General features: G+C 45.2%; 1 protein-coding gene across 1 annotated transcript; it reads right to left on the bottom strand.

Moving 5' to 3' along the window:
- Positions 1-31,914: 31,914 nt before the first annotated feature.
- Positions 31,915-50,374, bottom strand: LOC121004514 (nicotinamide N-methyltransferase-like). Its single transcript, XM_040436782.1, has 3 exons — positions 50,174-50,374; positions 32,769-32,976; positions 31,915-32,467 (listed from the first exon to the last, which is right to left on the bottom strand). The coding sequence occupies exons 1-3, from the start codon at positions 50,319-50,321 to the stop codon at positions 32,032-32,034; spliced, it is 792 nt and encodes a 263-aa protein (XP_040292716.1). The 5' UTR covers positions 50,322-50,374; the 3' UTR covers positions 31,915-32,031.
- Between the last annotated feature and the right edge of the window lie 21,715 nt (positions 50,375-72,089).

The following is a 72,089-nucleotide window of genomic DNA, read 5'->3' as shown; positions in this document are numbered from 1 at the left end:
AGAGCCCCCATTAAATATAATAACCCCGTGTGCCCCCTCCATACAGTATAACCCCCAGTGTGGGGGCGACTGGGGGTCATTATTCTGAATGGAGGGTCACTGTGGGGTCATTATACTGTGAGGGCCCTTTACATAGTATAATGACCCCCAGTGTCCCCCATTTAGTATAATGATCACCAATGACCCTACATTCAATATAATCACCCCCAGAGCCCCCTCCATACAGTGTTCCCTCAGTGTGGGGGCTACTGGGGGTCATTATTCTAAATGGGGGCGACTGGGGGTTATTATTCTGAATGCAGGGCCACCGGTGGTCATTATACAGTGGGGGGGGGGGATTGGGGGTTCATTATACTGTGTGAAGGGCCACTAGTAGTCATTATACTGTGTGAAGGGCCACTAATAGTCATTATACTGTATAGGGGCCACTGGGGGGTCATTATACCGTGTAGGAGCCACAGGGGGACATGTCAATGAAAAAAAATGCCTCATGGGGGCCCACTGGGATTTATCGCCCAAGGGCCCACATGAACCTGGGGCCGGCCCGCACTGTACATTATACACACACAGCTCTGCACTGTACATTATACACACAGCTCTGCACTGTACATTATACACACAGCTCTGCACTGTACATTATACACACAGCTCTGCACTGTACATTATACACACAGCTCTGCACTGTACATTATACACACACAGCTCTGTACTGTACATTATACACACAGCTCTGCACTGTACATTATACACACAGCTCTGCACTGTACATTATACACACAGCTCTGCACTGTACATTATACACACAGCTCTGCACCGTACATTATACACACAGCTCTGCACTGTACATTATACACACAGCTCTGCACTGTAAATTATACACACAGCTCTGCACTGTACATTATACACACAGCTCTGCACTGTACATTATGCACACAGCTCTGCACTGTACATTATACACACAGCTCTGCACTGTACATTATACACACACAGCTCTGCACTGTACATTATACACATAGCGCTGCACTGTACATTATACACTCACAGCTCTGCACTGTACATTATACACACAGCTCTGCACTGTACATTATACACACACAGCTCTGCACTGTACATTATACACACACAGCTCTGCACTGTACATTATACACACAGCTCTGCACTGTACATTATACACACAGCTCTGCACTGTACATTATACACACACAGCTCTGCACTGTACATTATACACACAGCTCTGCACTGTACATTATACACACAGCTCTGCACTGTACATTATGCACACAGCTCTGCACTGTACATTATACACACACAGCTCTGCACTGTACATTATACACACACAGCTCTGCACTGTACATTATACACACACAGCTCTGCACTGTACATTATACACACACAGCTCTGCACTGTACATTATACACACAGCTCTGCACTGTACGTTATACACACAGCTCTGCACTGTACATTATACACACACAGCTCTGCACTGTACATTATACACACACAGCTCTGCACTGTACATTATATACACAGCTCTGCACTGTACATTATACACACACAGCTCCGCACTGTACATTATACACACAGCTCTGCACTGTACATTATACACACACAGCTCTGCACTGTACATTATACACACACAGCTCTGCACTGTACATTATACACACAGCTCTGTACTGTACATTATACACACACAGCTCTGCACTGTACATTATACACACAGCTCTGCACTGTACATTATACACACAGCTCTGCACTGTACATTATACACACACACAGCTCTGTACTGTACATTATACACACACACATCTCTGCACTGTACATTATACACAAAGCTCTGCACTGTACATTATACACACATCTCTGCACTGTACATTATACACACAGCTCTGCACTGTACATTATACACACAGCTCTGCACTGTACATTATACACACACTGCTCTGCACTGTACATTATACACACAGCTCTGCACTGTACATTATACACACACTGCTCTGCACTGTACATTATACACACAGCTCTACACTGTACATTATACACACACATCTCTGCACTGTACATTATACACACAGCACTGTACATTATACACACACAGCTCTGCACATTATACACACACAGCTCTGCACTGTACATTATACACACACAGCTCTGCACTGTACATTATACACACACAGCTCTGCACTGTACATTATACACACAGCTCTGCACTGTACATTATACACACAGCTCTGCACTGTACGTTATACACACAGCTCTGCACTGTACATTATACGCACACAGCTCTGCACTGTACATTATACACACACAGCTCTGCACTGTACATTATATACACAGCTCTGCACTGTACATTATACACACAGCTCTGCACTGTACATTATACACACAGCTCTGCACTGTACATTATACACACAGCTCTGCACTGTACATTATACACACACAGCTCTGCACTGTACATTATACACACAGCTCTGCACTGTACATTATACACACACAGCTCTGCACTGTACATTATACACACACTGCTCTGCACTGTACATTATACACACACAGCTCCGCACTGTACATTATACACACATAGCTCTGCACTGTACATTATACACACAGCTCTGCACTGTACATTATACACACAGCTCTGCACTGTACATTATACACCTGCACTGCTCTGCACTGTACATTATACACACAGCTCTGCACTGTACATTATACACACAGCTCTGCACTGTACATTACACTGCGTGCAGAATTATTAGGCAAATGAGTATTTTGACCACATCATCCTCTTTATGCATGTTGTCTTACTCCAAGCTGTATAGGCTCGAAAGCCTACTACCAATTAAGCATATTAGGTGATGTGCATCTCTGTAATGAGAAGGGGTGTGGTCTAATGACATCAACACCCTATATTAGGTGTGCATAATTATTAGGCAACTTCCTTTCCTTTGGCAAAATGGGTCAAAAGAAGGACTTGACAGGCTCAGAAAAGTCAAAAATAGTGAGATATCTTGCAGAGGGATGCAGCACTCTTAAAATTGCAAAGCTTCTGAAGCGTGATCATCGAACAATCAAGCGTTTCATTCAAAATAGTCAACAGGGTCGCAAGAAGCGTGTGGAAAAACCAAGGCGCAAAATAACTGCCCATGAACTGAGAAAAGTCAAGCGTGCAGCTGCCAAGATGCCACTTGCCACCAGTTTGGCCATATTTCAGAGCTGCAACATCACTGGAGTGCCCAAAAGCACAAGGTGTGCAATACTCAGAGACATGGCCAAGGTAAGAAAGGCTGAAAGACGACCACCACTGAACAAGACACACAAGCTGAAACGTCAAGACTGGGCCAAGAAATATCTCAAGACTGATTTTTCTAAGGTTTTATGGACTGATGAAATGAGAGTGAGTCTTGATGGGCCAGATGGATGGGCCCGTGGCTGGATTGGTAAAGGGCAGAGAGCTCCAGTCCGACTCAGACGCCAGCAAGGTGGAGGTGGAGTACTGGTTTGGGCTGGTATCATCAAAGATGAGCTTGTGGGGCCTTTTCGGGTTGAGGATGGAGTCAAGCTCAACTCCCAGTCCTACTGCCAGTTTCTGGAAGACACCTTCTTCAAGCAGTGGTACAGGAAGAAGTCTGCATCCTTTAAGAAAAACATGATTTTCATGCAGGACAATGCTCCATCACACGTGTCCAAGTACTCCACAGCGTGGCTGGCAAGAAAGGGTATAAAAGAAGAAAATCTAATGACATGGCCTCCTTGTTCACCTGATCTGAACCCCATTGAGAACCTGTGGTCCATCATCAAATGTGAGATTTACAAGGAGGGAAAACAGTACACCTCTCTGAACAGTGTCTGGGAGGCTGTGGTTGCTGCTGCACGCAATGTTGATGGTGAACAGATCAAAACACTGACAGAATCCATGGATGGCAGGCTTTTGAGTGTCCTTGCAAAGAAAGGTGGCTATATTGGTCACTGATTTGTTTTTGTTTTGTTTTTGAATGTCAGAAATGTATATTTGTGAATGTTGACATGTTATATTGGTTTCACTGGTAAAAATAAATAATTGAAATGGGTATATATTTGTTTTTTGTTAAGTTGCCTAATAATTATGCACAGTAATAGTCACCTGCACACACAGATATCCCCCTAAAATAGCTAAAACTAAAAACAAACTAAAAACTACTTCCAAAAATATTCAGCTTTGATATTAATGAGTTTTTTGGGTTCATTGAGAACATGGTTGTTGTTCAATAATAAAATTAATCCTCAAAAATACAACTTGCCTAATAATTCTGCACTCCCTGTATACACACAGCTCTGCACCGTACATTATACACACACTGCTCTGCACTGTACATTATACACACACAGCTTTGCACTGTACATTATACACACAGCTCTGCACTGTACATTATACACACAGCTCTGCACCGTACATTATACACACAGCTCTGCACTGTACATTATACACACAGCTCTGCACTGTACATTATATACACACAGCTCTGCACTGTACATTATACACACACTGCTCTGCACATTATACACACAGCTCTGCACTGTACATTATACACACAAAGCTCTGCACTGTACATTATACACACACTGCTCTGCACTGTACATTATACACACAGAGCACTGTACTGTACATTATACACACAGCTCTGCACCGTACATTATACACACACAGCTCTGCACTGTACATTATACACACAGCTCTGCATTGTACATTATACACACATCTCTGCACTGTACATTATACACACAGCTCTGCACTGTACATTATACACACACAGCTCTGCACTGTACATTATACACACAGAGCACTGTACTGTACATTATACACACAGCTCTGCACCGTACATTATACACACACAGCGCTGCACTGTACATTATACACACAGCTCTGCACTGTACATTATACACACTGCTCTGCACTGTACATTATGCACACACAGCTCTCAACTGTACATTATACACACACAGCTCTGCACTGTACATTATACACACACAACTCTGCACTGTACATTATACACACATAGCTCTGCACTGTACATTATACACACACTGCTCTGCACTGTACATTATACACACAGCTCTGCACTGTACATTATACGCATAGCTCTGCACTGTACATTATACACACACAGCTCTATACTGTACATTATACACAAAGCTCTGCACTGTACATTATACACACAGCTCTGCACTGTACATTATACACACAGCTCTGCACTGTACATTATACACACAGCCCTGCACCGTACATTATACACACAGCCCTGCACCGTACATTATACACACAGCTCTGAACCGTACATTATACACACAGCTCTACACTGTACATTATACACACAGCTCTGCACTGTACATTATACACACACAGATCTGCACTGTACATTATACACACACATCTCTGCACTGTACATTATACACACAGCTCTGCACTGCACATTATACACACAGCTCTGCACTGTACATTATACACACACAGCTCTGCACTGTACATTATACACACACAGCTCTGCACTGTACATTATACACACACAGCTCTGCACTGTACATTATACACACACAGCTCTGCACTGTACATTATACACACAGCTCTGCACTGTACATTATACACACAGCTCTGCACTGTACATTATACACACAGCTTTGCACTGTACATTATACACACACAGCTCTGCACTGTTCATTATACACACACAGCTCTGCACAGTACATTATACACACAGCTCTGCACTGTACATTATACACACACAGCTCTGCACTGTACATTATACACACACAGCTCTGCACTCTACATTATACACACACACAGCTCTGCACTGTACATTATACACACACACAGCTCTGCACTGTACATTATACACACACACAGCTCTGCACTGTACATTATACACATAGCTCTGCACTGTACATTATACACACAGCTCTGCACCGTACATTATACACACACAGCTCTGCAATGTACAGGACCCAACTAGAGGGACGGCCATACTGGACTTAGTATTAACCAATAGACCTGACAGAACAACAGACGTGCAGGTTGGGGGACACCTGGGAAATAGTAACCATTAAGTAATAACCTTCCAATTATCATTCAAAACAGTGTTTCTACAGGGAGGAACAAAAATACCAAACTTCAAAAAAGCTTAATTTAGCCAACTAAGAGAGGCCATAGGCCTAACTAACTGGGACAAAGTCCTCAAAAAAAAAAATACAGCGACAAAATGGGATATTTTTAAAAGCATCCTAAAATCTCATTGTGAGAGGTACATACCGTATTGGAATAAATGGTTAAGGAACAAAAAGAAGCCAATGTGGATAAATTGAACTGTAAAGAAAGCAATAAATGACAAAAAAGCATTTAAATCTCTAAAACAGGAGGGTAGCACGGAAGCACTGGAAAAAATATAACATGTAAAAAACAAATAAAAGCGGCCAAACTAGAGACCGAGAGATTAATTGCCAAAGAGAGTAAAACTAACCCTAAAATGTTCTTCAATTATATAAATGGTATAAAGTATAAATCTGAAGGTGTCGGCCCTTTAAAAAGAGTAATGAGGGGGGAGTCGCAGAGAGCGAAGAGGAGAAAGCAAAGCTGTTAAATATTTTTTTCTCCAATGTATTCACTGAGGAAAATAAACTGTCAGATGAAATGCTGAATGTTGAAATAAATTCCCCATTAAAAGTGCCCTGTCTGACCCAGGAAGAAGTACAACAGCGACTTTAAAAAGATTAAAATAGACAAATCGCCAGGACCTGATGGCATACACCCCCGTATCCTAGGGGGATTAAGTAATGTCATAGCCAGACCCTTATTTCTGATATTTGCGGACACTATACTGATAGGGAATGTCCCACAGGATTGGCGCATGGCAAATGTGGTGCCAATATTCAAAAAGGGTCCAAAAACAGAGCCTGGAAACTATAGGCCGGTAAGTTTAACATCTGTTGTGGGTAAACTGTTTGAAGGTTTTCTGAGAGATGCTATCTTAGAGCATCTTAACGGAAATAAGCAAATAACGCCATATCAGCATGGCTTTACGAGGGATCGGTCATGCCAAACTAATTTAATCAGTTTCTATGAGGAGGTAAGTTCTAGACTTGACAGCAGCGAATCAATGGATGTCGTATATCTGGACTTCTCCAAAGCATTTGACACTGTACCACATAAAAGGTTAGTATATAAAATGAGAACGCTCGGACTGGGAGAAAACGTCTGTATGTAGGTAAGTAACTGGCTGAGGGATAGAAAACAGAGGGTGGTTATTAACGGTACACACTCAGATTGGGTCACTGTCACTAGTGGGGTACCTCAGGGGTCAGTACTGGGCCCTATTCTCTTCAATATATTTATTAATGATCTTGTAGAAGGCTTGCATAGTAAAGTATCAATTTTTGCATATGACACTAAACTGTGTAAAGTAATTGACACGGAAGAGGACAGTATACTACTACAGAGGGATCTGGATAGATTGGAGGCTTCGGCAGATAAGTGGCAGATGAGGTTTAACACTGACAAATGTAAAGTTATGCACATGGGAAGGAATAATGCAAGTTACCAGTACATACTAAATGGTAAAACACTCGGTAACACTGACATGGAAAAGGACCTAGGAATCTTAGTGAACAGCAAACTAAGCAGCAAAAACCAGTGTCAGGCAGCTGCTGCCAAGCTCAATTAGATAATGGGTTGCATCAAAAGGGGCATAGATGCCCGTAATGAGAACATAGTCCTACTTTACAAATCACTAGTCAGACCACACATGGAGTACTGTGTACAGTTCTGGGCTCCTGTGAACAAGGCAGACATAGCAGAGCTGGCGAGGGTCCAGAAGAGGGCAACTAAAGTAATAACTGGAATGGGGCAACTACAGTACCCTGAAAGATTATCAAAATAAGGGCTATTCACTATAGAAAAAGACAACTGAGGGGAGATCTAATAACTATGTATAAATATATCAGGGGTCAGTAGAGATCTCTCCCATCATCTATTTATCCCCAGGACTGTGACTGTGACCAGGGGACATCCTCTGCGTCTGGAGGAAAGAAGGTTTGTACACAAACATAGAAGAGGAGTCTTTACGGTAAGAGCAGTGAGACTATGGAACTCTCTGCCTGAGGAGGTGGTGATGGTGAGTACAATAAAGGAATTCAAGAGGGGCCTGGATGTATTTCTGTAGTGTAATAATATTACAGGCTATAGCTACTAGAGAGGGGTCGTTGATCCAGGGAGTTATTCTGATTGCCTGATTGGAGTCGAGAAGGAATTTTTTCCCCCTTAAGGGGGGAAAATTGGCTTCTACCTCACAGTTTTTTTTTTGCCTTCCTCTGGATCAACTTGCAGGATAACAAGCCGAACTGGATGGACAAATGTCTTTTTCCGTACGCCTCCCACAACGGCACTTCAGCAGGAGGGTACCCCGCCCCCAGGGACAGGAAACGATGTAGAAAGCAGAAGTTTAAATGCCTCCCCCCCATTACCTTCTCCAGTCGTTTCCTGTCCCTTGGGATGAGTGGAAAGCGGGCAGGCTCCTTCCTGCCAAAGTTCCATGCGCCCAGCCTGCGGTGAGTATTCCCTGCTTTGTCAGGAGGGCTGTGGCAGAGCGGCGGATGCTGGGGGCGAGATACGGCTCCCACCGCATGCTTATGGCGTAAGTCCTGACTTCAGGCAGCCCCCGGACGGTGCAGAAGCCAGTTGCAGGGCCAGAAGGCGCGTGGGATCTCTGGGCCAAGATCTCGCGAGATCCGGTCACGTGACCTCGGCCGGGCCACGTGACGCGCTGGCAGGACATGTGACCAGGAAATTATTCAAATTTGGCGGCGGGAAGCTGAAAACGCTGCAGAGTGTCTCCAGCAGAGTGGATTCCTCATCATGTCTCTGCAGCAGAAGAAGCCTTCTGATGCCCCTAAGGCCCCCAGTCCGGTAAGCCTCCTCCTCTGGAGTAGTTTTATTTATACTATCACCTGTGGGATTTAGTTTTTCTTGTTAATCCTGGTGACGGTTACCCCACTCTTTCCCCTACACTAAAGAAGAGCCCCTGCTCACTTTTTGTACTTACAGAATAGAGAAACCGGAAGGAGTGGGGAATCTGCACAGAAGAAAAAATTTGCTATTTGCAAAAAGCATCTGGCAGCACATAACAAAAAACCTATCTGCCAAAAATGTACGGACAAAATAATGGCTGAAGATTCCACTTCTCTAGTGGAAAATTTATGATCCATTATAAGAGAAGAAGTGAGTTCAGCAGTGGAAGTAAAAATGGCGTCCTTTTTCCAGAAACCTTCCACTTCTAAAATGGTCACGGAGCCCCAGATAGAATGGGATATGGAGGACGACGATTTTAATGATTCGTCTGACTCAGGATCCTCCTCTGAAGAGGAGGTCAGTGGTCCGTTATGCTCAGTAGAAGACACGGACGGTCTCTTGAAAGCGATAAGATTAACTCTGAATATTGAGGAATCTAGACAGTCACAGTCGGTTCAGGATCAGATCTTCAAAGGGCTGGGTGATAGGAAGAGGAGAGTGTTCCCCATCCATGACAGAATCTGAAAGCTTATACGGGACGAGTGGAAGGACCCAGAAAAGAGGTCCGGTACTTTAAAAAACTTTAAAAGGAAATATCCCTTTAGCGAGGAAGATTCGGCTCTTTGGGATAAAACACCCAAGGTTGACGCCCCTGTTGCGCGAATTTCTAAAAAGGCAGCTTTGCCTTTTGAAGATGTCAGCTTATTAAAAGATGCTATGGATAAAAAGTGTGAATCCGTACTTAAAAAAGCTTGGGATTCCAATACCGCTATGTTGAGGCCTAGCATAGCTGCCACCTATACGGCTAGATCTCTGTCTCTCTGGCTCTCTCAGCTGGAGGAGCACCTGGTCTCTGACACCCCCAGAGAGGATATCCTGGCCTCCTTGCCGGTTTTGAAACAGGCCTCTAACTTCCTGGCAGACGCTTCTGCCGATCTTGTAAAGTTATCAGCTAGGTCAGCGTCTCTTTCAAATACGGCAAGAAGGTCAGTCTGGTTACGCTCTTGGTCAGGCGATACTGCTTCAAAAAATAAACTCTGCAGTATCCCTTGCGAAGGAGATCGTCTAGTCGGTTCGGTCTTAGACGACATTCTGGAAAAGGCCTTTGATAGATGAAAGGGGTTTCCGGATAGAGTCCAGGTTCTTCCAACAGCGTCGTTCCTTTCGCCCCCCCCCCCCCCCCCCAAAAAGGGTAGATAGGACCGTAGAAAACTCAAACTCAGACTGGGTCCTAGACGTAATCTGTCAGGGATACCAGCTGGAATTTTGCACTCCCCCTCCAGACAGATTCGTATTAAACAAAAAATTGAAGTCAGATCACAGTCTCCTAGAATCTCAGATTTCCCTTTTGTTAGAAAAAAGAGCGGTGGTTCCAGTTCCAGCAGACCAGGAAGGAAGGGGATTCTACTCCCCAATGGCTCCTTCAGAGCAATAATCAATCTAAGGCTCCTCAACAAGTATATAAAATACAAAAAGTTCAAAATGGAGACGGTAAGATCTACAGTGAACCTTTTAACACAGGACTGCTCCATGGTAACACTCGACCTGGCGGACGCATATTACCATGTTCCGATCCATCAGAAACATCAAAAATATCTACGTTTCACCATTTTCAAGGGAGAGCGTCTTCTCCATCTACAGTTTCAGGTGTTACCTTTTGGCCTGGCCTCAGCACCCAGAGTGTTCACAAAGATTATTGCAGAAATCTCAGCTTTCTTCCACCAGAAGGGGATAAACTTCATACCCTATTTGAACAATTTTCTCATTACAGCAGCCTCCCAAACTTAGTTGCAGTTACAGGTGAAGTTTGTCCTGGAGACCTTCAGATCCCTAGGTTGGAAACTAAATCTAGAAAAATCAAATCTATCACCCAGCCGAAAGATGATCTTTCTAGGTATTCTTCTGGATTCCAGCCAAATGACCTCTTTTCTTGGGCAGAGTCAAACATCCAGTCCATAACCGCGGTTCATATAAAGGGGAATGAGAACACACTGGGGGACTTCCTGAGCAGGAAGAGAATTTGGTCGGGGGAGTGGAGCCTCAAAAAAGCAGTGTTCCAGAACATCTGCAGCAAATGGGGAGTCCCAAGAATAGACCTCTTTGCTTCCCAAAAGAACAAACAGGTGGACCTTTTCTATTCCCTCTCGGCGAAGGACCATCCGGTGAGAGTTGATGCCTTAGCGCAGTGTTTCCCAACCAGTGTGCATCCAGCTGTTGCAAAACTACAACTCCCAGCATTCCCGGACAGCCTTTGGCTGTGCGGGCATGCTGGGAGTTGTAGTTTTGCAACAGCTGGAGGCACACTGGTTGGGAAACACTGCCTTAGCGGGTCCATGGCCATTAGGTCTGCTCTATTGTTTCATCCTTTCCAGCTCATACCAAAGGTTCTGGCAAAGATAATAGAGGAACGAGCCCATGTCATCCTAGTGGCACCATACTGGCCCAAAAGACCTTGGTTCTCCCTCCTTCTGAACCTCTCCAAGGGGGACTTCTGGACCCTTCCTCAGTCTCCGGACCTCCTCCATTAGGGCCCAGCTTGGCATCCGGCAATCTGCCAACTAAAATTGACAGCATGGGGGGCGGAGCTAAGCGAAGCATGTGAGCGGCAGCAAGCCGGCCGAGCTCCTCTGCACCGTGTGTAAAATAATCCTGAAACCCAACAAAAAGCGGCTCCAAGTACTGGGGAAAGGCTCCGGATCGACCCCTTAATACACCGCCGACCTCTGGATCGCATCGGTTGCTCCGTCTGCTTCCAAAATGAAGCTGAAAAAGGACGGGAGAGCTGGGGAGAGAGAGGCCCAAGATGGCGCCGGCGCGGCAACTCCAGGCAGACAGGGTCGGGCAGCAGAGACACAGCGGGACGCTGCAGCCAGGCTTGAAAGATTTGCCAGATCCTCTGCAGGAGCGGTAAGCAAAGGGTCCCAAAAAAGACAAGCGGCTGTGAAGGGGGACATACAAATGGACTCTGACCCTGAAATAGAGGAATCACCTGGGGAGTGCATTGACCAGAACAACAGGTTTTCTCCACTGTGCCCTGATAAAGATGCAAATACTATGGGGGCTGCAGAGTCTGATGCGGATGAACCCACTCTGAAAGACGTAATGGCAGCCATAACTGGTTGCAGCAAGTCACTGGCAACTCTTACTGAAAAGGTGGGAGCCATAAAAGAGGATGTTACCATTGTCCGCCATGATATGAGAAAACTGGCAGAACGTACCACAGCCCTGGAAGACAGAACGGGCGCGGTGGAAGATATTTTGCCCCCCCTGAGAAGGGACATGAGAGAGTACGCCAGGAGGGTGGATGTAATTGCGGCCAAACAAGATGACCTGGAAAACCGGGCCCGCCGGAATAACGTCAGAATAGTTGGCATCCCTGAGAAGGCTGAAGGGAATTGTCCGGCAGAGTTTTTTGAAACCTGGCTCAAAAATCAGTTTGGAGCGGAGGTGCTGACACAGTTTTTTGCAATAGAAAGAGCGCATAGAGTTCCCACCAGACCGTTACCACCGGGGGCGCCTCCGAGACCCATGCTGATAAAATTGCTGCATTACAGAGACCGGGACATTATCCTGAGGAAGGCCAGGGAAATGGAAGATCTTAAGATTGATGGAAATAAAGTGTCACTGTATCCTGATTTCTCTCAAGAGGTGCAAAGGCGGAGAGCGAAATTCCTAGACATAAAGAAGCGACTGAGATCCCTGAAGGTTGCGTACTCCATGATGTACCCTGCCAAACTGCGGATAGTGGCCCTTGGGACTACAACTTTCCATGAAAATCCGGAAGAGGCAAGAAAATGGCTGGATCGACACGAGGGACAGCTGGCGGCAGAGGGGAACTGAAGATCAGAAGAGGCGGTGATAATTGGCAGTCATTGATAAGGATGTGTGATGTGCTGGATGGTATGGGTGGCAGTGTGAATGGCAAAACTGTTATTATTGCTAGGGGTTCAAATGTATAGAATGTAATTACTCCTGTCTAAAAAGCTGGATAGGAATGGGGGAAATATTTTGTATGGGGTTCAATACCTATTGTTCTGAGAGGTGCAGAGAGCGATGGTGTATGTTGTATATTTAAGTTTAACGTACACTTTGGAGGGAGGAGGGAGGGGGGGTTTCTATTGCTGTTACTGCTGTTTTTTCCTATAGAGGTAGGTACTGCAGATCCGCCCTACATCCGGGGTGAATAGGCCTACTACAGGTTCTTGGCCTGGGCGGCGGGTGTTAATTGGATCCCACGGGCCTGATAACACAGGTGTTAGTAGTGGGGCCCCGCTGAGGTGGCTAAAGTGCCCCTTTCCGTTTTTTGAGAGGGGGGTATAGTTTAGTTCTTTGTTCCAATTACTGATAGGGGAAGGGGAAGGGGGGGTTTATACTTCTAATAGTTAGAGTCAGTGAGGTGTGACCATGACTTCTCAAAGTTATACAGACAGAGTCCTAAAGCATGAAAAATTGAATTTATTGTGCCCTGTAATAATAGATTCCAGAGATTACATCCGTCTTATTAACCTGATGACTAAAATATTACTATGGCAGGGATAGTTCAATTCCTTAGCTGGAATACCAGAGGAGTGAAGGAGGGTATTAAACGAAGGGCTATTTTAGATAATATCAAGCAACACTACCCTGTGATATGCTGCATCCAGGAAACGCACTTACTAGAGGACCAAACAAAACTGCTCAGTCCGCATTGGGCTGGACATTGCTACCATGCTACATACTCTACATATGCGAGAGGAGTGAGCATTCTAGTACATAAATCTATAGCATTCAAATGCATCTCAAATAAGATAGACAAGGAGGGTAGATATATATGTTTACATTGCACGCTGTATAATGTCTCATGTGTAATAATAGGGGTTTACATCCCTCCGCCTTACTCTCCACAAGTGCTTAAGGCCATTTTGAGCTACCTAATGGACGTACCGGACGTCCCGGTCATAGTTATGGGAGACTTTAATAATATTGTCAACCCTGCACTAGACAGGATGGGAGGGGGATCACATCCTTCTGGGTGTGGCCTCTCGCCGTTTGGAAAGCTTCTGCAGGAGTCCCTCTTGTTAGATTTTTGGCGATTAAGAAATCCATTAATGAAACAATATTCATGTGTCTCCTCTACCTATGATTCCTTATCAAGGATAGACCTCATATTGGGGAATGCTAGCATGGGACACCTGATCCGTGATGTCAAATACCTACCTCGTAAATTATCGGACCACTCTCCGGTTCTGGCGGTGGCTGATTTTCAGCCCAGCATGATAAGGAGAAATATGGTTTGGAAGTTTAACCCACACTGGCTGTATGTATTACCAGATATGGGAGGAATAGGGGATAAACTGAAGGAATATTTTGACATTAATCTACCATCGGCATCTAAATTAGTGGTATGGGACGCTATGAAGGCTTATCTCAGAGGGCTACTAATAGGGGATATTAATGCTAAGAAGACTGAGACTAAACTAACGGTACAAAAACTGACTACCGCGGTGGAGCTCTTGGAGGCAGCGCATGTCGCCGCTCCAACAGCAGACACTGAGGCGCAGTGGAAAGAGGCGCAAGAAAAGCTGAATGAGAAGTTGCTGCAGAATGCAAAGAATAGGAGATTCTTTCAGAGACAGTCCTATTATGAGGAGGGCGAAAAGGCAGGCAGAATGCTGGCCTTAATCTCTAAAGCCCAGCAACAGACATCATATATAGCGACGCTTAGAGATTCTGAGGGAGTACTAAGGGACGACCCTGACATGATAGCACATATTATGAAGTCCTTCTATTCATCATTGTATGAATCTAAGATAACTGCCTCAGATGAGCAAATTCGTGAGTTTCTACAACAGTTGCCACTGCGTACCCTGTCGGGAGAACACAGGGATAGGTTAGATGCCCCAATAACCGTTAAAGAGTTGGAGGAGGCCCTGAGATCTATGTCCAATAATAAGTCACCAGGGAGGGATGGGCTACCACCTGAACTGTATAAAAGGTTTTCGGCCATACTCTTGCCGCAGTTGCTGGAGGTCTGTAAGGAGGCGAAGAGAACGGGGTGCCTACCTGCCTCGATGAATGAGGCTGTCATTGTGCTTATCCCGAAACCCGGTAAAGATGACAAAGAACCCGATTCCTACAGGCCTATCTCGCTCCTGCAGACTGACGTGAAACTGCTGGCAAAAGTGATGGCGAATAGGTTAAATCAGGTCATTACGATGCTTATTCATACAGACCAAGCGGGATTTATGCCAAATGCATCCACTGCTGTCAATGTCAGAAGACTTTTTATAAATATCCAGGCGAGCCAGGTCCACACCTCGTGTGCGGCGGTCGCATCTCTTGATGCGGCCAAGGCATTCGACAGTGTGGAATGGCGATATCTATGGCTAGTACTGGAGAGGATGGGCTTTGGGAGCCATTACATTGAGTGGATACAACTTTTGTACACATCCCCGAAAGCTGTGCTACGAATTAATGGGGCCTTGTCGGATCCCTTTGAGTTACATAGAGGGACGAGACAAGGGTGTCCCCTGTCCCCGCTATTGTTTGCGGTGGCGGTGGAACCCTTGGCGGAGGCTTTGAGACAGGAGACCCTGGTGAAGGGTTTTCAGTATGGGGAGCTGACTGAAAAAGTCGCTCTCTATGCTGACGATCTGCTACTGTTCATGGAGGATTGGAGAAGTTCCCTTAAAGAAGCCATGCAGGTCATTAATAACTATGGAGAAATGTCTGGTCTCCGTATTAACTGGACAAAGTCTGTAGTAATGCCACTAACTAAAGGAGATATTCCGACCACAGAGGACGCCATGGGCCTAGCGATAGTAACATCCTTTAAGTATTTAGGTGTCCAAATAACCTCTGATACTAGGGATTACGAAAACCTAAACCTAACGCCACTACTAAACAGGTTCAAAAATAAAGTGAATACATAGATTAAGCTACCGCTCTCCATGGTAGGAAGGACCAACCTCATAAAAATGATTTTGATGCCACAGTTACTGTATCTCCTCCATAATGCTCCTTGTTGGGTTCCGATTCGGTTTTTCTACAAAGTAAATGCCCTGTTTAGGGACTTAATATGGAAGAAGGGGGTCCCCCGTATTAAACTTGATACTCTGCGGCGACCTAAAACAAATGGAGGTCTGGCCCTACCGGACCCGTGGCTATACTATTTGTCGAGTCAGTTACAACATATTAGAGGATGGGGAGATATAGAGAAAGTAAATACGGCAGGGAAAATAGTGAGATTTCTTGTAGGACGGACGTGCTTGATGTCTGCATTGGAAGAGGGTGCCTTTCATACTAAAGGGGGTCGCTATGGACTGTTGAACACCATTCACAAGGTGTGGTGGAAGGCCAGAGATGTAACAAAGATCTCCGGATATACGGTGTATACCCCAATTTGGCCTAATTACATGTACAAAGAGTTGGACAAACTTGCGGAATTACGGGTGTGGAACTCTTATAACCTTAACAGAATGACTCAGCTATATTCAAAGGGTGTATTGAAAGAATTCACACAGTTACAACAGGAATTTAGTATCCCGAAGAAGTTCTTTTATTTATACTTGCAGCTCCGACACGCCATAAAAGCACAAGATAGGTCTGAAAAAGTTGCTCCTGCACCAAAGCACAGTATTATAGATCTCACAGCGACAAGTGGTACCACTAATGGTGTCATTTCACTTCATTACAGTGTACTTATTGACATGCAAATCAAAAATACACCTTTGCAATTATTTGCCAAGTGGAAATCGGATATATCGGACCTCACTGAGGAACAGTGGGAAAAGGTGTTAGAGGATTGCCCGCTGCTAGCTGTTAGTGAAGCGCAGAGAGTCTCCCAATTGTACTTATTGCATAGGGTTTACAGAACACCAGTGGTCTTGAAAAAAAAGAGGTATAGGGATAATGACCTCGATGCGACATATCCAATGCGGACCTGATACACCTCATGTGGAACTGTCCAAGACTGAGGCGGTATTGGACAGAGGTCATAGAACTAATAAACACTGTTTTTGAAGTAAACCTTGACGTTGCACCTTTGATATGTGTATTGGGGCATTTTGAGATATTGCCGGGCATGGCAAAAAAGAAACTGGCTATTGGACGAGTATTATATCAAGCTAGGAAAAGTATTGCATTCCACTGGATAGATATATTGCCACCGACGGTGCGGGAACTGGAGGCTAGGGTACATAATTTGGTCCAAATGGAAAAATACGTCTATCAGAAGAGAGGGGCCATTAAAAAATTTGAGATGGTGTGGTTTTCCTGGATGCAGCATTACAGTGGTATATTTAGCCCATAGGACAGTTATGCTGTACAGTGTTATCTTGATACTTCTAAATATTAAGAGCAGGGAAGATATGAGTATGGAGTGTTTGAACAATAAATGCGGATGGGACGAATATGTGTATGAGTCAGTCATGTGATATATGACCGGAAAATGGAAAACGATGTGGGTATGATGTGTGTATGTAGATTTACTGCCAAACTCAATACAAGATCCGAGGACTTTGGACTCAATTGGTCACGAGACTCTGGGATTGGGAGGGAGGTGGGTGGGGATGTAGGGTTACCTTTGTTCTTAAAATGTTTGTAAAAATCAAATAAAAATATCTAATTAAAAAAAAAAAATTGACAGCATGGAATTAGAGATGTCCCGAACTATTCGCCGGCGAAAAGTTCCTGGCAAACATCGCTTGTTCGCATTCGCCGCGGCGGGCGAACATATGCGATGTTTGGACCGCCCCCTATACGTCATCATTGAGCAAACTTTGACCCTGTACCTCACAGTCAGCAGACACATTCCAGCTAATCAGCAGCATACCCTCCCTCCCAGACCCTCCCACCTCCTATCAAAAAGCACGGACAGCATCCATCTTAGATTAATTCTGAAGCTGCAGTGTTAGTGAGAGGAGGGACAGTGCAGCTGTTGCTGATTTAATAGGGAACTCGATAGCTAGGCCAGTGTATTCAGTGTCCACTCCAGTCCTCAAAGACTCATCTGATCTGCTGTAAGGACAGCGTCCTGACAGCACCCCAAAAAGCCCTTTTTAGGGCTAGTACATCAGTCTGCTTTTTTTTTTCTCTGTAATCTAATTGCAGTTGCCTCCCAGCGTGTGTGTCAGGCCCACAGCGTGTACTGTGCCCACTACTGCCAGTGCCCAGTGCCACCACTCATATCTGGTGTCACAGTAGCTTGCATTTAAAAAAAACTAACAATTTTTTCACTGTAATCTAATTGCAGTTGCCTGCAAGCGTGTGTGTCAGGCCTACAGCGTGTACTGTGCCCACCACTCATATCTGGTGTCACAGTAGCTTGCATTTAAAAAAATAAAACACATTTTTTACTGTAATCTAATTGTTGCCTGCAAGCGTGTGTGTCAGGCCAACAGCGTGTACTGTGCCCAGTACTGCCAGTGCCCAGTTGCACCACTCATATCTGGTGTCACTGTAACTTGCATTTAAAAAAAAACAACAATTTTTTCACTGTAATCTAATTGCAGTTGCCTGCAAGCGTGTGTGTCAGGCCTACAGTGTGTACTGTGCCCACTACTGCCAGTGCCCAGTTGCACCACTCATATCTCACGTCCCAGCATTGCTGCACGTTTACAGTTTGCACAAGAGCACTGTAATGACCGACGTCACGCACAGGGAGGAAAACAGGGAAAGCCCTGCCCAAGGGAGAGGGAAAGGTGGTGACCCCTAACTCACCTTGTGGCTGGCACCTGACTGCCCTGACGTCCCTAGACGGTTCCTCACCCTTGCGGCGATCATGTGCCTAAACCCTGGCTTTCCCTAATATGAGCCCTAGATAGTGAACGGGCCGGTGGGATCGCTAGTCCGCACCACTATCACTAAGAGGGAAACACCAGGGAGAGGACAGACAAAACAGACAAACATATACACCCAGGTGGGCGACCACAATAGACCAAAAAGGTCCAACAGGGATCCGGAGGGTAGCGTTCTGGACCAACTACCAGAGAACGCAGCAACACAGCTCCAGAAGCTCAGAATAGATGTCCAGGCAGGAAGCTCTATCTCTGGCAACCAGAGAAGTGTGAGAGAGGAATATAAGGAGGTCTGGGAGTGCTGGACAAGGAACAGCTGAGGAGAAGGAGCTACAGATCCCTGAGTGAGCCAAAAGGGTTTGCAAAGCAAACCCAGAAAGCTACCATAAGGAAAACAGCCCTATCTTAAATAGAGCGTGCAGCCAACCGCTGCGACTTCCTGACCCCGGGTATAACGGAGTCAGGCGTGGTTCTCGATACCCTCGTGACAAGCACCTGGATGTTCCACAGCAGTACTGGCAACATATTCTGTGGACAGATGAAACCAAAGTTGAGTTGTTTGGAAGAAACACACAACACTATGTGTGGAGAAAAAAGAGGCACAGCACACCAACATCAAAACCTCATCCCATCTGTTAAGTATTGAAGTATGGTGGTGGGGTTATCATGGTTTGGGGCTGCTTTGCTGCGTCAGGACCTGGACAGATTGCTATCATCGAAGGAAAAATGAATTCCTAAGTTTATCAAGACATTTTGCAGGAGAACTTAAGGTCATCTGTCCACCAGCTGAAGCTCAACAGAAGATGGGTGTTGCAACAGGACAACGACCCAAAGCATAGAAGTAAATCAACAACAGAATGGCTTAAACAGAAGAAAATACGCCTTCTGGAGTGGTCCAGTCAGAGTCCTGACCTCAACCCGATTGAGATGCTGTGGCATGACCTCAAGAAAGCGATTCACACCAGACATCCCAAGAATATTGCTGAACTAAAACAGTTCTGTAAAGAGGAATGGTCAAGAATTACTCCTGACCGTTGTGCACGTCTGATCTGCAACTACAGGAAACGTTTGATGGAAGTTATTGCTGCCAAAGGAGGTTCAACCAGTTATTAAATCCAAGGGTTCACATACTTTTTCCACCTGCACTGTGAATGTTTACATGGTGTGTTCAATAAAAACATGGTAACATTTAATTCTTTGTGTGTTATTAGTTTAACCAGACAGTGATTATCTATTGTTGTGACTTAGATGAAGATCAAATAACATTTTATGACCAATTTGTGCAGAAATCCATATCATTCCAAAGGGTTCACATACTTTTTCTTGCAACTGGATGTATTTTACCTGTATTTGTACTGGCCTTCAGTAAAATTGATATCCATTGACTGTCTAATAAACCTCCAGCCACATAATCACTTGATCTTTTCTGTACGCTGAATGCATAATTTTTGGGGCCTGTAATACATTGGCCTGCAGAAAAATTGACATCCAATGACCGTGTAATCTACCTCCAGCCACATACTTACTTGTTCTTTTCTGTACACTGAATGCATAATTTTTGGGGCCTGTAGTACACTGCCCTGCTGTAAAATTGATATTCAATGACCGTGTAATCTATCTCGAGCCACATACTTGTTCTTTTCTGTATGCTGAATGCATAATTTTTTGGGGCTTGTAGTACACTGGCCTGCTGTAAAATTGATATTCAATGACCGTGTAATCTACCTCCAGCCACATACTTACTTGTTCTTTTCTGTATGCTGAATGCATAATTTTTGGTGCCTGTAGTGCACTGGCCTGCTGTAAAATTGATATCCAATGGCCATGTAATCTACCTCCAGCCACATACTTACTTGTTCTTTTCTGTACGATGAATGCATAATTTTTGGTGCCTGTAGTCCACTGGCCAGCTGTAAAATTGATATCCAATGACCGTGTAATCTACCTCCAGCCACATACTTACTTGTTCTTTTCTGTACGATGAATGCATAATTTTTGGGGCCTGTTGTCCACTGGCTTGGTGTAAAATTGATATCTAATGACTGTGTGATCTACCTCCAGCCACATACTTACTTGTTCTTTTCTGTACGCTGAATGCATAATTTTTGGGGCCTGTAGTCCAATGGCCTGCTGTAAGATTGATATCCAATGACCGTGTAATCTACCTCCAGCCACATACTTACTTGTTCTTTTCTGTACGCTGAATGAATAATTGTTGGGGCCTCGAAGGAATTCAACACCAGTGATGACCACGTGTTATCGAATTTCAACTATTATCATTAGGTTTTTTTCAAGAGGGGGGATTTTGTTTAATCATTTAATCCAATTGTATATTTTTAGTTCTTTTAAACATATGTTTTTGATCTGTATTTGTACTGGCCTGCAGTAAAATTGATATCCAGTGACTGTGTAATATACCTCCGGCCACATAATCACTTGATCTGTTCTGTCCGGTGAATGCCTAATGTTTGGGGCCTGTAGTTCAGTGGCCTACACTAACATTTTTATCCATTGACCGCATAATGTACCTCGAGCCACATAATCAGAATTTCTTTTATGTCAGGTGAATGACTAATTTTTAAGGCCGTATTCCCGTGGACTAAAATATAATTTTTCCAGGCTCCAACAGGGCAAATTTCAGAGAATTTCCCTTTAAGATGCATAAAAATGTCCCCTGATTAAGATACATATTTTTTGTTGGAATTTTTGTCATTGATCCCCCTCTAGTATCTCACTGTCCATGTTGTGGGACTATTTGTGCACTTCTACTAATTATTTTGTGACTGAAAATATGAGCTGAAGGTTTTTCAGGTTCGCCTGCCATTAAAGTGAATGGGGCCCGCCAAGAAATTGTGGTTTGCGAACATTTGATTGTGTTTGCGAACCGTCCCGGCCGATGTTCGTCCATCACTAAAGATAACCGTTTTTTGCACCAAGGGCTCGCCTGGTATTAATACTCCTTGCATCCTAAGCTTGAATCATACCCCTTGACGAACTAGTGTGTTCTTTAAAAGCAACAACGTTGAGCTTGCTCGGATTCCCACTTCTAAAGGCATCCAAGTTGAATTATGCTGCCCTTAGTAGAATGCTTCCGGAGAAACACCTTTGTCCGTGACATGAAGCACGCTGCTCTGGTAAAGGTCAGGTGCAACGCTCTTGTGCAGATAACGATGGCAAGGGAATTTGAAAGTTCAGCTGTAAGGAATCACGTGGGATTTGAAGACAGAATCTCCCACACCTAAAGAAAGAACCACACCACTACACCAACAAGACTACTCTCGGTTAGCGTCTTGAAGAGGATACAATTTTTATGGCTTTTGTAAAGTAGCAAATGCCACAAGAGGCAGGCTTAAAACTATAAAATGGGTAATAGGTGAGCAAAGGAAGAAAGCTAGGCTTCCGGAACAGAAAAGTTAAGGGCTTGTCCGGGATTTGAACCCGGGACCTCTTGCACCCAAAGCGAGAATCATACCCCTAGACCTACGAGCCAATGACATGGGCTTGTGCTTTCTTTATCGCTCTGAGTTTCGTCACTCGAACTTCACTGAGGTAGAGAGCTTGCCTGGTACATACAACGGCAACTACGTAAGAGAAGCGATACAGGATTAACTCTAAGGGGAGTTTTTAAAAGAGCAGCTTTGTCCAGCACTTCAGGTCCAGACCGCTTGCACCCTAAGCCAGCATCACCCCCCAAGACCAATGAGCTAAACTGTGGAAACCGGAAGAAAACTGCTTTCGTCTTCAGGGCTGGTCGGGGAGTTGAATTAAGATACCCCGCCACAGGGGTATTTCTCGAGAAACACCTCTGTCAGTAATGTGAAGGAAGCTTCTCTGGTAAAGACAATTACCAATGCTTTTCTACAGATAATGATTGCAAGGGAACACAAAATTGCACTTTTTAGTGCTCATGCAGGATATGAATCTGGGACCGCTCACACCGAAAGTAAAAAAATCGCACCTCTAGAGCAACGACCCTACTTTCCCTCACTTTCTCCAGGCGGGTAAGATTTTCTCTCTTTTGTAAACCTCCAAATTCCACAGAGTGTCGGCTTATTATGGAAAAAAGTGGCCTGATAAAACTGTGGTTCTAATGTAGTGGTACAGCCTGAGGCAGCAACCAGTGGCCCGGATCCTCTTTTCTGCAAGTCAAGGCTCCACCACCCCAGCAGAAGGGAGCTGTGTTTCCTTCCCATCCTCTACTGGTCCTAATGCTTCTGCTCCTCCTCCTACTCCCCATCAGTCATTTCATCAGCAATCAATCTCAGAGGCGATTGCAAATAGACAACAGTATGCGTGCACTCATCCAATGGCGCATAAGCTGAATGTGCTCCTCGCCAAGTTGCTGGTACTACAGTCCATCCCTTTCCATGTGGTGCACTCTGCACCTTTCAGAGAACTGATGGCTTGTGCCAAGCCAAGGTGAAGAGTCCCAAGCCATCATTACTTCTCAAAAAAAAGCAGTACCAGCCCTGCACACGCATGTTGAACAGAAGGTGGGCCAGTTCTTGAGCCTGTCGGTGTCTGCTAAAGTTCCTGGCAGTGCCGACGTGTGGAGCTGTAAGTGCAGTCAAGGGCAACTTAAGATCATAACCATGGTCACCGACAACGGGAAGAACATTGTGTCGGCGCTGCGTCAAGGAGGGCTGAGCCATGCGCCCTGCATGGCACACGTGTTTAATATGGTTGTAAAGTGGTTCCTAAAGTCTTCCACCTATCTGAAAAACATCCTGAAAATGGCCAAGAAACTGTGCATGCACTTCAGGCACTCTTACACTGCGAAGCACACCCTTCTTGAGCTACAAAGGCTGATTGGCATTCCCCAACAACGCCTCATATGCAACATTTCCACCCATTGAAACTCCACCCTTCACATGTTGGACTGACTATATGAGCATAGGAAGGCCATAAACTATTTCTTGATGATGCAGGCAGTATCACGGCCGGCGTGGCTATCACATACGTGACACAGAGGGAGGGAACGAGGAAGGCCCTGCCCAAGTGAGAGGGAAGATGGTGACCTCTGACTCACCTGGCGGCTGGCACCTGGCTGCCCTGACGTCCCTAGACGGGTTCCTCACCTGTACGCCGATCACGTGCCTAAAGCCCTGGCTTTCCCTGAGCTGAGCCCTAGGTAGTGAACAGGGCGATGGGAACACTAGTCCGCACCACTAACTCTAAGGGAAAACACCAAGGGGAGGACAGACAACACAGACTCAACATATATTCCCAGGTGGGCGACAACAGGAGACAACAATAAGCCAAACAGGGATCCGGAGGGTAGCACACAGGAACAACAACCAGGATTAACCACTCCAGTGGGTCAGTATAGATGTCCAGGCAGGAAGCTCTATAACTGGCAACTAGAGAAGTGTGAGGGGAGAATATAAGGAGGTAGGGAGTGGCAGACACGAAACAGCTGAGGAGGAGAAGCTACGGATCCCTGAGAGAGACAAAAAGGATAGCAAGGCAAACACAGAAAACAATAACTAAGAAACACCATGATCTTTAGCTATAGAGCGCGCAGCCACCCGCTGCGACTTCCTGACCCCGGGTATAACGGAGTCAGACGTGGCTCTTGATACCCTCGTGACAGTACCCCCCCTTTCACGAGGGGCCTCCGGACACTCAGGACCAGGTCTCTCCGGATGAGAGGCATGGAAAGTCTGAATTAACCTGTTGGCGTTTACCTCTGACGCTGGAACCCACATTCTTTCCTCGGGACCGTAACCCCTCCAATGCACAAGATACTGAAGAGAGCGGCGGACCCGACGAGAATCAACAATTCTGGCTATTTGAAACTCCAGATTACCATCCACAATAACAGGAGGAGGTGGCAGCGGCGATGGAACATACTTCTTGAGTAACGATTTATGGAAGACGTTATGGATCTTAAAAGTCTGAGGTAGCTCCAGGCGAAAAGCCACAGGGTTAATGACGGTTACTATTTTATAGGGACCAATGAACCTAGGACCCAGTTTCCAAGAAGGAACCTTCAACTTAATATTCCTAGTAGACAACCACACATAGTCATTCACTCCTAGGTCCGGACCTGGCGACCGTTTCTTATCGGCCATGCATTTATATTTACCACTCATCTTTTTCAAGTTAACTTGCACCTTCTGCCATACCGATGAAAGAGATGAAGAAAACCTTTCCTCTTCGGGAACCCCAGAAGACCCCCCCTCTTTGAAAGTACAAAATTGGGGATGAAAACCGTATGCACCAAGGAATGGTGACTTGCCGGTGGACTCCCGATAATGATTATTTATGGCAAACTCAGCTAACGGTAAGTATGATGACCACAACTCTTGGTTTTCAGACACAAAACACCTTAAATATGTTTCTAGGTTTTGGTTGGTACGCTCAGTCTGTCCATTCGACTGAGGATGGAAAGCTGAGGAAAAGGACAAGTGAACCCCCAAACGGGAACAAAAAGCTTTCCAAAACTTAGAAATAAACTGGGTTCCCCGATCCGAAACCACATCGGAAGGGACCCCGTGAAGCTTCACGATTTCACTGATAAACACCTGAGCGAGAGTTTTAGCATTAGGAAGTGCGGGTAGCGCAATAAAGTGTACCATTTTGCTAAACCTGTCTACTACTACCAAGATAACTGTTTTACCCGCCGACAACGGTAAGTCAGTGATGAAATCCATAGACAGATGTGTCCATGGCCTATTGGGAATGAAAAGTGGCAATAAAGACCCTGCTGGACGTGTATGAGAGACTTTCGCGCGTGCACAAGTAGAACAAGTAGACACGAAATCCATTACATCCTGACGCAACCTTGGCCACCAAAAACGACGAGATAAAAGCTCCAAGGTTGCTTTACTACCCGGGTGTCCAGCAAGTGCCGAATTATGATGTTCTTTTAATAATTCAAGACGCAGGTTTAACGGTACAAACAATTTCTCTGAGGGGCAAGAGGCCGGGGCGTCCCCCTGAGCCTCTAACACCTTTCCCTCTAGAACAGAGTGTACAGCAGAGACAACCACTCCTCTTTGTAAAATAGGTACCGGATCACAAACATTACCCCCTCCAGGGAAACTACGAGATAATGCGTCTGCCTTGGTATTTTTTGCCCCAGGACGATAGGTGATTACAAAGTTAAATCTGGTAAAGAATAGCGACCACCTAGCTTGTCTAGGGGTGAGACGTTTAGCCGATTCTAGGTACAGAAGGTTCTTGTGATCCGTAATCACCGTGACGGGGTGGACTGCTCCCTCTAAGAAGTGACGCCACTCTTCAAGCGCCAGTTTAATCGCCAACAGTTCCCTATTTCCAATATCATAATTCTGCTCTGCAGAAGATAATTTTTTGGAAAAGAAAGCGCAAGGACGCCATTTGCCAGGAGACGGACCCTGAGACAATACAGCTCCCACTCCCACCTCTGACGCATCTACCTCGACAATAAAAGGCTGGGAGACATCAGGTTGAATTAGAACAGGTGCCGAGGTAAACCTCTCCTTTAGAGAGGAAAATGCATCTTTAGCGGCGTCAGACCATTTGGAAAAATCCGTCCCCTTCCTAGTCATGTCGGTAAGGGGTTTAACGATCACTGAATAATTTTTAATGAACTTTCTATAGAAATTAGCGAAACCCAAAAACCGTTGTAGGGCTTTAAGGTTCTCAGGAAGATCCCAATCTAAAATTGCTTGGACCTTCCCAGGATCCATGCGGAAACCTGAAGCAGATAATAGATATCCCAGGAACTGTAATTCCTGAACAGCGAAGACACATTTTTCAATTTTCGCATATAATTTATTCGTCCGTAGGACCTGCAGTACTTGCCTGACATGCACCTCATGTGTTTTCAGATCAGCCGAATAAATTAAGATATCATCTAGGTATATGACTACAAACCTGCCGATGAGATGACTAAAAATATCATTAACGAAATGTTGGAAGACAGCAGGGGCATTGGTCAGACCGAAAGGCATAACAAGATTTTCATAATGCCCCTCAGGGGTGTTAAAAGCTGTCTTCCACTCATCCCCTTCCCTGATACGAATCAGATTGTAGGCCCCCCTAAGATCAAGTTTGGAGAACCACTTAGCACCCGCAATCTGATTAAAAAGGTCAGGAATGAGAGGAAGAGGGTATGGGTCACGGATGGTTATCTGGTTTAACTCACGGAAATCTAAGCAAGGACTCAGGCCCCCATCTTTCTTTTTAACAAAGAAAAACCCTGCAGCCACGGGTGAAGAAGAGGGTCTGATGTGTCCCTTAGCCAGACTCTCGGAGATATAATCTTTCATGGCTTGTCTCTCGGGACCCGAAAGATTATACAACCTGGACTTGGGTAGTTTTGCCCCGGGAATCAGGTTAACCGGGCAATCATAAGGACGATGAGGTGGTAGTTTCTGACAACCCTTTTCAGAAAAAACGTCCTCAAAGTCCGAAATAAATGTAGGTAGGGAAGCTATGGAGGCGATTAAGCAATTGTTATTTAAGCAATTCTCTCTGCAATGCTCACTCCACTCCAATATCTCCCTGGCCTGCCAATCCACCACTGGATTGTGCGCTACCAACCAGGGAAGACCCAATACCACTGGAGAGGGAAGGCCCTCCAGAACGTAACATGAAAGACACTCATTATGGTGGTCCCCTACCCGAAGGTGTAAATTACGAACAATGTGGGTGAGGTTTCTCTGAGACAGAGGAGCAGAATCTATAGCGAATACGGGAATAGGTCTCTGCAGCGTACAGAGAGACAAACCCATAGTGCGGGCAAAATGGGCATCAATCAAGTTTACCCCTGCTCCACTGTCTAGAAAAACAGAAATAGACTCCGTCTTAACACCAAAAACAATGACCGCTGGTAACACAAATTGAGATGTTCGTATGGAGGAAACGTATACCCCCCGGCTGACATCCTCCGCACAGCCCGGGGTTAGTAGTTTTCCGACGGTCTTTTGTTTTTGAGAAAGGAGGGACAGACATTAATGAAATGACTCCTCCCCCCACAGAAAAAACAAGCCCCCCCCCTACGGCGAATCTCGGGAGGACGGACCTGACGAGAAGTTCCGCCTAGCTGCATAGGCTCATCTAAGTCAGTACAGGCTGACTGTTGCTTGGGAGAGGTAACCAATTGCTCCGGAATTTTCGATCTCTCCCTAAGACGTCTATCTATTCTGATAGAGAGGGACATAACAGCATCAAGGGAAAGGGGGGTCTCATACAGCGCCAGTGCATCCTTAGCCCTTTCAGATAACCCAGAGCAGAACTGACTCCTGAGAGCCGGGTCGTTCCACTGAGTATCCGTAGCCCACCTACGGAACTCTGAGCAATATTCCTCTGCTGACCGATCTCCCTGTAGGAGTCTCCGTAACTTTGCCTCAGCCAGGGCGACTCGGTCAGGGTCATCATATATGAGACCCAAAGCCCCAAAAAATCCCTCCACTGACCGAAGAGCCTGAGAACCAGGGGGTAACGAGAACGCCCAGGATTGCAGATCCCCCTGAAGCAGGGAAATGACAATCCCAACCCGCTGTTCTTCATGACCTGAGGAGTAAGGGCGCAACTTAAAATATAATTTGCAGGCCTCACGGAACGTTGCAAATTTGTCCCTTCCCCCAGAAAATCTGTCGGGAAGAGCAACCTTGGGTTCAGTGACAACCTGGTTACCCATAGCAACCGCTGGCGGTGCGGTCTGCTGCATTTGCTGCTGTTGTTGGAGAACAGACGCCTTCAATCCTGCCACCTCCAAAGACAGGCTTTGAAGCTGTTCTGCCAAGGCATCAATAGGATCCATATTGGATTCTAAGTAGAGAAAAAAAAAACAACAAATAAAAAATTATATAATTTTTTTTTTTTCTCAAAAAGTAATGGCCAGTTATAATATCACGGTCGGCGTGGCTATCACATACGTGACACAGAGGGAGGGAACGAGGAAGGCCCTGCCCAAGTGAGAGGGAAGATGGTGACCCCTGACTCACCTGGCGGCTGGCACCTGGCTGCCCTGACGTCCCTAGACGGGTTCCTCACCCGTACGCCGATCACGTGCCTAAAGCCCTGGCTTTCCCTGAGCTGAGCCCTAGGTAGTGAACAGGGCGATGGGAACACTAGTCCGCACCACTAACTCTAAGGGAAAACACCAAGGGGAGGACAGACAACACAGACTCAACATATATTCCCAGGTGGGCGACAACAGGAGACAACAATAAGCCAAACAGGGATCTGGAGGGTAGCACACAGGAACAACAACCAGGATTAACCACTCCAGTGGGTCAGTATAGATGTCCAGGCAGGAAGCTCTATAACTGGCAACTAGAGAAGTGTGAGGGGAGAATATAAGGAGGTAGGGAGTGGCAGACAAGAAACAGCTGAGGAGGAGAAGCTACGGATCCCTGAGAGAGACAAAAAGGATAGCAAGGCAAACACAGAAAACAATAACTAAGAAACACCATGATCTTTAGCTATAGAGCGCGCAGCCACCCGCTGCGACTTCCTGACCCCGGGTATAACGGAGTCAGAAGTGGCTCTTGATACCCTCGTGACAGGCAGACAGGAGTACTCCCCTGTGTAACTTTGACTCCTTGTGCTGTTGCCACCTCACCACTCTGTCACTGGGCCACTGTGTTGACTCCTCATTCTGTTGCCACCTTACCACTCTGTCACTGGTCTGCTATTGTCCCTGTTTGGCCTTCTTGACATCACCATTTATTTTACCTTTCTTCTGATCTGTCATCTCTGTTTTGGATCCAATCCTGGTTTTTTTGGCCTTAGCAATACTGATGGATTTCTGAGCAAATGCTGACCGTGTGAGGGGGCATGCCCAAAAGGCAGGATTCATTTTTTTGGGGTTGTTCTTATGACAGATGAGAAGAAGGGCAAAATAAACAGTGACGTCAACATAAACTTACTCCTGACACCCTCTCTACTCTGTCAGGGGGACACTACTTGTCTCAGCATGTAACAAAACAGGTTCTGTAGAAATCTATGTAGAATCAGCTGAAGATGGTGTAAAAGGAGTGCACTCTTTCACTCTATAGTAGAATCTTGGGCCACTGCACGGTTCTTTATACCTGATGCTAACATTGACCTGTAAGGCTCAGTTTACACTTCAGTTTAGGCCCTGTAACTGACCAAATAAGTGAAGTGTGCAGTGATTCTAAGAGTGATGTCTGTCATCTGCATGTACTACTGACTCCCAGTACTGTTTCACTAGCACAGCGGACTCCCTAGGCTTGTTTCTGCAATGCACAGTGTTCTACACCACTATACAGGCTCTCAGCAGCTGTTTTTTAACACAATTCATCACAAATAAATTCGGATCGAATCAAATCTTTTTGGGAAATTAGGCGAAAGCTTCGAATCTAATTCTTGAGAAACTTGCTCATCTCTACTGGACACCCATTAATGTCAAATCGAATATCAACATAACCATTTTATAGATACTTTAGCATTTTTACTTTTCTTCTCAGAGAAAATATATTTATACTGTACATTCTGTATATTTCTAGCTAAGTGTTCTCCATCCACTCATACAGCTTTACCCTTCTCATTCTCCATATTGCTTCCATTAATACACTTTTATCATAAGATGCAATATACTTCTGAGCATAAGAGTGCTCTAATTGTCATATCCCAACTTTTATATAAAACCCTGATTCCATCTTATCGTATATGATATACTGATATGATGATGAAAAAACATTGACAACAAACTCCCTTGTCTCATGGTGAAAGTGTTTTGCAAGTTTATTTAGAAGTGAGGTTACAAAAACGAGTTTAAGAAAATATTAGGGAAGAATTAAAAAAGAATTTAAAAGAACATGGCTCCATGAGATCCCTGTAGGATGGAAGTGAGCATATGTCTGATTACAGAAGTACAATCATGATGTATAATAAAAATTTCTGGCCAATTGCTACCAGAATAAATTATAGGCCATTATTTCGCTTGCTGGTCCTAGCTCAACTCCCCGGAAATGCCATGAGATGTGCAATGCAAATGTGCAATGCAGCCAGCATTGGAATTGAAGCAGTATTGGTGGATTGGTCACAGTAAGTATGGCTTCTCTTGTATTTTGAGGGCTTTGCAAGCCATATCTACAGAATTAAGACTACTTGTCATCCCTTTTTACAGTGAACACATCCAAATGATCATCTCTAATGGCTCAAATCAAGTGAAGACCAGATATTTTTGGAACTCTGCTGTCACAGAGCTCATGCCTATGGGAGCGTGTCGATGTTTATGCACATTCACATTTGAAAAAGGTTTAAATAATTTTTTCTATAAGTCCTTGTGTCCTCTTTCCAGCCCTTTAATGATATTTTCCACCCATATTTTAATTAGGTCTTAATATGTTTGAAAGAAATAAAGATAATTGTGGTTTAAATGTTGCTTCATTCTTTGCCTGGAGCTCATTGCCCATTCAGTTTACAGCTGAAAAGCTAAGGAATCAAAAACAAGCGAGATGTACAGTCGCTAGAACTGACTCTGTACTGGAACTGAGCTAACTGTAAAGAGCAAAAAAGCAGCTTAGTAGCAGCTAGGCCATGTCATTTTTCCATCTAAGGGCTGTATTATTAATCAGATTTTTGGCTTTTAGGTGGAAACCTCACTAAATACACGACTTACTAATTTCTTTCTTTAAGAGCAAGAGTAATGTAAAATGATGTTAAATCTACTTTGTACTGTATATGTGCCCTCTAACCAATGCAATCTATTTTTCCCCTGAACTTTTATCATTAGAGGAACACTTGAGTAATTTGAAAGAAGTCAGATACAAGAGATATACTATTGCTATCAATTACTCATGCCATGCATTTTCCCATCTCAATCTGCCATATTAATTAGATTTTTTATACATTTTTTAAAGGAAACCTATCACCATGAAAATGCTATGTAGTCTGCATGAAAAAAAGTCATAGAGCAGAAGGAGCTGAGCAATCTTTTGTGGCAAAAGATTCAGTATATGTCGGATTTCATTAAATTTAATTCCTGCTCATTCTGGGCTTTGAAGTCAAGAAGTCCTATTAGTGATTGAAAGCCTTCCCTCTATGACTGTGTATACACAGATAGCTGTCAATCACTGATAGGACCGTCTCCTTGACATCAAAGCCCAGAATGAGCAGGAATTTAAATGTATATAATTACAAGTTTTGCTGAATCTTTTCCCACAAAACTATACATCAATCTGTTCAGCTCCACCTGCCCTATAACATGCTGCCTGCAGATAATGCACCATGTTAAACAAGACAGGTTCCCTTTAAGCTTAACGGTGCTTACATATTTCTTTCTTTCTGTGCAACAATAACATAATAAGCTGTGAATTCCGCTTTGTCTTCTACAGAATCTTCTGTCTTCTTAGATTGCTTAAAGCTTTTGATGACATATCCAGCTCCAGGTATGACTTCTCTAAGAAAGGTTTCACTAATGTTTAGGCCAGAGAACTTCACATCGCCTACCATGTAGTAATTGTTTCCGAGAACACCCGTGAGCACTAAGTAACCGCCCAGTTTTAATAATGTAGTAATATTCTTTAAAGCAGTGATATACGATTCAAAATCTTTACACGCTCCCTCCAGACACAGGCAACTCAGGAGACAATCAACTTGGGGAATAGTAACCGGATCTATGGGATTTATATTGAAAACGTCACACTTGAGGACTTGTTTTATCGTTTTTCTTAGTCGTTCTTCCTTTTGTTCCCAAGGAATCCTTTAACGAAAGAAGGATCATATGTTATCAATGGGTATTTCTAGAATTTTTAACAGAGTAGGACAATGGTTTGCAGCTGCCCTGGTCGTGGTGTCAGAATTTGGACAAATAACTAAATAAGATGACAACAGTACTATTAATGACATATGATGGTTGATTTTGCATTGTTGGACAAGGAATTTCAAGTTATACATTTTAGAAGCATTCGGGAATTCCTATATTATTGTAATTATTCCTGATAAAGTCTGATCTTCTTTAGCTAATGTCACTTTTAAAAGATACAGTATTTGTTGCACAGTACCTGTCGCCTTCTAGCCGGCACACATGTTTCACCACAGGGCTCCAGTCAAATGCTCCAGGCTGATTTTTAAGCCACACATTAAATTCTTCCCTGTTTTTGTCAGTAAAATCAGAGACAATGATGTTCTTAAAGCCTTCACAAGCTGATAGAATCTGGTATATGGTGGGTCCCGTTCCAATGTCAATCAGTGTATCACCTTTCAATTTACCTTTTAGAAAAACATTACAACATTACAACATTTGCTAAGCTTTAAATAATGTACAATTATGATCGCAGCCATTATTTTATTTTGTCTCATTATATGCTCGAGATTCATATTAGTTAAGTACCAAGAAATTAAATGAAACATTCTTTGTTTCGAGTGGCATACACAGATGGGAACCCATGATGAAGATCAACTTTGTCACCAATAGCAGTTGCATGGGCTTCCTTTATGATATAAAAACACTCTAGTTCCTTGGTTTTTATTTCTGTGGTGCAGCAAAATTCACCTCTTGTAAAAAAAAAACTATCTATGTTGCAGTTGTGTCATAAACAAGCGGGTGTGAACCCACTGTGCCACATGTCCTACCTCCTTTAAGAGCGTTGTCTAAGTGAACCCCTCGTTCTTCACAGTACCCTGATGGTGGGGATAGACTTTCTCGAGGGGAGCACCAGGTTGCTACCTCTTGAGGAGGATAGGCACACAAGGCAGCTGGTCCAGATGGACCAGGAGGTACCAAAGGTACAGACGTATTCAGCAGGCCGAGTCGTAACCAGGAGCAACAGTGCAAGACTGAAAGATGAGGCAGAGGCGAAGTCAAACAAGCAATTGGTCAGGGCAAGCATCACGGTACAGGTCATGCAATCTGGGTCGGCAACAGGAGAGTCAAGGCAAGCAGGCAGGGATCAAGCAGGTAGCGGAGTCCAGGAACACAAGCACGGGTCAGGTACACAGGAACACAAGCAGAGATATCAGCAACCCCTGCAGGACACCAGGACCCCGATGCTTAGGCATCCAGGAAGGGGGCTGAGCCACTCATATATGCGCAGGAGGGCCAGGATTGGTCAGTGAGGTCACATGATCTAACCCATAAAGCATAGGAAGTTATGCCTCCCGGCCCTTAATTAAGTGATGCAGGGAACAAGCAGCAAGCATGCCAGGGCCAGGGCCGAATGGAAACTATGGAGTGGATCCCAGAGCAAACAGTATCTACAAGGACAGAGCCCAGGACTGCAGCAGTAAATGGGGAAGCACTGGTAGCAGATCACCGCTGAAGACAGCGCCCGTGGCCGTGGCGGTAAACAGGGGAACAGCGGCACACAGCAGCCGCTGTTACAAGCTGATTAGGAGAAGCAGCTTTATAAGGAGTAGTGTTGAGCACGAATATTTGAAAAGCAAATTTTTATCTCGAATATCGCCACTTCTAGAATTCGCGATTATTTCGAATATAGTGCTATAAATTCGTTATATCGATGATTCGTAATTTTTTTCTATCTGAACACATGATTCCTCCCTGTTTCTTGCTTGTGGGCCAATGAGTATTTGGCCCACAAGCAACTTAAGCAGGGAGGAATCATGATTTCAGATAGAAAAAAATGATGAATATTCTAAAACAGTGCTCAGTGTTCACTTCAGATGGAAAAAAATTACGAATATTCTAAAATACGAATATATAACACTATATTAAATATAGTGCTATATATTAGTTTTTTTGAATATTCAGCATTTTTTTTCCATCTGAAGTCACGATTCCTCCCCGCTTAAGTTGCTTGTGGGCCAATGACTCATTGGCCCACAAGCAAGAAGCAGGGAGGAATCATGTATTCAGAGGGAAAAAATGACGAGTATTCTAAAAACAAATATATAGCACTATATTCTATAGTGCTATATATTCGTTTTTGACCCATGCCTGTATTGATCGTGTAATATTTGCGATCATTACCTTGCCGATTTTCGAGTAAAAATAAAAGAATGTAGAATATAACGAATATTCGAATGCGCGAATATTCTACAAAATATTTGCGAAATATCACAAGTTCGAATATGACCCCTGCCGCTCATCACTAATATGAGACTTAAAAAACAAGTATGGGAGCTTGCAAGTGTGTTTTCATCTAAATTGCGTTATGTCCTAAATAGGGTTGTTGCGGGTATCGAAATTTCGATACCCAATCGATACTTTTGTCCCGGTATCGATACGATACCGGGATTTCCGTTTTTTCGATACTGGGCTGCGCTTCTGCGCAGTCTAGTATCTCTGAACATGAGCGCGCTGCTATCGGCGCGCTCATGTTCTCTCTCAGCAGCACGGGGAGAAGGAAGCTGTCCTCCCTCCCCCTGTGCTGCTGCCGCTGCCACAATGAGAAGAGAGGGGCGGAGGAGGGGCGGCAATGAGAAGAGAGGGGGTGGAGGAGGGGCGGCAATGAGAAGAGAGGGGCGGAGGAGGGGCGGGCGCACTGCGCCACCAATGATAGGATTACTATCGGAGCGATGGGAGGAGACATCAGCTTCACTAGTGGGCGTTCCTTTTCCCTGCGCTGCGATTGGACAGCGCTACAGCCAGGGAGAAGGAACGCCCACTAGTGAAGCTGATGTCTCCTCCCATCGCTCCGATAGTAATCAGCAGCATGTGGAGCAGGAGAGGAGACAGTAATGGGGCACTGCGGGCGAACGGAGCGGCGCCCAGGACTAATGGTGAGTGCTGGGACATCGCTGGGCGCCGCTCTGTGTGGCCTAATAGTGAAAGTCTGGACTCATATACAGTAGTCAGTCTTTAACACATACAGGAGGCGGGTGCCGGCAGCAGAATCGCATTGCCGGCACCCTGCCCCTGACAGGGAGCTGCGATCAGCGGCAGTTAACTGCCGCTGATCTGCTAGTACCCGCCTCCTGTATAAAGGGGTAAAATCATTGGTGGTGCAGTGTGCCCCCCCCCCTCAATCCCCCCATCCCATTAAAATCATTGGTGGCACAGTGCGCCGGCCCCTCTCAACCCTCCAGTATTAAAATCATTGGTGGCAGTGGCCACAGGGACCTCTCCACTCCCCCTCATTGGTGGTGCAGTGGCAGCTTCTGATCGGAGCCCCAGCTGTGTAAGCCTGGGGCTCCGATCGGTTACCATGGCAGCCAGGACGCTACAGAAGCCCTGGTTGCCATGGTAACATCCCTGATGCTGTGTGCACAAAGCACAGAGCAGCAGGGACAGTGTGGAGTCCTATTCACCCTGATAGAGATCTATCAGGGTGAATAGGAAAAGGGATGAAAGATCCCAGGTTCTAGCCCCTAAGGGGGGAAATAGTTATTAAATAAAAAGTGAAAAAAAAAAAACACTAAAATATGAAGTATAAATCACCCCCCTTTTCCCAATTTCACATATAAAATATATAAATAAACATATTACATCGCCACGTCAGAAAAGTCCAAACTATTAAAATATAAAAAAAAAATCTAGGTGGTGAATGCCGGAACAGAAAAAATAAAATAAAAACTGCGCGATTCGCCATTTTTAAAAATGAGGAATGCACGTGGCTTTTTTTGTTTATTTTTTTCGCGTGGTATCGAATGGTATCGAGTATCGCAATACTTTTTCATAGTATCGAAACCGAATCAAAAATTTGGTATCGCAACAACTCTAGTCCTAAAAGTGTTTTCCTGTTATAATGATTTTTAAACAAGAGCCACAGCCTGCCTGCTGAAATAGAAGATTCATACTTACCTGCTCCATGCCGCTCCCATCCTTCCCACTGCCTCAGTTTTCTCTATCTTCAAGTGCTTGCGTTGCTTCCATCCAATTATGCATGGGCATGGCCACATGCACTATTGCAGTCAATGAATGGCTTCAGCAGTGATTTGGCCACAAGCAGCATGTCAGCACTGAAGCCAGTCATTGGCTGGAGTAGTACCTATAACCATGCCCATGGACCACTGGATGTGAAAAGTGTGGGCACCGGAAGATGGAGACAGTGGAGGCAGTGTGGAGGTTTAGGGCAGAGTGGATCAGGTAAGTATAAATCTTCTGTTTCAGCAGGCATACTACTGATACTTGCTTAAAAATCATCATGGAAAATCTCTTAAAGTGTGTAACTTAAAGCAGCCATTTGAGAGTGCATATTGCTGGAAGCCCATATTCTGGATCTACAGTAGATAAGCAAATTGCAACACTAAGATACCTAAACAATATGGAAAGGAGCAGATACTCGCTGTGGTAGATGTGGGGGAAGATGATAGCATGGAGGTTCAGGAAAATGAAGTAGCTAGCTGGGTACCAGTTAGAAGGAGGGGAAAGGGAAAAGTACCAGGGAGGCTAGCCCTAATCTGCACACCCCAGCAAGTTTTCCAAGTTGGAAGATGAAGGGAGCGTCAGTTCAGGGAGAGCACTACTGCAGCAAAGCACTTCCTCTGACAGTCAGGGGAATGTCAGCTCCAGCAAAGATGGGACAAAGAATGCAGGGAAGGCCAGACAGATGCTGGTAGTGGGAAACATGATCATTAAGGGTAAGGATAGGGCAATCTGTCACAGAAATAGGGGTCGTTGAAAAGTGTGCTGTCTTATTGGTGCTTGAATTCAACATATGGCGGATCGGAAGGCAATGACAAACTTAAAGGTAGGTGGAGGGTCCTTAAAAATGATTTCAAGGACTTACGCTAGGCCATATTTAGAGATGAGTGAATCGAATCTCACGAAGTGGAATTCAATCCGAAATTCAGGATAAATTTAATTCACCTCAAAGCCGAATTTCCTTGTGCTTCGTGTTAGCGAATCGATTTAGCCTAAGTTTGATTTTATAAAAATTTTATGTTAATTTCACATTGTTTGTACTAGGGTTGTCCCGATACCGATACTAGTATCGGGACCGATTCCGAGTTTTCTCGGCGGTACTCAGCCGCCGATACCCCGCCCCGATACATAAATAGAATACTTTTTTTTTTTCCCGCAATGAATATTTTTGCGGCCCGGCAAAGATGCAGCATCGGGAGAGAGGAGGGGCTGGAGTCCGTAACTAGGGGCGGGGCCCGGTGCAGTCACTGTACTCTTACACCGGGCCCCGCCGCTCACCAAAGTATTTATAAACGTGAATCCTTATCCTGTTATTAAGTTGAACTAACGCTGCCCTCTCCCATGTTCCCCTGTATCCCCCTGTATCCCCACAGCACTTACTTAAGCTTCCATAGCAGGCAGAGCAGACGGCAGCAGTAACGTCACTCACTGACGTAGAGCGCCTGCTCCGCCCACTTTATGAATGAAGCAGGCGGAGCAGACGCGCGACGTCAGTGAGTGACGTTACTGGTGCCGTCCGCTCTGCCTGCTATGGAAGCTTAAGTAAGTGCTGTGGGGATACAGGGGGATACAGGGGAACATGGGAGAGGGCAGCGTTAGTTCAACTTAATAACAGGATAAGGATTCACGTTTATAAATACTTCGGTGAGCGGCGGGGCCCGGTGTATTGGGGGACACTGTTATGAGGGGGATCTGTGGATGACATATAGCAGTGTCATCCACAGATCCTCCCCATAACAGTTCCATCCACAGATCCCCTATAACAGCACCATCCACAGATCCCCCACCAAATAACAATGCCATCCTCAGATCCCCCCACCCCATAACAATGCCATCCACAGATATCCCACCCCATAGCAGTACCATCCACAGATCCCCATAACAGTGCCATCCACAAATCCCCATAACAGTGCCATCCACAGATCCCCCATAACAGTGCCATCCACAGATCCCCCATAACAGTGCCATCCACAGATCCCCATAACAATGCCATCCACAGATATCCCACCCCATAGCAGTACCATCCACAGATCCCCATAACAGTGCCATCCACAAATCCCCATAACAGTGCCATCCACAGATCCCCCATAACAGTGCCATCCACAGATCCCCCATAACAGTGCCATCCACAGATCCCCCATAACAGTGCCATCCACAGATCCCCATAACAGTGCCATCCACAGATCCCCCATAACAGTGCCATCCACAGATCCCCCATAACAGTGCCATCCACAGGTCCCCCATAACAGTGCCATCCACAGGTCCCCCATAACAGTGCCATCCACAGATCCCCCACATGACAGTGCGTCATCCACAGATCCCCCAAAACGGTCACATGACATTTAAAAAAAGTATCGGTATTCGGTATCGGTGACTACTTGAAAAAAAGTATCGGTACTTGTACTCGGTCCTAAAAAAGTGGTATCGGGACAACCCTAGTTTGTACACTCAGATGCCACGATCATGTACAGAGTATTAACGCGGCATCTGAGGGGTACAATGACGGGGGGGGGGGCGCTATCGCAGCTCCCTGCTATAGCACCCGCTACGTACAAAAAAAATTGTCACAAAGCAAATCTTTGGGTAATTTGCTCATCTCTAGTCATAATCTCAGAGCAAGGTTCTTAAACGTAGTATTCTCTGAAATACTACCTGTACCATGAGCACAGACTTGTTGTGTGGTGAATGTCAAATATGTGTCACAAGGGTGTCCCAACCTATCGCTGACCCTGTTGTGCCTGGGGTCAGAAGGTCGCAGCGGGTGACTACTCGCTTGGTTTCTCAAGAGATTGCTCCATGACCTAGTGGTGAGAATGGATTCCAGGTTTTCCTGCTTAGGTTTGCGATCCTTATTGTCCCATTTAGGAATCTGTAGCTTTTTCTTTCAGCTGTTCTCTGTCAGCCACTCCCAGCTACTATATATTTTCCCTTTCTGCTTCCCTTGTTGCCAAATATAGACCTTCTTTCCAGATCTTCTATTCTGACTTCTGGTGGAGTTGGAGTTGCTTTTGGAACTGGAGCTGTTGGATCTCCAGTTCACTCCTGTTGTTGTTGTCTCCCCTCGGGGATTGTTTGTGTTGTTTGTCCTTTCCCTGTTGTTACCCAAGGTGTCAGTGGTGAAGACTAGTGGCTCCCACCGCCCTACTCACTACCTAGGGCTTATCTCAGGGTAAGCCAGGGACGAGGCACGAGATCGGCATACAGGTTAGCAGCCCGTCTAGGGACGTCAGGGCAGCCAGGTGCCAGTGCTAGGTGAGTTAGGGGTCACCACTCCTCCCTCTCCCTAGTGGAAGAGTACTCCTCTTCCCTCCCCTCTGCGCCGCACGTCTGTTACCTGCCAAATCAGACATGATAATATGTTTGCGCAGCCCCAGAACTAATGGCATATTTGGATAAATATCAAATTCACCACCACCAAACATACAGGAGACAGCACCACATACCTGTTACATCCTAGTGATATGCCACCAATATGTGAGATGGGCCAACTTATTTTAAGTTCAAATGGTACCAGTACCCAGTAAGTACTAGACTAATTTTAATTTTTGCATTTTTTTTCCTCCCCACATTCCAATAGCCATAACTTTTTTATTTTTCTGTTCACATAACCATATGAGGGCTTATTGTTTGCATTTTATAATGGCACCATTTAATTTACCATGTCTTGTACTGGAAACAGGTGAACAATGGTGAATCGCATGTTTTTATAGTTTTTTCTGTAACGGCCTTCAACACGCAGGAACATTTTTTAAATATTGGGACCCGCTGGTCAAACCAGGGATAGGGTGGATTCTCTGTGCCAACCAAGGGTTGTCAGCTACTAACCCCTAGGGTGTTATTCAGAACTCTCACAGGAGACAGGACAGAATGCAGCAAGCAAGAAACTGAACCACTACCTACAGGATTAGCTAATGTGGTTGACAGCTGGCTAATTGAGTCAGACAACAGATAAAGCTCCAATAGCTCAAGTTGTGGTTAGAACACAGTTAGTGTGAACTAAGTCCAATAGCAGACACGGTAATGAGAAGTGGTATTGCACGGAAGACTGGAGTAAAGTCAGCAGCTGATGATGATGATGATTGTCAGAAGTAGACGCTGAAGCATGGTCAGAGACAAGCCAGAGGTCAGAAGCCGGTATCCGATAGTAGCGTGGTACAGTGGTTCAGACAGTCAATGCAGGCAGCAGGCAAACAGACTGATCAAACAGGATGGGTCAAACACAGGAGATCAGAACAAAACACCTTCGCTATTACTGTTAGTAACTCAACCCTCAGTAGGCGCGCTCCCCTAAGGGATGCTAGCATGGAATGGAGCACGGTGGCAGTGTGGCCAGAGGCATGATACAGTGGGAGGTATGACAGAATGATGTTTATGTGCAGTGAAAGACTCACAAACACTGTAGCTAAGGAGCCCAGATTGCTATTTTTTACTTTCTAGCTGCCCCCCATTCCGGGACTGCTGTGCCCATACACAGGAGTCTCCTCCATTGTGTTAGTGCGGCACAGTAGTTTGGGCTGTGTATTTCATGTCGCATAGCAATGCATAAAAATGTAGGAGATGACGTCAATATTTTATCAGCTGGAGTACAACTCCTATGATCAACACAATGATGGGATCCTGCTCTTTAGTGAGTATTGCACAGAATGCATTGTTTTTATATGCACAGAGGCTGTCCTATTATTTTCACTTTAACCCTTTCAGGACCCTACCATATTTCACCTTAAGGAAAAGGCCATGTCACTTTATGTGGTAATATCTTTGGAATGCTTTTACTTATCCAAGCCATTCTGAGACAGTTTTTTCGTGACACATTGTACTTCATGATAGTGGAAAATTTCAGTCAAAATATTTTATTTTTATTCATTAAAAAATCCCAAATTTACCAAAAAATTGAAAAATCTGCAACTTTCAAAATTTCAATTTCTCTACTTTTAAAACAGATAGTGATACCTCACAAAATAGTTATTACTTTACATTTAATGTAATTTTATTTTTTTGGGGACATTAGAAGGCTTAGAATTTTAGAAGCAAATCTCAAAATTTGTAAGAAAATTTCCAAAACCCACGTTTTTAAGGACCAGTGAAGTCACTTTGTGGGGCTTACATAATAGAAACCACCGATAAATGACCCCATTTTAGAGACTACACCCCTAAACCAAAACCGATTTTACAAACTGTGTTAACACTTTAGATGTTCCACAAGAATTAAAGGAAAATGTAGATGAAATTTCAGAATTTCACTTTTTGAGCAGATTTTCCATTTTAATCCAATTTTTCTAGTAAAAAAGCAAAGGTTAACAGTCAAACAAAACTCCATACTTATTACCCTGATTCTGCAGTTTACAGAAACACACCATATGTGGTGGTATACCGCTGTATGGGTACTCGGAGGGCGCAGAAGTAAAGGAGCAATATATGGTTTATGGAGGGCAGATTTCACTGGGATAATTTTAAGTTGCCATGTCACATTTGAAGACCCCCTGATGCACCCCAGAGTAGAAACTCCAAAAAAGTGACCCCATTTTGGAAACTACGGGATAAGGTGACAGTTTTATTGATACTATTTTGTTGCCCTATATTAGGCTTTTTTTGAGGTAAGGTAACAAACAATTGACTGTTCTGGCATGTTTTTTTTTTTTTTTTTACAATGTTCATCTGACAGTTTTTAGATTGTGTGCTATTTTTATAGAACAGATTGTTACAGACACGATGATATCAAATATGTCTATGTTTTATTGTTTGTTTGTTTCAGTTTTACATAAAGCATTTAAAAAAGTCACAATTTATTTAAATTTTTTGGGCAATTGTCTGAAGTAGGGGCTCATTTTTTGCAGAATGAGATGACGGTTTGATTGGTACTATTTTGGGGTGCATGTGTTTTATAGCTTGATATTACATTTTTTGTTATATAAGGTGACAAAAACACCAGTTGTTTTTTTTTTTTTACGGTGTTCACCTGAGGGGTTAGGTCATGTGATATTTTTATAGAGCAGGTCATTATGGACGTGACAATTACTGTTGATTGAGCAACAAAGTGCTTGGGTGCTCTGGCCGAACACATCGGGATGCTTGGGTGTTCTGCCGAGCACCCGAGTATAATGGAATTCAATTGGAGAACCCGAGCATAAACCAGGCACCCCCTGTTCTGAATAGGGGAGGGTGCCTGGTTCAAAGGAAAAGGTCAGAAATTGATGGAAACACAACGGAAATGGTGCTGGAACAGCATGGGGAGGATGTCTGGATGCATCTTGGACTCCCAGGTCGCTGCTGGAAACGATGTTGTCCAAGTAGTACGCCACTTTTATAGACTGACAATAATATGCACAAAACCAAAGATAAAATTGATTTTAGAGGAAAAATTGTTAGGAAACATTCTTTCAGGTATATTTACTTGTATTTAAAGTGCAAGTGCTGCCAAAAATTACAAGGAAGAGGCACTCCAATACAACCTGTATATCACATAAAGGAGGGCCTAATTCACATTGTGGTACAATTGTTCAGGTAGTGGGACTCCTACACTCATAAAGCCTATGCACTAAGTGAAATGGCTGCCAAAAATTACAATGAATTGGCACTCCAATAGACCGTTTGTTACACATAAAGGAGGGCATCATACACGCTCTTGAAAAATGATGATTGATGGCCCGCTGGTCACAATCTAAAACATTTGGATCAAGGGCCTGCTGATCTGACCATCTAAAACATTAGGGGCGAGGGCCTGCTGCTGAGCTGACCCTCTAAAACATTATGGGTGAGGGTCTGCTGCTGATCTGACCATCGAAAAAATTATGGTTGAGGGCCTGCTGCTGGGCTGACCATTTAAAAAATAATGGGAGAGTGCCTGCTGCTTAGCTGACCATTGAACGAATTTACAGTGTTCATAGCAGGCCGGGTTGCATGAATACTTCAGCTAGGAATAATGGAATAGGACTCCGGTTTTATTTTGTTGGTTTTGGGAACTGGGGCCATGATTAAGAGGGACGGCGGGGGCATCCATATTGTGCCGCTAGAGGTGAAATTCTTGGACAGGCGCAAGACCAACCAAAGCGAAAGCATTTGCCAAGAATGTTTTCATTAATAAAAAACGAAAGTCAGAGGTCCGAAGAAGTTAGACCTTAAACTATGCCGACCGGCGATCCGGTGGCGTTATTCCCATGACCCGCCGAGCAGCTTCCAGGAAACTGGAGTATAGTTGCAAAGCTGAAACTTAAAGGAATTGACGGAAGGGCACCACCAGGAGTGGAGCCTGCGGCTTAATTTGACTCAACACGGGAAACCTCACCCGGCCCGGGCACGGAAAGGATTGACAGATTGATAGCTCTTTCTTAATTCTTTGGTTGGTGGCGCATGGACGTTCTTAGTTGATGAAGCGATTTGTCTGGTTAATTCCATAATGAACAAGACTCCTTCGTGATAACTAGTTACGCGACCCCCAGCAGTGAGGATTGTGTTGACCAGACTCTTGGATAGTGAGACTGCACTTGTAGGTGAGGGCCTGCTGGTAAGCTGACACTTAAAAAAATTGTATGCGAGGGCCTGCAGGTGAGCTGACCCTGTAAAACATTATATGCGTGGGCCTGCAGGTGAGCTGACCCTGTAAAAGATTGTAGGTGAGGGCCTGCAGGTGAGCTGACCCTTTAAAAAATTAAATGTGAGGGCTTGCAGGTGAGCTGACCCTGTAAAAGATTGTAGGTGAGGGCCTGCAGGTGAGCTGACCCTGTAAAAGATTATAGGTGAGGGCCTGCTGGTGAGCTGACCCTCTAAAAGGTTGTAGGTGAGGGCCTGCTGGTGAGCTGACCCTTTAAAAAAATTATATGCGTGGGCCTGCAGGTGAGCTGACCCTGTAAAAGATTATATGAGAGGGCCTGCTGGTGAGCTGACCCTCTAAAAGGTTGTAGGTGAGGGCCTGCAGGTGAGCTGACCCTCTAAAACATTATATGCAAGGGCCTGCTAGTAAGCTGACCCTGTAAAACATTGTAGATGAGGGCCTGCTGGTGAGATGACCCTGTAAAACATTGTAGGTGAGGGCCTGCTGGTGATCTTACCCTCTAAAAAATTATATGCAAGGGCCTGCAGTTGAGCTGACCCTGTAAAACATTGTAGGTGAGGGCCTGCTGGTGAGCTGACCCTCTAAAAAATTCAATGCGAGGGCATGTTGGTGAGCTGACCCTGTAAAACATTGTAGGTGAGGGCCTGCTGGTGATCTTACCCTCTAAAAAATTATATGCGAGGGCCTGCAGCTGAGCCGACCCTGTAAAACATTATATGCGTAGGGCATATATGTGAGGGCATTATATGCGACAAATAAGCATGTTGATATGATGAAAGAGGAGGAGGATGAGAAAACTAGGATCCAACCATATACCCTTGTTTGTGGTGGAAGGGGTGCATGGGAATACAGTGTATTCAGTACATTATAAACAACACATTTAAAGTGCATTTATGTTCATCAGATTTCCTCTGGTGGAGTCGAGAAGTCATGGTCAATCCAGGCCTTGTTCATTTTTATACAAGTCAACCTGTCAGCATTTTCAGTTGACAGGCGGATACGCTTATCTGTTATAATGCCACCAGCAGCACTAAATACCCGCTCAGACAAAAGGCTGGCGGCAGGGCAGGCCAACACCTCCAAGGCGTAGAGCGCCAGTTCGTGCCATGTGTCCAGCTTGGACACCCAGTAGTTGTAAGGCACTAAGGGATCAGGTGCTGACACGGTCTGCTATGTACTCCTTCACCATCTTCCAAAATTTTTCCCTCCTTGTGACACTAGGCCATGCATCAGGGTGAGGGTGCTGGCGGGGTGTCATGAAACTGTCCCAGGACTTGGAAAGTGTTGCCCTGCTTCTGTTGGAACTGCTGTGTGTTCCCCTTGTCTCCCTTCCTTGGTTGGCCAAGGAACTACGGACTCTGCCGCCAGCGTTGTCAGATGGAAATTTTTGGAGCATTTTTTCAACAAGGATCTTCTGGTATTGTACCGTTTTGCTCGTCCTCTCCACCAGAGGAATGAGAGATGAGAGGTTTTCTTTGTAGCGGGGGTCGAGAAGGGTGAACAGACAGTAATCCGTGTTGTCTAAAATGCGTATAACCCAGCCTAACATGAAGTCAGCCATGTGTGCCAGAGTATTAACAGGCAAGACTTCGCTGTCGTCATCAGGAGGATCACTCTCAATCACCTCATCCTCTTCCTCCTCTTCTGCCCACCCACGCTGAACAGATGGAATTAAACTTCCATGGGTACTACCCTCTGTAGCGGAGGCAACCATCTCCTGCTCCACCTCCTCTCCCTCCTCTTCATCGTCCAATTCGCGCTGAGAAGACAAACTGAGGTTGGTCTGGCTATCACCCTGTGTAATGTATTTCCCCATTTCCACCTCTTCCAAATACAAAGCGGCGTACTTAATTGTGAGCAGCGAGCGTTTGAGTAGACACAGAAGTGGGATGGTTACGCAGATAATAGCGTCATCACCCCTCACCATCTGTGTTGATTCCTCAAAGTTTCTTAAAACCTCACAGAGGTCAGACATCCATGCCCACTCCTCGCTTGTGAATAGCGGAAGCTGATTAGAAAGGCGACGACCATGTTGCAGCTGCTATTCCACTACTGCCCTCTGCTGCTCACAAAGCCTGGCCAAATGTGGAACGTCGAGTTCCAGCATGTGCTCACGTCACACAACAGCCGGTGAGCTGGCAATTTCAAGAGCTGCTGCAGCGTTAACAGACCGGCTGAAGCTGTCGATGACTTGCGAAAATGTACACACACGCGGCGCACCTTCACCAGGAGTTTAGGAAAATTGGGGTAGGTTTTGAGAAACCGCTGAACCACTAAGTTTAAGACGTGGGCTAGGCATGTGATGTGTCTGAGCTTGCTGAGCTCCAAAGCCACCAAGTTACGGCCATTATCAGACACAACCATACCTGGTTCTGGGTTGAGTGGCGAGAGCCACAGCTCAGTCTGGTCTCTTATCCCCTGCCACAGCATTGCGGCAGTGTGATGTTTGTCCCCTAAGCATATCAGCTTTAGCAAGGCCTGTTGCCGCTTCCCCACTGCAGTGCTACACTGCTTCAAGCTACCGACTGATGACTGACTGGTGCTGCACGCAAATAATTCGGAGGTGGAAGTGGAGGAGGAGGGAGAAGAGGAGAAGTGGGGGTTGGAGCCACTAACATAGGTGCTGGTAGAAACCCTGATCAACGTAGGGCCCGCAATCCTTGGCGTCGGTAGCACCTGTGCCATCCCAGGGTACGACTTTCTCCCGGCCTCCACAACATTCACCCAGTGTGCCGTCAGGGAAATGTAGCGTCCCTGGCCGAATGCACTTGTGCATGTGTCCGTGGTTAAGTGGACCTTCCAAGGAAGTGTGTTGGTCAGGGCACGTGTGATGTTACGGGACACATGTTGGTGTAAGGCGGGCACGGTACACCTTGAAAAGTAGTGACGTCTGGGGACTGCGTAAGTCGGGAAGGCCACCGACATCAGGCTGTGGAAGGCCACAGTGTCCACAAGCCTAAATGGCAACATTTCCAGGGCCAGTAATTTGGAAAGCTGCGCATTTAGTTCTATGGCCTGTGGGTGGGTGGCTGGGTATTTGCGCTTGCGTTCAAATGCCTGTGGTAAGGACATTTGTACGCTGCGCTGGGACACAGAAGTGGATGTGGTCGCTGATGGTGCTTGCGAAGGTCCAGGTGCAGGGTGGGAGGCATCCAGGCCTGCGCCTTCGACAGGGGATTGGCCAGCACGTAACACAGGGGAAGAGGAGGCAGTGGTGTGACCCGCAGACACAGATTGTGGACCTATTACGGTGCTTTGATGCCATGTGGCGGATCATGCTGGTGGTGGTGAGGTTGCTAGTGTTCACGCCCCTGCTCATTTTTGTATGGCACAGGTTGCAAATCAAAATTCTTTTGTCGTCCACACTTTCCTCAAAAAAGCGTCAGACTGCCCTTGGCAAGGGAGATTTCCGCAAGGGGGTGCTCCGTGGAACAGTTGCGGACCTGTTTGGTTTGGCCGCCTTGTCCCTTTTGCCACCCCACTGCCTCTTTCAGCCTGTTGCGGTGCAGTAGATCTCTCCCCCTCTGTTCTGCTGTCCTCGCTCGGCTTTCTACCTTCCCAGGTTGGGTCAGTGACTTTATCATCCACCACCTCCTTTTCCATTTCCTCACGCTGCTCATCCTCCTGACCTAACCACTACCTCAGTGATTGACAACTGTGTCTCATCTTCTTCATCAACCTCTTGAGACAGTAATTGCCGTTGAGTTATTGGCAACTGTGTCTCATCATCATCCACCTCATTAAACAGTATTTGCCGTTCCCCAACGTCATCTTCTTGTGATTGTGGATGCTCAAGAGTTTGGGAATCAGGGCACAAGATCTGTCCCTCTTCAAGTGTGCTTGGCGAGAGGGCCAAATCAAGGAATGGCGCTGAAAAGAGCTCCTCAGAATATCCGAGTGTAGGATCACTTGTTTGCCCAGACTCTCCATGATGGGAGGAAGAAGGATTAGGGTGAGGATTGGGTTGAGCAGATTCTTGGCTACTGAGACTGGACTTGGTGGAAGACAGGGTGGTTCTTAACCGACTGGAAGCATTATCTGCTGCAATCCAACTGACCACCTGGTCGCACTGGTCTGACTTCAAGAGTGGTGCCCTGCGCTGCCCTGCAAACTGGGACATGAAGCTAGGTATCGTGGATGATTGTTTTTCTTGTGCACTGGCAGCAGGCACAGTTTCACCGCACCCAGGGCCACAGCCTCTGCGTGCACCATCAGCATCACGGCCACTTCCCCGTCCCTTACTGCTTGCCTTCTTCATATTAAATGTTATTATATGATTGAAAGTCTGTCACACGTACAAGTAGCGTAAGGATTTGGAAGTGTATGCACAAACAAATTTAAAAAGGTATTTGGGATGTGGAAACATCACACAGGAAATATCCCGCAGATAATATCAATGTTGTCACTAGCGGCTAATGAAAAATTACAGGGAATGTCACAGGTATTTGGGATGAGGAAACGTTATACAGAAGAGGTACCACCGATAAAGTCACTGTAAGCAGCGTCTACGCAAAAAAGTACACTGTATGTCACAGATACATTTTTTAACCGCACACGTTACACTGCAGATGTACTGGTTATGTCACTGTCAGAAGCGGACACCATCTATTGAAAAAGTACACTATATGTCACAGATATTTTTGGGATGCGCACACTTTACACAGGAGATGTGGCGCAGCTAATATCACTGTCTGCAGCGGCCTAACTATTGTACGCTATTTAGCGCAGGATACGCTAACAAGAGATATTGCTGCCACACACAATAGTCCTTAGAAGAACTTTTCGGTCTGTAAATTTTTTGCTATTTAACGCAGGGTGCGCTAAAAATAAAGATTGCTGCTGCCACACACAATAGTCCTTAAAAGGACTTGGATCTCTGAATAGTTTTGGTGGTAAAAATATTCTTAAATCACTACCTACACTGTCTGTCCCTTCCTTAGCACAGCTCTCCCTGACTAAGAATGAGCCGAACATGCATCATCTGGTGCTATATAGCTATATATATTTTTGGGTGCATACACCTTTTTGATCGCTTAGTATTACATTTTTTGTTATGTAAGGTGACAAAAAATTGATTTTTGGACACTTTTTAATTTTCTTTTTTACGATGTTCGATGTTCATGAGGGGTTACGTCATGTGATATTTTAATAGTGCTGGTTGTTACGGACACAGTGATACCTAATAGGTCTACTTTTTCTATTTTTCTCACATTAATACAATAAAAGCATTTTTTCTGGGGGCCATAGTTTTTATTTTTTAGGCGATTATCTTAGGTAGAGTATCATTTTTTGCATGATGAGATGACGGTTTGATTGGTACTATTTTGGGGTACATATGACTATTTGATCACTTGGTATTACATTTTTTTTTTTTTTTACAGCATTCAGGTGGTGGGGTGGATCATGTGATATTTTTATAGAGCCGGTGGTTACGGACACGGCATTACCCAATATGTCTGTTTTTCATTTTTTACAATTTTATGTGTTTTATTATGGAAAAGGGCCTTTTTTTACTTGAAGCATTAATTTTTTTATTATGAAAAACACTTTTTTTTTCTTCTTTTTTTTACTTTTTTTTTGTCACACTCTGGGGCTTCAACTTCTGGGGGTCTGATCCCCTCTGCAATGTATTACAATACATCCTGTATTGTAATGCATTGCATGTCAGCTTTTACACTGACAGCCTGCCTGTGAGACCCAGCCTAAGGGGCAGGATCTCACAGGCTTCCATAGAAGGCAAGCCCTGATGCCTATGGAAGGCATTGGGCTGCCTTCTCTGCCATCGGGTCCCCATCATTGCAGCGCGGCACAGTCACCCTCCGCAAACCCCCTGCCAAGCTTTGACTGCGGTATACAAAGGGGTTAATACACCGGCATTGGTGTTTTCATTGATGCCGGTGTATGCAGCAGGGTCGGCTGTCAGTGACTCCTGGGTCCGTGCCGTTGATCGGGTGGGCGCAGCTCCTGCACCTGCCCGATCAGCCCGCAGTACATGTACGGCGCTGGTCCTTAAGTCATTAGCGCCGTACACATACCCATAGCCCGTTTCACTCGTATTGGTCAAATAAAATTTTTAAGAAAGAATTCTGACTTACCTGGATGAAATGTCTCCACTAGTTCTTTGAGTACAAATTGTAAATATTCATCTCCCATAGTCCCTGAACCCAGCTGATAATAGGACTCCAGATACGCCTTCGGATTGAATAATGCCTGGTATTCATTATTCCCCGTGAAGTCCGACATAGTTTCTTCTCTGTAGATACTTGCAGAAGTGGCTGTACCGTCTCCGTGCTGGAAACGTCCTCAGTGGACCTCTGGTCTTAATAACTCAAAAACAACTTGTTCTGCCAATTTACTGTTAGTGGTGAGCAAAGTCCATGTTCACATGATCTCGATGGTATGCAGTTATCTTTTCTGACCTCCCTTAGTGCACTGTGAGGACACCAATCATTCTGGGTTGTATACAAAGCATATTACTTACTGGGCAGGACTGGATACTTTATAGATAATGTGGCACTGGTCAAAAAGCAAAATAGGGGCACCCATTATTCCTGCGTACCATACCAAATAATGCCCACCCAATGCAACAAGTCAGTGTCCAGATAATACCACCAAACATAACAGTGCCGTTTAGGGCCATGTCGTATGTACTGTATATAGTCCACATTAAAACACAATACACCAGAAAAATAACATGGAGCATCTCAATATCACAATACTGTCGTATAGTTCTCACATGCTGTAATTCAGTTTGGAAGGAATACCAGCATACACTAATCTATACTACAAAAATGAATGTCCGTTTGTCTGTTCTCTATAGACATCCAAATGTCTGACCCGCTTGACCCCAAATTTTGCACATACAGTGCATTCGGAAAGTCTTCATGCCATTTAACTTTTTTCACTTTTTTGTTAGGTTATTGCCTTGTGCTAAAATGTGATTTAAAAAATCCAGTTTTCCCCCATTATTCTGCACTCAACCACCCTAAATGCAAAAGTGAAAACTAAATTTTAGAAAAGTTTGCATATTAAAAAGCAAAAATGAAAATTTCACCTGGACATAAGTATTCAGACCCTTTGCTATGACACTTGAAATTTAGCTGTGGGGGGCCCCCCATTTCTCTTGATCACCTTTCAGATGTTTCTATACCTTGAACCCTATGGTCACCCTGGCTGGGCTCCAAAGATCATGTGTGAAGATGGGAGAAACGTCCAGAAGATCAACCATCAATGCAGCACTCCTTTAATCCAGGCCAGAAAGAAGCCTCTCTTCAGTAAAAAAATAAAATAAATTAGCAATAAAGCACCTAAATGACTCTCAGTTAGAAACACGATTCTGATGAAACCAAGTTTGAACTTTTTGGCCTCAATTCTAAGTGTCATGCTTGGAGGAAAACAGGAACTGCCCTATACCATCCTTACAGTGAAGCATGGAGGTGGCACCATCATGCTGTGGGGGTGTTTTCAGCTACTAGGACAGGAAAACTAGTCAAGGTTGAGGGAAAAGCTGAATGGAGCTGAAGTACAGAAATAATCTAATTAAAACTTGGTTCAGAGTGCTCTTGACCTCAGACTGGGCTGAAGGTTCACCTTCCAACAAGACAATGACCCTAAGCACACAGCCAAGAGAACACAGGAGTAGCTTAGGGACAACTCTGTGAATGTCCTCGAATGGCCCAGCCAGAGCCCTGACTTGAACCGAATCGAACATCTCTAGAGAAACCTAAAAATGGCTGCCCTTCGATTTTCCCCATCTAACCTAACTTATGTCAATGCAAGATTTTACTTTTCAGGATTTGAGGTAATAACAAGGCACAAGTGTAAAATCTGCCTTTTTCTGACGCAGTCTCCAGGACCCAATAGCAACCAATCAGATCACTGCTTTCATCTTCAAAGAGGCCTTGATGAGAGCTGAAATCTGATTGTTTGCTACGGGCAACCTCTCCTTTTTCTTCTCCACGAGTTCAGATAAATTTTCCCTCATTGTATCTTCTGCTTTTTGGACACATATTAAAATGTACACCATTGGAGGCAATAACCGCGCAACAATGATTTTGCTACTGAGAGAAAAACATGTGATTTATACTAAAATGAGCGCGCTGATTCCAAATATGAACTCAGAATTTGCCGGACACGTCTAGATTTTAAGTTATACATGCAAAGCCTATTCAGTTATAATATTAATGCATTATATTGGAGATATTCCAATGGGCATGTCCAGACCTGTTCGGACGCACTCAGGCGGATGTCAGCAGTAAGTATACACCCTGTACAGAATTATTAGGCAAATGAGTATTTTGACCACATCATCCTCTTTATGCATGTTGTCTTACTCCAAGCTGTATAGGCTCGAAAGCCTACTACCAATTAAGCATATTAGGTGATGTGCATCTCTGTAATGAGAAGGGGTGTGGTCTAATGACATCAGCACCCTATATCAGGTGTGCATAATTATTATTCCTTTCCTTTGGCAAAATGGGTCAAAAGAAGGACTTGACAGGCTCAGAAAAGTCAAAAATAGTGAGATATCTTGCAGAGGGATGCAGCACTCTTAAAATTGCAAAGCTTCTGAAGCGTGATCATCGAACAATCAAGCGTTTCATTCAAAATAGTCAACAGGGTCGCAAGAAGCGTGTGGAAAAACCAAGGCGCAAAATAACTGCCCATGAACTGAGAAAAGTCAAGCGTGCAGCTGCCAAGATGCCACTTGCCACCAGTTTGGCCATATTTCAGAGCTGCAACATCACTGGAGTGCCCAAAAGCACAAGGTGTGCAATACTCAGTGACATGGCCAAGGTAAGAAAGGCTGAAAGACGACCACCACTGAACAAGACACACAAGCTGAAACGTCAAGACTGGGCCAAGAAATATCTCAAGACTGATTTTTCTAAGGTTTTATGGACTGATGAAATGAGAGTGAGTCTTGATGGGCCAGATGGATGGGCCCGTGGCTGGATTGGTAAAGGGCAGAGAGCTCCAGTCCGACTCAGGCGCCAGCAAGGTGGAGGTGGAGTACTGGTTTGGGCTGGTATCATCAAAGATGAGCTTGTGGGGCCTTTTCGGGTTGAGGATGGAGTCAAGCTCAACTCCCAGTCCTACTGCCAGTTTCTGGAAGACACCTTCTTCAAGCAGTGGTACAGGAAGAAGTCTGCATCCTTCAAGAAAAACATGATTTTCATGCAGGACAATGCTCCATCACACGCGTCCAAGTACTTCACAGCGTGGCTGGCAAGAAAGGGTATAAAAGAAGAAAATCTAATGACATGGCCTCCTTGTTCACCTGATCTGAACCCCATTGAGAACCTGTGGTCCATCATCAAATGTGAGATTTACAAGGAGGGAAAACAGTACACCTCTCTGAACAGTGTCTGGGAGGCTGTGGTTGCTGCTGCACGCAATGTTGATGGTGAACAGATCAAAACACTGACAGAATCCATGGATGGCAGGCTTTTGAGTGTCCTTGCAAAGAAAGGTGGCTATATTGGTCACTGATTTGTTTTTGTTTTGTTTTTGAATGTCAGAAATGTATATTTGTGAATGTTGAGATGTTATATTGGTTTCACTGGTAAAAATAAATAATTGAAATGGGTATATATTTGTTTTTTGTTAAGTTGCCTAATAATTATGCACAGTAATAGTCACCTGCACACACAGATATCCCCCTAAAATAGCTAAAACTAAAAACTACTTCCAAAAATATTCAGCTTTGATATTAATGAGTTTTTTGGGTTCATTGAGAACATGGTTGTTGTTCAATAATAAAATTAATCCTCAAAAATACAACTTGCCTAATAATTCTGCACTCCCTGTATAAGGCAGGCTGGACAGATTTTGATAAAGTGATCTGTTATAGTGCTATCAGTTTTGAAATTTAAGATGGATAAACGCAAATGTGTTAACGATACAGACAATTTCTGCTACATATGTGGCAAATACACTACTTATTAGGGATGTCCCGATACCGATACCAGTATCGGTATCGGGACCGATACCGGGCATTTGCACGAGTACATGTACTCGTGCAAATGTCCCCGATACCACTGCCGATACCTGTGCACCGCTTTTATGTGTCCGTCCGCGGCCTGCCCCTGCATCTCCCACAGCTAACAGCTTCACAGGCAGCAGCAGGCAGTGTAATTGGAGCCTAGAGTGGAAGCTAGGCCCGCCCCTCCCCGCCCTCCAACCAATCAGAGGCAACCAGCACTGACTCACAGCACAGGGAGCGTAGTGCAGAGACTCAGAGAATCGTCTGACAGTTTATTAGTTAAAAGAATCCAATGAGTCACAGACAGTGTCACCGAGTCCCTGCCAGGCTTCCTGTAAGTCCGTCCAGGGGGAAGGGGGGGCATTATTAGCATAGCATGTAGTGGTGCTGTGTGTGTACAGGGTGCATGTAGCAGAGCAGGAAGTCTGGGGTGACACAGTCTCTGACTCATTCGATTCGTTTTAACTAATAAACTCTCAGACGATTCTCTGAGTCCCTGCAATAACTATAATTACATCACAGTCTGCTCCACTGCATTCACTGCAGCAGAGCTGTGTTTGCCATGAGCGAGTCCCTCTAAAAGTGATAGTGTCTGTCTTCTATGGCCCTGGTCATTCCCTTCCTGCCTGCAAGCTGCACATTGATCTCTAAAAGCAGGCATTAGGGCAAGAAGAAATATACATTACTGTATGATGGCCACAAGACTATTATACTGAGGAGGGGGGGGCTTCAAAAATTGTTGTCCTGACTCCTTACAGTAACGTCTCCTTGTGGCTGCCCCCATACAGTATAACGTCTCCTTGTGGCTGCCCCCATACAGTATAACGTCTCCTTGTGGCCCCCCATACAGTATAACGTCTCCTTGTGGCCCCCCATACAGCATAACGTCTCCTTGTGGCCCCCATACAGTATAACGTCTCCTTGTGGCTGCCCCCATACAGTGTAACGTCTCCTTGTGGCAGCCCCCCCATACAATATAACGTCTCCTTGTGGCTGCCCCCCATACAATATAACGTCTCCTTGTGGCTGCCCCCATACAGTGTAAAGTCTCCTTGTGGCTGCCCCCATACAGTATAACGTCTCCTTGTGGCTGCCCCCATACAGTATAACGTCTCCTTGTGGCTGCCCCCATACAGTATAACATCTCCTTGTGGCTGCCCCATACAGTGTAACGTCTCCTTGTGGCTGCCCCCATACAGTATAACGTCTCCTTGTGGCTGCCCCCCATACAGTATAACGTCTCCTTGTGGCTGCCCCCCATACAGTGTAACGTCTCCTTGTGGCTGCCCCCATACAGTGTAACGTCTCCTTGTGGCTGCCCCCATACAGTGTAACGTCTCCTTGTGGCTGCCCCCATACAGTATAACGTCTCCTTGTGGCTGCCCCCCATACAGTATAATGTCTCCTTGTGGCGGCCCCCATACAATATAACGTCTCCTTGTGGCTGCCCCCATACAGTGTAACGTCTCCTTGTGGCTGCCCCCATACAGTGTAACGTCTCCTTGTGGCTGCCCCCATACAGTGTAACGTCTCCTTGTGGCTGCCCCCATACAGTGTAACGTCTCCTTGTGGCTGCCCCCATACAGTATAATGTCTCCTTGTGGCCCCCATACAGTATAACGTCTCCTTGTGGCCCCCATACAGTGTAACGTCTCCTTGTGGCTGCCCCCATACAGTGTAACGTCTCCTTGTGGCTGCCCCCATACAGTGTAACGTCTCCTTGTGGCTGCCCCCATACAGTGTAACGTCTCCTTGTGGCTGCCCCCATACAGGGTAACGTCTCCTTGTGGCCGCCCCATACAGTATAACGTCTCCTTGTGGCTGCCCCATACAGTATAATGTCTCCTTGTGGCTGCCCCATACAGTATAACGTCTCCTTGTGGCTGCCCCCCATACAGTATAACGTCTCCTTGTGGCTGCCCCCATACAGTATAACGTCTCCTTGTGGCTGCCCCCATACAGTATAACGTCTCCTTGTGGCTGCCCCATACAGTATAACGTCTCCTTGTGGCTGCCCCATACAGTATAACGTCTCCTTGTGGCCCCCATACAGTATAATGTCTCCTTGGAATGTTATAGTTCTGTTTTTGGGCCTTTTGGTTGGTCAGTGGTCAGAAAATACATGTGTGTGTATTTTATTGTTAAAATTAGTATCGGTAATTGGTATCGGTGAGAACTTAAATAAAAGTATCGGTACTCGTACTCGGTCTTAAAAAAATGGTATCGGGACATCCCTACTACTTATGATCAGCGCAAGAATCTGACAAAGCGAGTACGTCTTGTAGCTTGGGATGCATTTGTGCTAGTAGTGCAGAACTTCCTTGGGAACAGACGAGCTGGAAACTACATATGCTGAATTAGTAGACAACATGCTTACAGCATATGAACAACTTGGCTGCCGAATGTCATTAAAAGTGCATTTCTTACATTCCCATCTTGACTTTTTCCCACTTTTGGGATACATAAGTGACGAACATGGAGAACGGTTCCATAAAGATATTTCTACAATGGAGAACAGGTATCAAGCCTGCTGGAATCCCAACATGATGGGGGACTACTGCTGGTTTTTGAAATGGGACAATATGACCGTTCACAAATGCAAAAGCAGATGCCTGAAGCACTTTTAACAGTACTGGGCCTTGCTCAAGTAAGACTTTTAAACTTAAAAACGAGACTTTTAGAAATTTTGTTATTCCATTACATTTTCATACACTGTTTACTACACAAACTTTCATGACGTGTTACAACAATTCTAACTTTTTATTTGTAAGGCTGAGTTCACATCAGTGTTCAGCCTTTCCAGAAGATGATTTTGGAGCGGAGACAAAAGTTGTGCATGCAGGACTTTTGTCTCCGCTCCAAATCATCTTCTGAGCGGAAACCTAACGGACCCCATTATAGTCTATGAGGTCCGTAGGCTCCGTTCGGCTCAGTTATGTGCAGAATCCGTCCTTTCCGTTCTCCTGCTCCTATAACGTAGCAGGAGAACGGAAAGGCTGAACGCTGATGTGAACTAAGCCTAAGCCGCACACTCGATTTAGTATAGGACAAATGGTTTTTGCCCAGCAGCAGACGAAAAGTATTTTTTTTGTTGCGTGGTGAATATTGTTCAAGATTGCATTTATTTATTTTTGGCTAAAATTCATATTTTCAATCGGCCTTTATTAAAAATATTAACTGTGTGACTGGTACTTTCACTTTCACTTTGTGCCTGTCATCTAATAACTCTTATCTCTAAACTACTGAAAGGTCATAAGTAGGGATGAGCGAACCCGAACATTTTCGTAAAAGTCTGGGTTCGGTGTTCGGCGCTTTCTTGGCGCTTTTTGAAAGGCTGCAAAGCAGCCAATCAACAAGCGTCATACTACTTGCCCCAAGAGGCCATCACAGCCATGCCTACTATTGGCATGGCTGTTATTGGCCAGTGCAGCATGTGACCCAGCCTCTATTTAAGCTGGAGTCACGTAGCGCCGCAAGTCACTCTGCTATGATCAGTGTAGGGAGAGGTTGCAGCTGCTGTTAGGGCGAGATTAGACAGTGATTAACTCTGCAAAAACACTTAATTCAGTGATCGATCTACAGCTGTGGATCATTGAACTGCTGCTATTTAATTGTTCACTGTTTTTAGGCTGCACAGAGCGTTTTTATGTCACTTTTTTCTTGGGTGATCGGCGGCAATTTTGTGTCTTGTGGTGCGCCAGCACAAGCTGCCACCAAGTCCATTTAACCATCAATAGTGTGGTTATTTTTTTTGCTATATCCTACATCAGGGGCTTGGCTGTGCTTGCTATTTTATTGAGGGGTAAAATACAATTGGCCAAAATAGCAGTACCCTAAATCTGGTGTTTCAGCTGTGGCTAGCCAATTGTAATACTGTCTGCTGTCTGCCGAAGCACAGTTTTTGTTCTGGGTTGAATACAATTCCCAACTTAGCAATCCCCTAAATATTTTTTTTCTGCTGTATCAGGCCAAGTTTAAATTGATCCATAAAAGGGTATATTAGATTACAGGTGCGGATAGTGTCATCCTCAATAACTTCACACGCTACCGTGCATTTCCAAGTTTAAATAATTCTGTCCGTAAACGTATACCTGTCACCCAGCGCCTAAATAATAGGCCTAAAATTTATATTCAGCTAAATCTGTGTTTATTGCTGAGGCTGGTCAATTCATTTAGTGTCCGCCAAAGCACAGTTTTTGTTCTGGGTTGAATACAATTCCCAACTTAGCAATCCCCATAATATTTATTTTCTGCTGTATCAGGCCAAGTTTAAATTGATCCATAAAAGGGTATATTAGATTAAAGGTGCGGATAGTGTCATCCTCAATAACTTCACACGCTACCGTGCATTTCCAAGTTTAAATAATTCTGTCCGTAAACGTATACCTGTCACCCAGCGCCTAAATAATAGGCCTAAAATTTATATTCAGCTAAATCTGTGTTTATTGCTGAGGCTGGTCAATTCATTTAGTGTCCGCCAAAGCACAGTTTTTGTTCTGGGTTGAATACAATTCCCAACTTAGCAATCCCCTAAATATTTTTTTTCTGCTGTATCAGGCCAAGTTTAAATTGATCCATAAAAGGGTATATTAGATTTAAGGTGCGGATAGTGTCATTCCTCAATAACTTCACACGCTACCGTGCATTTCCAAGTTTAAATAATTCTGTCCGTAAACGTATACCTGTCACCCAGCGCCTAAATAATAGGCCTAAAATTTATATTCAGCTAAATCTGTGTTTATTGCTGAGGCTGGTCAATTTATTTAGTGTCCGTCAAAGCACAGTTTTTGTTCTGGGTTGAATACAATTCCCAACTTAGCAATTCCCTAAATCAGTGGTTTCTGCTGTATCAGGCCAACTTTAAATCTATCCATAAAAGGGTATATTAGATTGAAGGTGCGGATAGGGTCATCCTCAATAACTTCACACGCTACCGTGCATCTCCAAGTCTAATTCTGTCCGTAAACGTATACCGGTCATCCAGCGCCTAAATACTAGGCCTACAATTTATATTCAGCTAAATCTGTTGATACTGCTGTGGCTGGTCAATCTATTTAGTGTCTGCCAAAGCACAGTTTTTGTTCTGGGTTGAAATACAATTCCCAACTTAGAGCAGAAACCACACATTTAGAGAATTACTATCAGGCCAAGGTTAAATCTATCCATAAAAGGGTATATTAGATTGAAGGTGCTGATAGGGTCATCCTCAATAACTTCCCACGCTACCGTGCATTTCCAAGTTTAATTCTGTCCGTAAAAGGGATACCTGTCATCCAGCGCCTAAATACTAGGCCTACAATTTATATATTCTATTATATTATAATTTTGTATCTGTCGTTACTGTTGTGCCTGTATTAGTGTAATACGGTACCTAAATAGATAGCCAGATAGTGTTAGGTGCCTGTAAAAAAAGGCCTGAATTTGAATTCAATACATTGGGCCAAATAATTTTTTTCTTATTGTGGTGAACGGTAACAATGAGGAAAACATCTAGTAAGGGGCGAGGACGCGGACATGGTCGTGGTGGTGTTAGTGGACCCTCTGGTGCTGGAAGAGGACGTGGCCGTTCTGCCACAGCCACACGTCCTAGTGAACCAACTACCTCAGGTCCCAGTAGCCATCAGAATTTACAGCGATATTTGGTGGGGCCCAATGCCGTTCTAAGGATGGTAAGGCCTGAGCAGGTACAGGCATTAGTCAATTGGGTGGCCGACAGTGGATCCAGCACGTTCACATTATCTCCCAGCCAGTCTTCTGCAGAAAGCGCACAGATGGCGCATGAAAACCAAGCCCATCAGTCTGTCACATCACACCCATGCATATCAGGGAAACTGTTTGAGCCTCAAGTTATGCAGCAGTCTCTTATGCTGTTTGAAGACTCTGCTGGCAGGGTTTCCCAAGGGCATCCACCTAGCCCTTCCCAAACGGTGGAAGACATAGAATGCACTGACGCACAACCACTTATGTTTCCTGATGATGAGGACATGGGAATACCACCTCAGCACGTCTCTGAAGATGACGAAACACAGGTGCCAACTGCTGCATCTTTCTGCAGTGTGTAGACTGAACAGGAGGTCAGGGAGGAAGACTGGGTGGAAGACGATGCAGGGGACGATGAGGTCCTAGACCCCACATGGAATGAAGGTCGTGCCACTGACTTTCACAGTTCGGAGGAAGAGGCAGTGGTGAGACCGAGCCAACAGCGTAGCAAAAGAGGGAGCAGTGGGCAAAAGCAGAACACCAGCTGCCAAGAGACTCCGCCTGCTACTGACCGCCGCCATCTGGGACCGAGCACCCCAAAGGCAGCTTCAAGGAGTTCCCTGGCATGGCACTTCTTGAAACAATGTGCTGACGACAAGACCCGAGTGGTTTGCACGCTGTGCCATCAGAGCCTGAAGCGAGGCATTAACGTTCTGAACCTTAGCACAACCTGCATGACCAGGCACCTGCATGCAAAGCATGAACTGCAGTGGAGTAAACACCTTAAAAACAAGGAAGTCACTCAGGCTCCCCTTGCTACCTCTTCTGCTGCTGCCGCCGCGGCCTCTTTCTCCGCCTCTGGAGGAACGTTGGCACCTGCCGCCCAGCAAACAGGGGATGTACCACCAACACCACCACCTCCGTCACCAAGCATCTCAACCATGTCACACGGCAGCGTTCAGCTCTCCATCTGACAAACATTTGAGAGAAAGCGTAAATTCCCACCTAGCCACCCTCGATCACTGGCCCTGAATGCCAGCATTTCCAAACTACTGGCCTATGAAATGCTGTCATTTAGGCTGGTGGACACAAACAGCTTCAAACAGCTCATGTCGCTTGCTGTCCCACAGTATGTTGTTCCCAGCCGCCACTACTTCTCCAAGAGAGCCGTGCCTTCCCTGCACAACCAAGTATCCGATAAAATCAAGTTTGCACTGCGCAACGCCATCTGTGGCAAGGTCCACCTAACCACAGATACGTGGACCAGTAAGCACGGCCAGGGACGCTATATCTCCCTAACTGCACACTGGGTAAATGTAGTGGCGGCTGGGCCCCAGGCGGAGAGCTGTTTGGCGCACGTCCTTCCGCCGCCAAGGATCGCAGGGCAACATTCTTTGCCTCCTGTTGCCTCCTCCTCCTCATCGGCTTCCTCCTCCTCTTCTTCCACCTGCTCATCCAGTCAGCCACACACCTTCACCACCAACTTCAGCACAGCCCGGGGTAAACGTCAGCAGTCCATTCTGAAACTCATATGTTTGGGGGACAGGCCCCACACCGCACAGGAATTGTGGCGGGGTATAGAACAACAGACCGACGAGTGGTTGCTGCCGGTGAGCCTCAAGCCCGGCCTGGTGGTGTGCGATAATGGGCGAAATCTCGTTGCAGCTCTGGGACTAGCCGGTTTTACGCACATCCCTTGCCTGGCGCATGTGCTGAATTTGGTGGTGCAGAAGTTCATTTACAACTACCCCGACATGTCAGAGCTGCTGCATAAAGTGCGGGCCGTCTGTGCGCGCTTCCGGCGTTCACATCCTGCCGCTGCTCGCCTGTCTGCGCTACAGCGTAACTTCGGCCTTCCCGCTCACCGCCTCATATGCGACGTGCCCACCAGGTGGAACTCCACCTTGCACATGCTGGACACACTGTGCGAGCAGCAGCAGGCCATAGTGGAGTTTCAGCTGCAGCACGCACGGGTTAGTCGCACTGCGGAACAGCCCCACTTCACCACCAATGACTGGGCCTCCATGCGAGACCTGTGTGCCCTGTTGCGCTGTTTCGAGTACTCCACCAACATGGCCAGTGGCGATGAGGCCGTTATCAGCGTTACAATACCACTTCTATGTCTCCTTGAGAAAACACTTAGGGCGATGATGGAAGAGGAGGTGGCCCAGGAGGAGGAGGAGGAGGAAGAGGGGTCATTTTTAGCACTTTCAGGCCAGTCTCTTCGAAGTGACTCAGAGGGAGGTTTTTTGCAACAGCAGAGGCCAGGTACAAATGTGGCCAGCCAGGGCCCACTACTGGAGGACGAGGAGGACGAGGATGAGGAGGAGGTGGAGGAGGATGAGGATGAAGCATGTTCACAGTGGGGTGGAACCCAACGCAGCTCGGGCCCATCACTGGTGCGTGGCTGGGGGGAAACGCAGGACGATGACGATACGCCTCCCACAGAGGACAGCTTGTCCTTACCTCTGGGCAGCCTGGCACACATGAGCGACTACATGCTGCAGTGCCTGCGCAACGACAGCAGAGTTGCCCACATTTTAACGTGTGCGGACTACTGGGTTGCCACCCTGCTGGATCCACGGTACAAAGACAATGTGCCCACCTTACTTCCTGCACTGGAGCATGATAGGAAGATGCGCGAGTACAAGCGCACATTGGTAGACGCGCTACTGAGAGCATTCCCAAATGTCACAGGGGAACAAGTGGAAGGCGAAGGCAGAGGAGGAGCAAGAGGTCGCCAACGCAGCTGTGTCACGGCCAGCTCCTCTGAGGGCAGGGTTAGCATGGCAGAGATGTGGAAAAGTTTTGTCAACACGCCACAGCTAACTGCACTACCACCTGATACGGAACGTGTTAGCAGGAGGCAACATTTCACTAACATGGTGGAACAGTACGTGTGCACACCCCTCCACGTACTGACTGATGGTTCGGCCCCATTCAACTTCTGGGTCTCCAAATTGTCCACGTGGCCAGAGCTAGCTTTTTATGCCTTGGAGGTGCTGGCCCCTGCCCGGCGGCCAGCGTTTTGTCTGAACCTGTATTCAGCACGGCAGGGGGCGTCATTACAGACAAACGCAGCCGCCTGTCTACAGCCAATGTGGACAAGCTTACGTTCATAAAAATGAACCAGGCATGGATCCCACAGGACCTGTCCATCCCTTGTGCAGATTAGACATTAACTACCTCCCCTTAAAAATATATTATTGTACTCCAGGGCACTTCCTCATTCAATCCTATTTTTATTTTCATTTTACCATTATATTGCGGGGCAACCCAAAGTTGAATGAACCTCTCCTCTGTCTGGGTGCCGGGGCCTAAAAATATCTGACAGTGGCCTGTTCCAGTGTTGGGTGATGTGAAGCATGATTCTCTGCTATGACATGAAGCCTGAATCTCTGCTATGGGACCTCTCTCCTCTGTCTGGGTGTCGGGGCCAAAATATCTGACAATGGATTGTTCCAGTTTTGGGTGATGTGAAGCATGATTCTCTGCTATGACAAGAAGCCTGAATCTCTGCTATGGGACCTCTCTCCTCTGTCTGGGTGCCGGGGCCAAAATATCTGACAATGGACTGTTCCAGTTTTGGGTGACGTGAAGCATGATTCTCTGCTATGACATGAAGCCTGAATCTCTGCTATGGGACCTCTCTCCTCTTTCTGGGTGCCGGGGCCTAAATATCTGACAATGGACTGTTCCAGTTTTGGCTGACGTGAAGCCTGATTCTCTGCTATGACATGAAGACTGATTCTCTGCTGAAATAAAGCCTGAATCTCTGTTATGGGACCTCTCTCTTCTGTCTGGGTGCCGGGGCCTAAATATATGACAATGGACTGTTCCAGTTTTGGCTGACGTGAAGCCTGATTCTCTGCTATGAAATGAAGACTGATTCTCTGCTGACATGAAGCCTGAATCTCTGTTATGGGACCTCTCTCCTCTGTCTGGGTGCCGGGGCCTAAATATATGACAATGGACTGTTCCAGTGTTGGGTGACGTGAAGCCTGATTCTCTGCTATGACATGAAGACTGATTCTCTGCTGACATGAAGCCTGAATCTCTGTTATGGGACCTCTCTCCTCTGTCTGGGTGCCGGGGCCTAAATATATGACAATGGACTGTTCCAGTTTTGGCTGACGTGAAGCCTGATTCTCTGCTATGACATGAAGACTGATTCTCTGCTGACATGAAGCCTGATTCTCTGCTATGGGACCTCTCTCCAATTGATATTGGTTAATTTTTATTTATTTTATTTTTATTTTTATTCATTTCCCTATCCACATTTGTTTGCAGGGGATTTAACTACATTTTGCAGCCTTTTGCAGCCCTCTAGCCCTTTCCTGGGCTGTTTTACAGCCTTTTTAGTGCCGAAGAATTCGGGTCCCCATTGACTTCAATGGAGTTTGGGTTCGGGACGAAGTTCGGGTCGGGTTCGGATCCCGAACCCGAACATTTTTCCGGGAAGTTCGGCCGAACTTCTCGAACCCGAACATCCAGGTGTTTGCTCAACTCTACTGGCGAGTGCAGGGGATTTTTGTTGTTTCAGAAAGAATTTGGTCCCTCTGTCAGGATCTCTATCTGCATGCACCACCCTGTTAGAAGTCTATATACCGGTCTGTACCCTATTTCGTAGGATTGTGCTGCTGCCAACCCCTGAGATTTCCATCAAACGTCCTCATCATGCCTAATGTTCACATAATTTCGAACTTGCACAACACTCTCAGCATTTTAAAGGGGCTAAACACAGTTTATGTTACTTAGTTGTGGTAGTACTGCCCACACCCCAATAGCTGTTAGTGTTTAGCTCATATACACCTTTTTGTTTTTTTTCAGTTTAATCAACCGAGGACATAGGGCAGTGATGGCGAGACGTTATCAGACTGAGTTGGCAATGTTGTAGCCAGATCCGTAGCATTTATTTCAAAATGTCAACACAGCAATTTTGCATGAATACTGTACTACAATATAGTTTAACGTCACTGCATTTTGGCATTTTGCTCTAATTTCAGGCTTAAATTCAGTGCTGCCTGTCGTTTTCATAGTGTGCCCTGTGCTGATGAATGCTTTGGAAACTCAAGGGTGTATATTTGTAAACCATAGTCTTTTCAATGGGTGTGGGTGCCTTGAGTGCCGCCTCTGGCATCCGTCCCATAGGTTCCTTACCACTAGACATAGGGTGTTTACAATCATGGAGTGTATACAACATTATACTTGAATCTTGAATCTGTTGTTCCCTTTGATTTGCAGTTTACTGTTTTTTTTTCTCAACAGATTCCTTGCAACTGGGAACTCTTTTGTATCACTGCATTTTGAGTTTCTTTTAGGAACCTCGACGATCTCGAGTATTGTACGACACACTTGCCATGTCATCTGGCAGCAACTCCGAGAGACGGTGATGCCGCAGCCCAAGGCGGACGATTGGGTTCGGATCGCTGAGGGCTTCCAAAATTCTGCGCAGTTTCCAAACTGCATCGGGGCAATGGATGGCAAGCACATCCGTGTGAAGAAGCCGCCACACTCAGGGAGCCGTTTCTTCAATTATAAAAAATATTTTTCGGTAGTGCTGATGGCAGTTGCTGACAGTAACTACCGGTTTATAATGGTTAATATCGGGGCCTATGGAAGCACTGCGGATGCTCGCATCTTTAGTGCTTCTAGAATTGGTGAGCAGCTTCGTGCCAACCGGCTTGCCCTGCCCGAGTCCAGAAGACTGCCCGGATATGCAGGTCCGCCAGCTCCATTTGTCATCGTGGCGGATGAAGGGTTTGCATTGACTCCACATGTTATGCGGCCCTTTCCAAAGCGTGGTTTGGATGTCAGGAGGCATATATTCAACTACCGGTTGACTCGTGCCCGTCGGTATGTTGAGTGCGCTTTCGGGATACTCTCTAGCAAGTGGAGGGTGTTTTTGTCATCCATACAGATGGCTATGGAGAATGCTACCCTGGTGATTAAAGCATGTGTTGTTCTACACAACTTCACCAGGATTCACGAGGCTTCCTCTTCTGTTGACATGGAAGATCTTCCTACGTCTTCAGATTTGGGTCTGGAAAGGACCCTGCATAGACGACCTGGGACTGCAGGCATTGCAGTTCGGGAACTCTATGCAGACTACTTTTACAGCCCAGAGGGGTCCTTGCCATGGCAGAGGGACGCTATTCGTGGCAGTTTTTGAAATCTTCTGGGCTCTTTAGCTTTTTTTTATTTTGTAGATAGAATACTAAAAATTATTGTGGTAGTTGAGTGTAGGGACTCGCAAGATAATGAGGACCCTTGACGTGGGCTTGCTCGACTACTTTTTCGCCCAAACAACATTTATGTTAAATATTGAGATCAACATGATCAAATGGAAGCCAATGGTTCCAACATTAAGGCAAAAACATATAAAGTGCTCTAAACAAAAATAAAAAACATAATTACAATTTAAGAAGGTCCTGAGTGAAGGAAGCCGGTGCAAACGAGGACCGTGGCCTTACATGGGCCTGTTGAGGTGCCACAGATGTGAAAGTGCCCGGGTAAAGGGGCTGACCCGCTTGTTGCATTGGGCCCTGGGGTAGTCCGTACTGGGGTTGTTGTTGGAAAGAAGGCCCTTGGGATGTTTGGGGCGCAAACTCAAAGGGTCCTGGCCTTTGCTGCTGTCCGGCATTCTCAATGTCTAGTTTCATGCCATTTAGTTTCCCCAGAATGTCGCCATGGTTGGGTATTTAAAACATTTTTATAACGACCGCTAATGAAGCAAGGCACTCATGATGCTCCAAACGAGTGACGTGCTTCATTAGCGGCCCTAAGCCCCGTAACATTTTCTCCTCCACACCATCACTCCTCCTCTGGGCAAGAAAATCAATGACGCGGGCGTCAATAACTTCCCGACTCTCTTGCCCAGAGGTAGAGGGAGGGACTTGGCGGCGACGTCTGGGCTGGGGCTGGACAACCCGGGGTGGACTGGCCAGTGGTAGGGGGGCCTGGGCCAGTGTGGAGTCCTCCGGGTCCTCAGCCGGCGTTGGAGCAGGACTTGTTTGGGGGGAGAAAACCGCAGGGGTTTCACTCCCCGACGTGTCCGATTCTTGGGACGGATCCAGACTGTCCACAGTACTGTATTTGAAATAAACAAAAATAAACATTAGATCAGTTGATTTCTACATTACAAAAGTACATCGATTATATTAGTTGAAAACAGCCGTGTGTATACAATATATATACGGAGTGGCAGCATACATCAGAGATTTGATTTAACCAAAACCAGTGCTGATATTCAGGCCATCTCATCTGTATGTGCCCCGCTACCACCATCCAAAGATACAAGATGTAATTTTAACCTAGTAGAACATAATTTACAGAGAAACAACATGTACCAGGCCACACTTGACCATGGTGAGAGTAGTAGTTTTAATCCTGCTGGTCAAGCATAGTTGGAACATCATTATGATCCATTTTCATAAGATCTGGTTATTGTCATTTTATATGAGCAATGTAAGGAATCCATGTTGTGTTTGGTGCAATACCATTTAAGCAATATAAATGACAATGCCAATACCTAAAGGGTAACCATTTCAAAAACATCCAACAGTAAGATAATAGGTCTCTATGGTAAAAATCTCACGTCGCCCAAAAATATTTAAAATAAAAACACTATTCAGGACTCCCATTAAAACGGGAGGCTTTCTGAAAGCTTTTTAAAATATTGTACCTATCCATAGGATAGGTACAAACAAATATATTGGTGTGTGACTAAGAGCCGGCAAACACGATGATCTACTGTATGAGGAAATAATGCGTGCAGTGCGCACGTGTCATCTCCCTTCTCTTTTCTTGTTCCGATTGCAACATCTATGTTCCAGGAGGCTCAATAAATTGCTTCTACATGAACAAAACAGAGAGGGGAGGCGCCATCTGCACACTACACGTGTCGTCTCATCATACAGCTCATAAGCGGTGGCCCCTGGTTTGACTCCACCACAAAACTGATGTAGACAACCAACACCAGGCATGTACAAACTGTTGCCCACCAGCTGATGCCCAACTACAACTCCAAGCAGGACTGGTTAGCTTACAGCTATTCTGCCATACTGGGAGTTTCAGTTGGTAAAGAGCTGGATGTAGTCAGTTATGACATGGCTGCCCTACAGAAAGTATAGGTCTTCAATACAAGAACACAATTGTATCCATTAGTTTCTTGTACACTTTAGCTCGTCAAAATTCAAACGTAAGTGTGAAAATATTTAACATTTAGAAAAAAACATTAAAAATACTTACGGCCTCAATTCCATTACTGGCCTTAGAAACTGCAACTGGGCAGTATAAATGTAGGCCCGTTTCCTGGAGGTTCCCTCCCCACTCCGGCCTTTGCTGGTCATCTCCCGCCGGAATTGGACCACAAAAAAAACACTATTGTCACCTCAGGGAATTTAAAACTACATCTTTTGGCCACACAGAGGGCAAGGACAGCACAACTACATTGCTATCACTTACCTAATTCTGCCCGGCCTCGGCTATCAGCTTTGGCCCATTCACTTTTGCGCATGCTCCGTGCCACTTGCTCCCATGAAGCATCCTTTTTTACTCGGTCACAATAGGAATTTGCTCGGGTATCCCATAGCTCGGGCCTCTCCTGGACCAGGGTTATAAGTTTTTCAACATTCCATCGCGGCATGGTGGATGAAAATAAAATGCTGAGATGGCTGCCTCACCACACACAAGCTGCTTGGCACAGATGGCTAGAAATTAGCATATCCTGTGACCTTAAGCTTCCTGTATATATTTTTTTTCAATTTTATTGCCACAAGTTTGGCCAGACAATTTGCCCATGCCATAAGGATGAAATAAAACGGGCGCGGATGCAACCGCGTTTTTTATGGCCCCATTGACTTGAATGGGGCCGCGAACCGTTAGCCGTGAAAAAAATAGAACAGGTTATATTTTTTGACGGACAGGAAACACGGGTCACGGGCGCGGGTGACAAAACGGTGCAGTAGCCGAGTTTTCAACGGACCCATTGAAAGTCAATGGGACCGCAGAAAAACACGTTAAACAGGCCAACGGCCACGGGTGCACACAACGGTCGTGTGCAGGAGGCCTAAAGGTGGAAAAAGTTCTGAAATGATTTATCTTTGTCTCATTTTTTTACATCACAGGAACCTGATATTTTAACCCCTTAGGGACCCATGACGTATTGGTACGGCATGGTTCCCGAGTCCTTACGGACCCATGACGTACCGGTACGTCATGTGTTGTTCTGATCACTGCCGCCCGGCGGGCGGTGATCGGAACAAGGTGCCTGCTCAAATCATTGAGCAGGCACCTCGGCTAAATGAGCGGGGGGGTCCCGTGACCCCCCCCGTGTCAGCGATCGCCGCAAACTAGGGTTGTCCCGATACCGATACTAGTATCGGTATCGGGACCGATTCCGAGTTTTCTCGGCGGTACTCAGCCGCCGATACCCCGCCCCGATACATAAATAGAATACTTTTTTTTTTTCCCGCAATGAATATTTTTGCGGCCCGGCAAAGATGCAGCATCGGGAGAGAGGAGGGGCTGGAGTCCGTAACTATGGGCGGGGCCCGGTGCAGTCACTGTACTCTTACACCGGGCCCCGCCGCTCACCAAAGTATTTATAAACGTGAATCCTTATCCTGTTATTAAGTTGAACTAACGCTGCCCTCTCCCATGTTCCCATGTTCCCCTGTATCCCCCTGTAAGCTTCAATAGCAGGCAGAGCAGACGGCAGCAGTAACGTCACTCACTGACGTAGAGCGCCTGCTCCGCCCACTTTATGAATGAAGCAGGCGGAGCAGACGCGCGACGTCAGTGAGTGACGTTACTGGTGCCGTCCGCTCTGCCTGCTATGGAAGCTTAAGTAAGTGCTGTGGGGATACAGGGGGATACAGGGGAACATGGGAGAGGGCAGCGTTAGTTCAACTAACTTTCCCCAAATAAAGTTAGAAAAAAAGGTAATAAATAGGGGAAAAAGTATACATATTAGGTATCGCCGCGTCCGTATCGACTGGCTCTATAAACCTATCACATGACCTAACCCCTCAGATGAACACCGTAAAAAAAAAATTAAAACAGTGCTAAATAAACAATTTTTTTGTCACCTTACATCACAAAAAGTGCAACAGCAAGCGATCAAAAAGCCGTTTGCCCACCAAAATAGTACCAATCTAACCGTCACCTCATCCCACAAAAAATGAGCCCCTACCTGAGACAATCACCCAAAAAATTAATAAACTATGGCTCAGAATATGGAGACACTAAAACATCATTTTTTTGGTTTTAAAAAGGCTGTTATTGTGTAAAACTTACATAAATAAAAAAAAAGTAGACATATTTTGTATCGGCGCGTTCGTATTGACCGGCTCTATAAAAATATCACATGACCTAACCCCTCAGATGAACACCGTAAAAAATTTAAAATAAAAACTGCTAAATAAATTTTTTTTGTCACCTTACATCACAAAAAGTGTAATAGCAAGCGATCAAAAAGTCACACGCACCCCAAAATAGTGCCAATAAAACCGTCATCTCATCCCGCAAAAATCATACCCTACCCAAGGTAACTTACATAAATTTAAAAAAAGTATACATATTAGGTATCGCCGCATCCGTGACAACCTGGTCTATAAAAATATCACATGATCTAACCTGTCAGATGAATGTTGTACATAACAAAAAATAAAAACGGTGCCAAAACAGCTATTTCTTGTTATCTTGCCTCACAAAAAGTGTAATATAGAGCAACCAAAAATCATATGTACCCTAAACTAGTACCAACAATACTGCCGCCCTATCCCGTAGTTTCTAAAATGGGGCCACTTTTTTGGAGTTTCTACACTAGGGGTGCATCAGGGGGGCTTCCAAAAACCGTATGGCATTTCTTTCCTTCTGCACCTTGCCGTGTGCTCATACAGCTGTTTACGACCACATATGGGGTGTTTCTGTAAACTACAGAATCAGGGCCATAAATATTGAGTTTTGTTTGGCTGTTAACCCTTGCTTTGTTACTGGGAAAAATTTATTAAATTGGAAAATTTGCCAAAAAATTGAAATTCTGAAATTTCATCTCCATTTGCCAATAACTCTTGTGGAACATGTAAAGGGTAAACGACATTTTTAAAATCTGTTTTTAATACCTTGAGGGGTGTAGTTTCTTAGATGGGGTCACTTTTATGGAGTTTCTACTCTAGGGGTGCATCAGGGGGGCTTCAAATGGGACATGGTGTCAAAAAAAAACAGTCCAGCAAAACCTGCCTTCCAAAAACCATATGGCATTCCTTTCCTTCTGCGCCCTGTACAGCGGTTTACGACCACATATGGGGTGTTTCTGTAAACTACAGAATCAGGGCCATAAATATTGAGTTTGATTTGGCTGTTAACCCTTGCTTTGTAACTGGAAAAAAATTATTAAAATGGAAAATCTGCCAAAAAAGTGACATTTTGAAATTGTGTCTCTATTTTCCATTAATTCTTGTGGAACACCTAAAGGGTTAACAAAGTTTGTAAAATCAGTTTTGAATATCTTGAGGGGTGTAGTTTATAGAATGGGGTCATTTTTGGGTGGTTTCTATTATGTAAGCCTCGCAAAGTGACTTCTGACCTGAACTGGTCCCTAAAAATGGGTTTTTGAAAATTTCTGAAAAATTTCAAGATTTGCTTCTAAACTTATAAGCCTTGTAACATCCCCAAAAAATAAAATAGCATTCCCAAAATGATCCAAACATGAAGTAGACATATACGGCATGCAAAGTAATAACTATTTTTGGAGGTATTACTATGTATTATAGAAGTAGAGAAATTGAAACTTGGAAATTTGCAATTTTTTACAAATTTTTGGTAAATTTTGTATTTTTTTATAAATAAAAAATTTGTTGACTTCATTTTACCAGTGTCATGAAGTACAATATGTGACGAAAAAACATTCTCAGAATGGCCTGAATAAGTCAAAGCGTTTTAAAGTTATCAGCACTTAAAGTGACACTGGTCAGATTTGCAAAAAATGGCCAAGTCCTTAAGGTGAAATAGGGCTGAGTCCTTAAGGGGTTAAGTAGACCAACATCAGTTTTACTTTTGACCCATAAATCTAGAGGGACTTTTTCAAGCATGTCCTCTACCTCCTTATCTGAGGGAGGAGGGTCTCCTCCTTCTAAAGGCTCTGGCACAAATGGATTAAACATCGCATTTAGCACTGTTAAGATGGGTTCCATAAGGGGCCCAAATCTGATTATTGCATTGATAGCATTCAATGCATCTGCACCAAGCAAATTCACACAGGAACATTCTGATACTAATAATTGCATGCAGATGTCGGTTGCGTCATCAATTCGAACCTGCAA

This window comes from Bufo bufo, chromosome 6 (assembly GCF_905171765.1).
Source record: "Bufo bufo chromosome 6, aBufBuf1.1, whole genome shotgun sequence".
Taxonomy (NCBI): domain Eukaryota; kingdom Metazoa; phylum Chordata; class Amphibia; order Anura; family Bufonidae; genus Bufo; species Bufo bufo.
The sequence above is the reverse complement of the archived record's forward strand: the minus strand, read 5'-3'. Positions and strand labels throughout refer to the sequence as shown.

Excerpts from the sequence above, each read along its gene's own strand:
- LOC121004514 (XM_040436782.1), bottom strand. The coding sequence starts at position 50,321 with ATGTCGGACTTCACGGGGAATAATGAATACCAGGCATTATTCAATCCG. Across the intron at positions 32,977-50,173 it reads AGTGGAGACATTTCATCCAG|GTAAATTGAAAGGTGATACA; the intron begins GTAAGTCAGAAT and ends TTTTTCTAAAAG. Across the intron at positions 32,468-32,768 it reads TGCCGGCTAGAAGGCGACAG|GATTCCTTGGGAACAAAAGG; the intron begins GTACTGTGCAAC and ends CTTTCGTTAAAG.